This window comes from Alosa sapidissima, chromosome 23 (genome assembly GCF_018492685.1).
Source record: "Alosa sapidissima isolate fAloSap1 chromosome 23, fAloSap1.pri, whole genome shotgun sequence".
In the NCBI taxonomy this organism is placed as follows: domain Eukaryota; kingdom Metazoa; phylum Chordata; class Actinopteri; order Clupeiformes; family Clupeidae; genus Alosa; species Alosa sapidissima.
The window spans coordinates 10,853,571-10,925,659 of NC_055979.1; the positions used below are offsets into that span (position 1 = coordinate 10,853,571).

Genomic DNA, 72,089 nt, shown 5'->3' on the forward strand with positions numbered 1-72,089 from the left:
TTTACACACAGTGAGGTGAAGCACACACTAATCCCGGCACAGTGAGCTGCCTGCATCAACAGCGGCGCTCGGGGAGAAGTGAGGGGTTAGGTGCCTTGCTCAAGGGCACTTCAGCCGTGCCTACTGGTCGGGGTTCGAACCGGCAACCCTCTGGTTACAGGTCCGAAGTGCTAACCAGTAGGCCACGGCTGCCCCTAATTTAAAAAAGGTATGAATAATTTTGGACATGCCATTTTTCATAAAAATGTTTAAAAAAGATGAAAACGCTTCTTTTTTGATTCCATGTTTCTTCCACATTGTCTTGCAACCTTTTGCCATGTGACAGTGTAATTTTTAGTCAGAACATATTGGTCAACATTAAATCAATATTTGCCAGGGGTATGAATAATTTTGTTCTTAACTATTACTACTATATATATAATTGTTATTATTATTTTGTAAATAATGTTGAAAAAGCCTACAATAAGCATACAGTAATAGAAATAATAACAATGTACCTTATTATGACCGCCGCGCAGCGAAGCGGCGGTCATATAGGTTTAGTCAGATTTTTTTTTTTTTTTTTCTTTTTTTTTTTTTTTTTCTTTTTCGCATGCCCAAATTTCCGTCAATGATTCCCGGGACACTGAAAGACCGGGGTACACGAAACTTGGTGGGCATGTAACCCCACATGGATAGCATGGAACCATCGTTTTTCGTTTTGATCTGTAGCCCCCCCGCTGGACTGGACCCCCCGAAAGGAGGGTAGGGCAGACACAGTTTTCTGTGAATATCTCGAAAACCGTAGGGTTTAGGAGGACCTTTTTTTTTTTGTATGTTGATCTCAAGGGGCCATGTCAACCCATTCCATAACCACTCATTTCATGTATAGCGCCACCTAGTTAAACACAAAAAAGTAAAAATGAGGTGTTGTAATTGAAGGTATCTGTGACCTAACATAGTCAAAACTGCATGAAATTGGAAGTGTAGGATCATTATGAGACCCTCTGTATGCATGCCAAGTTTTGTGGAATTTCGTTCATGGGGGGCCACACAATAAATTAATTTATGTTACTATACACCAACTGGCCTGTAGGTGGCCGGAGACAGTTTTCTGTGAATATCTCGAGAACCGTAGGGCCTAGGAGGTCCACCTTTTTTATGTATGTTGGTCTTAAGGGGGCATGTTAACCCATCCCATTACCACTTATTTCATGTATAGCGCCACCAAGTTAAAAATTAAAAAGCTAAAAATTTGGTGTTTTCATCACAATATCTCTGGCTGACAAGGTCAAAACTGCACAAAATTAAAAGTGTAGGATCATTATGACACCCTCCGAATGCATGACAAGTTTTGTGTACTTTCGTTCATGGGGGGCCTTACAATAAAATAATTTATGTGTACATTTAGTGACGTACACCAACAAGGATTCCCGGGACACTGAAAGACCGGGGTACACAAAACTTGGTGGGCATGTACCCCCACATGGATAGCATGGAACCGTCATTTTTCGTTTTGATCTGTAGCCCCCCCGCTGGACTGGACCCCCCGAAAGGAGGGTAGGGCAGACACAGTTCTCTGTGAATATCTTGAGAACTGTAGGGCCTAGGATGACCAATTTTTTCCGTATGTTTGCCTCCAGGGGTCATGTTAACCCATTCCATGTGCACACATGTGCATAAACAGATACACACGCATACACATACATTTACAGTAATCATACGTATGACACATACTCACACAGTAGACATATGTACGCATGCATGCACATGCATAAACACACATACGCAGGCAAACACACAAGCACGCACATACACACACACACACACACACCCACACACATAAACATAAACTTGTACATGCACACACACATGCACACAATTCAAGAATTTTTCCCGTCATCTACTTCCTGAATTTTTGGTCATTGATACCCGGGACACCGAACCACCGGGGTACATGAAATTTGGTGGGTATGTAGCCCCACTAGACTTTTACGCAAAAATTTCATTTCGTCCCCATCCCCCCGGTAAAAAATGAAAATGCAATATTATTCTGCTTTAATCGCCCCTATCTTCAGTTAAGATGTTCAGAACTGCACCAAATTTTATGTGTATGATTGACCTGGCATTCTCTGGGGGTATGCCAAGTTTCGTAGAATTTCATCCATGGGGGGGTCTAAAAAAATTAGGTTATGTGTACATTTAGTGACTGTACACTCATTGGCCTGTAAATGGCGGTGCACACATGTACACATGCACACACACAGGCACCCACATACTATCGGTATTAGAACGGCCGATACATAATTACAAATTCAGTAGGATTAAAAGAAAGCCAAAATAAATATTCATCATCATCATCATGGCTGCATTTTCAGTATTGGCGATAAGTAGTCGTTTGTCCACTAGATGGCGCATCGTTGCAGTGAGACGTAATTTTGTTGGAAGTTAAAAGTGGGTTGGAAGAACAATGGACGCTTCCTACAAGGACTGTAATTTACCGAAGCGAACATCTAATAAGGATAGGACGATGTTCACATGAAGTGTAATTCCCATTTCTTCTTAAAGCCGAAATAAATCTGAGGATGTTTATCGGACATGCTTGGTTTTTACTGCAGGTACGTTAATCTTGTAATATCAATAAGGACCTAGGTAATGTTACCGTTAGCGTTGGTTGAGTGATGGAGGCCCATTTGATTGATTGCATTTGTAGAAAACTATAAATGCGGTTATACCAAGCAAATTGATAGCAGCACTGTTTGTATCTTTCGACTGTCATTTATTGCATGTGCTACAAAATCATTCTGTGCAATGGAAGATTTACCAACGTTACACCGGTCTGATACAGTTTTGCCTATACATGCGTGAGACTGAGACGCCTGTTTATTTTGTTTTAAGTGCGTGCAGGGTGTGAGAGGGGAATCGATGTGCTTTGATTACAGCTTGGCAGTTGTCGTCTGTGAAATTAAAAAGCACGTGTGTGTGAAGTATCCAAACAATGACACCTTCATTTCATTATGGCTGCTTTAGCAAAACACCTTAAGCTACTGTGTAGTGGGTCCCATTTAGAAGTGGCTACTTCATTCGCGCTTTCCTTGACTAATGGAGCTGCGTGAATGTTATTACAACATTCGCCACGATATGGCAGTTTAAGTCCGCTTGATACTGTAAGGCGTAAGCCATTGGTTTCCAAAGGAGATTTTATTTGTGTTGCCAGCATAGCCTATTGACAATTTATGTTGTCAATAGGCCTACCTTATAATCCTACCTGTAGCTTAGGGAAGCTAACAGCTTTCTATTAGGATCTAGTTTGTTAGTTACCGTTTTGTCATAACTCCCTGATGCATTTTTGCATTTAGAATAGCCAGAGCGTGTATATCTCAATCGGAAAATTAAACAATATCGGCTGCCTATGGACTAGGCTGGGTGAACCCAGCCTGATCTGCCCGCTATTTATTTTTTGATTTCTTAAAAGATTGAGCTTGGTCTGATGAAAGCCAGACTAGCCATGGACCTCAGTTACACAATGCAAGGGAACATGAATCAGCCTATATTTGCACGAACAATAACGGACAATAGCTCTTCAACTTTGGCCCGTTAAAATGTGTATGAACTGTCTAGCGACGCATTTCATCAAGGCCCATTTGGACATGTCAGTTATTTGCACCACTGGTTAGATGTAAAACAGCATTTCGTTTCAGACGACTGTTACTTAATTTGTGCATTAACAATAACGTTTCAGACTACTGTTACTTAATTTGTGCATTGACAATAAAGTATTACATGAACTAAAGATGACTAAAATCTTATGTAGAAGAAGAAACATCCATCCATCCAAAAATGACCTTTGTTTTTGATAGCTGTTGAAAACGGCATGGAACTGACAGAGATGTTTTTGTTTATAAATACATAATAAATAAAATAAATAAATAAATAAATAAATAAATAACATTATGCTGATACCTTTTGCTTTTCCCAAATACAATGTAGCCTACAGGTGTAAGTGACCTTTCATCAATCCAGTTGCAATGGATGAACTGTGATGAACTGCCCTACTTGTGATTGCTTAGAGATGTTAAAGGTTTTATAACAATGCTACATCTTCTTTGGCTATTCTACAATCTATTCACCTTTTCAGCACCAGTAGGCTACTTTCTGTGCAGCCGCACACACACACTCAGGCATGCCAAACAAGCATACACAAAAGTTTCAAGAGTGGGGGATGGAGTAAAATATGGAGACAAATTGAAGTGTGATTTATTTTCGCGGAACGGATGTCCAGGACTGAGCGGCGGTCATATTTTGTACCGCTATGCGGTACATCTAGTCTATTATAGGCCTAGACAGATCTCTCATTTATCAGATTGCACTGTCCATATACAGAGAAAAGGTGGATAGATGGTTTTTCCCTTCGCTTTGCATTTATGTACTTAATTACTTTACTTTACACTATGAGACATTTATTTTACTTAATCAATGTAACTCTATAATGTTACCAATATATTTGTTTAGCTGATATTGTTAATGCATATAAATCATAAATTCAAAACTCATATTCCATGTGTATGGTTAGTTTGGCTTTAGGAACTGTGAAACATTCCAAAAATTTTAGGTGTGACCTATCTCTTCAATGATATGAAACCTTTTCTAAACAATAGGCACATCAAATAACTTTACAACTAGCAGAATACAACTCAAGACCAACATGTCAGAAATTTCAGATACTGAAATTCCCTCTGATGTCCAGATTTTCATCAGACTTCCAGGTCTGTACTCATGATTTCATGCTGACAATGTTTACATGATCTGGTCAGTGTTGTCTGTGCTGCATTCAAATTCATGAGTCAAATGTACTTTATTGACATGACAGAATGGCTCTTGTATGGAGCTTGGGTGGTGTCATTGCAAGATCAGTGTTTCCCATACATTGACCTATTTGTGGCGGCCCACCACAATATCAACATTGACCACCACACAATGATTTTCCAGGTTGTACTTAATTGTGCTTAAATCTGGTTAGTATCATAACCACGCTGCGCTAATTTGTTAAAAACTGTTGCATTCAAGTTAATTCTGCAAACCTGCTACCACCACAAATAGAATTCAATTCTGTGGGAAACACTGAAGATATTTTTGTATATCGACAGAATGTGTGCTCATTTTAGTAAAATATGCTCTCATTATGACCGCCGCGCAGCGAAGCGGCGGTCATATAGGTTTAGTCAGATTTTTTTTTTTTTTTTTTTTTTTTTTTTCTTTTTCGCATGCCCAAATTTCCGTCAATGAGTCCCGGGACACTGAAAGACCGGGGTACACGAAACTTGGTGGGCATGTAACCCCACATGGATAGCATGGAACCATCGTTTTTCGTTTTGATCTGTAGCCCCCCCGCTGGACTGGACCCCCCGAAATGAGGGTAGGGCAGACACAGTTTTCTGTGAATATCTCGAAAACCGTAGGGTTTAGGAGGACCATTTTTTTTTTGTATGTTGATCTCAAGGGGCCATGTCAACCCATTCCATAACCACTCATTTCATGTATAGCGCCACCTAGTTAAACACAAAAAAGTAAAAATGAGGTGTTGTAATTGAAGGTAACTGTGACCTAACATAGTCAAAACTGCACGAAATTGGAAGTGTAGGATCATTATGACACCCTCTGTATGCACGCCAAGTTTCGTGGAATTCCGTTCATGGGGGGCCACACAATAAATTAATTTATGTTACTATACACCAACTGGCCTGTAGGTGGCCGGAGACAGTTTTCTGTGAATATCTCGAGAACCGTAGGGCCTAGGAGGTCCACCTTTTTTATGTATGTTGGTCTTAAGGGGGCATGTCAACCCATCCCATTACCACTTATTTCATGTATAGCGCCACCTAGTTAAAAATTAAAAAGCAAAAAATTTGGTGTTTACATCTCAATATCTCTGGCTGACAAGGTCAAAACTGCACGAAATTAAAAGTGTAGGATCATTATGACACCCTCTGAATGCATGCCAAGTTTTGTGTACTTTCGTTCATGGGGGGCCTTACAATAAAATAATTTATGTGTACATTTAGTGACGTACACCAACAAGGATTCCCGGGACACTGAAAGACCGGGGTACACAAAACTTGGTGGGCATGTACCCCCACATGGATAGCATGGAACCGTCATTTTTCGTTTTCATCTGCAGCCCCCCCGCTGGACTGGACCCCCCGAAAGGAGGGTAGGGCAGACACAGTTCTCTGTGAATCTTTTATGGTATGTTGGTCTCAAGGGTCCACATCAACCTGGCTCATAATCACTCATTTGTGATTTGCCCCCCCCCCCGGTAAAAAATGAAAATCAGTAAGATTAAAAGAAAGCCAAAATAAATATTCATCATCATCATCATGGCTGCATTTTCAGTATTGGCGAGAAGTAGTCGTTTGTCCACTAGATGGCGCATCGTTGCAGTGAGACGTAATTTTGTTGGAAGTTAAAAGTGGGTTGGAAAAAACAATGGACTCTTCATACAAGGACTGTAATTTACCGCAGCGAACATCTAATAAGGATAGGACGATGTTCACATGAAGTGTAATTCCCATTTCTTCTTGAAGCCGAAATAAATCTGAGGATGTTTATCGGACATGCTTGGTTTTTACTGCAGGTACGTTAATCTTGTAATATCAATAAGGACCTAGGTAATGTTACCGTTAGCGTTGGTTGAGTGATGGAGGCATTTGATTTATTGCATTTGTAGAAAACTATACATGCGGTTATACCAAGCAAATGTATAGCAGCACTGTTTGTATCTTTCGACTGTCATTTATTGCACGTGCTACAAAATCATTCTGTGCAATGGAAGATTTACCAACGTTACACCGGTCTGATACAGTTTTGCCTGTACATGTGTGAGACTGAGACGCCTGTTTATTTTGAAATTCCCTCTGATGTCCAGATTTTCATCAGACTTCCAGGTCTGTACTCATGATTTCATGCTGACAATGTTTACATGATCTGGTCAGTGTTGTCTGTGCTGCATTCAAATTCATGAGTCAAATGTACTTTATTGACATGACAGAATGGCTCTTGTATGGAGCTTGGGTGGTGTCATTGCAAGATCAGTGTTTCCCATACATTGACCTATTTGTGGCGGCCCACCACAATATCAACATTGACCACCACACAATGATTTTCCAGGTTGTACTTAATTGTGCTTAAATCTGGTTAGTATCATAACCACGCTGCGCTAATTTGTTAAAAACTGTTGCATTCAAGTTAATTCTGCAAACCTGCTACCACCACAAATAGAATTCAATTCTGTGGGAAACACTGAAGATATTTTTGTATATCGACAGAATGTGTGCTAATTTTAGTAAAATATGCTCTCATTATGACCGCCGCGCAGCGAAGCGGCGGTCATATAGGTTTAGTCAGATTTTTTTTTTTTTTTTTTTTTTTTTTTTTTTTTTTTCCGCATGCCCAAATTTCCGTCAATGAGTCCATTTGATTTATTGCATTTGTAGAAAACTATACATGCGGTTATACCAAGCAAATGTATAGCAGCACTGTTTGTATCTTTCGACTGTCATTTATTGCACGTGCTACAAAATCATTCTGTGCAATGGAAGATTTACCAACGTTACACCGGTCTGATACAGTTTTGCCTATACATGTGTGAGACTGAGACGCCTGTTTATTTTGTTTTAAGTGCGTGCAGGGTGTGAGAGGGGAATCGATGTGCTTTGATTACAGCTTGGTAGTTGTAGTCTGTGAAATTAAAAAGCACGTGTGTGTGAAGTATCCAAACAATGACACCTTCATTTCATTATGGCTGCTTTAGCAAAACACCTTAAGCTACTGTGTAGTGGGTCCCATTTAGAAGTGGCTACTTCATTCGCGCTTTCCTTGACTCATGGAGCTGCGTGAATGTTATTACAACTTTTCGCCACGATATGACAGTTTAAGTCCGCTTGATACTGTAAGGCGTAAGCCATTGGTTTCCAAAGGAGATTTTATTTGTGTCGCCAGCATAGCCTATTGACAATTTATGTTGTAAATAGGCCTACCTTATAATCCTACCTGTAGCTTAGGGAAGCTTTCTATTAGGATCTAGTTTGTTAGTTACCGTTTTGTCATAACTCCCTGATGCATTTTTGCATTTAGAATAGCCAGAGCGTGTATATCTCAATCGGAAAATTAAACAATATCGGGTGCCTATGGACTAGGCTGGGTGAACCCAGCTTGATCTGCCCGCTATTTATTTTTTGATTTCTTAAAAGATTGAGCTTGGTCTGATGAAAGCCAGACTAGCCATGGACCTCAGTTAAACAATGCAAGGGAACATGAATCAGCCTATATTTGCACTAACAATAACGGACAAAAGCTCTTCAACTTTGGCCCGTTAAAATGTGTATGAACAGTCTAGCGACGCATTTCATCAAGGCCCATTTGGACATGTCAGTTATTTGCACCACTGGTTAGATGTAAAACAGCATTTCGTTTCAGACTAGGCTACTGTTACTTAATTTGTGCATTAACAATAACGTTTCAGACTACTGTTACTTAATTTGTGCATTGACAATAAAGTATTACATGAACTAAAGATGACAATCTTATGTAGAAGAAGAAACATTAACAAAAAATCCATCCATCCAAAAATGACCTTTGTTTTTGATAGCTGTTGAAAACGGCATGGAACTGACAGAGATGTTTTTGTTTAAAAATACATAAAAAATAAATAAATAAATAAATAAATAACATTATGCTGATACCTTTTGCTTTTCCCAAATACAATGTAGCCTACAGGTGTAAGTGACCTTTCATCAATCCAGTTGCAATGGATGAACTGTGATGAACTGCCCTACTTGAGATTGTTTAGAGATTTTAAAGGTTTTATAACAATTCTACATCTTCTTTGGCTATTCTACAATCTATTCACCTTTTCAGCACCAGTAGGGTACTTTCTGTGCAGCCGCACACACACACTCAGGCATGCCAAACAAGCATACACAAGTTTCAAGAGTGGGGGATGGAGTAAAATATGGAGACAAATTGAAGTGTGATTTATTTTCGCGGAACGGATGTACAGGACTGAGCGGCGGTCATATTTTGTACCGCTATGCGGTACATCTAGTTTTACTAAATTGTGGTCTCATTTTACTAGACTGTGTGCACAAGTTAGTATATTGTGTGCTTATTTTACTATATAGTGCGCTCATTTGACTGAATAGTGCACTAATTTTATTACATTGTGCACTCATTTGACTGAATTGTGCACTCTTTTTATTAGATTGTGCGCACATTTTAGTAAATCATACGCACATTTTACTATTGTGTGCACAATTTACTAAAATCGCTCAACGTTTTACTTAATTTGTCCGCTCGTTTTACAAAAATTAAAATGAGCACAATTTACTAAAATAAGGGCACTATTTAATAAAACGTGCGCACAATTCAGTAAATTGAGAGTACAATTTAGTAAAATGAGCGCAACGTTCAGTAAAATGAGCACATAATTGACTCGTAGAAAGAAATGGTTCCAGGGGTCACAGTATAAAGCGAGCACATATTGGGGTCAGAATTGTGTGTGTGAATACACCGAATTTACATTTACTACTTTTTCATGTGTATACACACTAGGCATGTCACCGGACAGCTATATATGGCAGGCCAATTAATCTCTGGTCACTTGCTAACATCGCCATTAGCTAAGACTAATTTATTAAGGTACGGTTTGCGGTGCTGCAATTGAGATGACAATGACACAGCAGGTCTATTAGCTGCGCCAGTTTTCTGACCCCATGCTGCGTGCGCACTAAATCAAGGCTCTTGATGTTTAAAAAAATTGAAGGTTTAGTAAAATGAACAAAAATGTTCTGGATATACAGTTTAGTACAACATTATTCATACCCCTGGCAAATATTGATTTAATGTTGTGATTTAGTGTTAATTTTTTCTTGACCAATATGTTTGTTCTGACTGAAAATGACACTGCCACATGCCAAAAGGTTGTAAGACCATGTGGCAGAAACATGGAATCAAAAAAGAAGCATTTTTATCTTTTTAACATTTTTATGAAAAGTGTAATGTCCAAAATTATTCATACCCTTTTTAATAATCAATATAAACATCTTTCAGTTAGAACAAACATTGGTCAGGAGAAAATCAACATTAAATCAATATTTGTCAGGGGTATGAATAATTTTGTTCTTCACTGTACACCAAAACAATTCTTGCAATGACCCCTCCAGGGTTCCATACTCTTGTGCACTGCAAAAGCTGCTTATCTAATAAAATCTAACCAAGTATTATTATGACCGCCGCGCAGCGAAGCGGCGGTCATATAGGTTTAGTCAGATTTTTTTTTTTTTTTCTTTTTTTTTTGTTCTTTTTCTTTTTTTTTTTTTTTTTTTTTTCTTTTTCGCATGCCCAAATTTCCGTCAATGATTCCCGGGACACTGAAAGACCGGGGTACACGAAACTTGGTGGACATGTAACCCCACATGGATAGCATGGAACCATCGTTTTTCGTTTTGATCTGTAGCCCCCCCGCTGAATTGGACCCCCCGAAAGGAGGGTAGGGCAGACACAGTTTTCTGTGAATATCTCGAAAACCGTAGGGTTTAGGAGGACCATTTTTTTTTTGTATGTTGATCTCAAGGGGCCATGTCAACCCATTCCATAACCACTCATTTCATGTATAGCGCCACCTAGTTAAACACAAAAAAGTAAAAATGAGGTGGTGTAATTGAAGGTATCTGTGACCTAACATAGTCAAAACTGCACGAAATTGGAAGTGTAGGATCATTATGACACCCTCTGTATGCACGCCAAGTTTTGTGGAATTCCGTTCATGGGGGGGCCACACAATAAATTAATTTATGTTACTATACACCAACTGGCCTGTAGGTGGCCGGAGACAGTTTTCTGTGAATATCTCGAGAACCGTAGGGCCTAGGAGGTCCACCTTTTTTTGTATGTTGGTCTTAAGGGGGCATGTCAACCCATCCCATTACCACTTATTTCATGTATAGCGCCACCTAGTTAAAAATTAAAAAGCAAAAAATTAGGTGTTTTCATCTCAATATCTCTGGCTGACAAGGTCAAAACTGCACGAAATTAAAAGTGTAGGATCATTATGACACCCTCTGAATGCATGCCAAGTTTTGTGTACTTTCGTTCATGGGGGGCCTTACAATAAAATAATTTATGTGTACATTTAGTGACGTATACCAACAAGGATTCCCGGGACACTGAAAGACCGGGGTACACAAAACTTGGTGGGCATGTAACCCCACATGGATAGCATGGAACCATCGTTTTTCGTTTTGATCTGCAGCCCCCCCGCTGGACTGGACCCCCCGAAAGGAGGGTAGGGCAGACACAGTTCTCTGTGAATCTTTTATGGTATGTTGGTCTCAAGGGCCCAAATCAACCTGGCTCATAATCACTCATTTGTGATTTGCCCCCCCCCGCCCCGGTCAAAAATGAAAATGCAATATTATTCTGCTTTAATCGCCCCTATCTTCAGTTAAGATGTTCAGAACTGCACCAAATTTTATGTGTATGATTGACCTGGCATTCTCTGGGGGTCTGGGGGTATGCCAAGTTTCGTAGAATTTCATCCATGGGGGGGGGGGCTAAAAAAATTAGGTTATGTGTACATTTAGTGACTGTACACTCATTGGCCTGTAAATGGCGGTGCACACATATAAACATGCACACACACAGGCACCCACATACTATCGGTATTAGAACGGCCGATACATAATTACAAATTCAATAGGATCAAAAGAAAGCCAAAATATTCATGATCATCATCATGGCTGCATTTTCAGTATTGGCGATAAGTAGTCGTTTGTCCACTAGATGGCGGATCGTTGCAGTGTGACGTAATTTTTTTGGAAGTTAAAAGTGGGTTGAAAAAATAATGGACACTTCCTACAAGGACTGTAATTTACCGCAGCGAACATCTAATAAGGACAGGACGATGTTCACATGAAATGTAAGTGAGGATGAAGTGAGGATGTTTATCGGACATGCTTGGTTTTTACTGCAGGTACGTTAATCTTGTAATATCAATAAGGACCTAGGTAATGTTACCGTTAGCGTTGGTTGAGTGATGGAGGCCCATTTGATTGATTGCATTTGTAGAAAACTATAAATGCGGTTATACCAAGCAAATTGATAGCAGCACTGTTTGTATCTTTCGACTGTCATTTATTGCACGTGCTACAAAATCATTCTGTGCAATGGAAGATTTACCAACGTTACACCGGTCTGATACAGTTTTGCCTATACATGCGTGAGACTGAGACGCCTGTTTATTTTGTTTTAAGTGCGTGCAGGGTGTGAGAGGGGAATCGATGTGCTTTGATTCCAGCTTGGTAGTTGTAGTCTGTGAAATTAAAAAGCACGTGTGTGTGAAGTATCCAAACAATGACACCTTCATTTCATTATGGCTGCTTTAGCAACACACCTTAAGCTACTGTGTAGTGGGTCCCATTTAGAAGTGGCTACTTCATTCGCGCTTTCCTTGACTCATGGAGCTGCGTGAATGTTATTACAACTTTTCGCCACGATATGACAGTTTAAGTCCGCTTGATACTGTAAGGCGTAAGCCATTGGTTTCCAAAGGAGATTTTATTTTTGTCGCCAGCATAGCCTATTGACAATTTATGTTGTAAATAGGCCTACCTTATAATCCTACCTGTAGCTTAGGGAAGCTAACAGCTTTCTATTAGGATCTAGTTTGTTAGTTACAGTTTTGTCATAACTCCCTAATGCATTTTTGCATTTAGAATAGCCAGAGCGTGTATATCTCAATCTGAAAATTAAACAATATCGGGTGCCTATGGACTAGGCTGGGTGAACCCAGCCTGATCTGCCCGCTATTTATTTTTTGATTTCTTAAAAGATTGAGCTTGGTCTGATGAAAGCCAGACTAGCCATGGACCTCAGTTACACAATGCAAGGGAACATGAATCAGTCTATATTTGCACGAACAATAACGGACAAAAGCTCTTCAACTTTGGCCCGTTAAAATGTGTATGAACAGTCTAGCGACGCATTTCATCAAGGCCCATTTGGACATGTCAGTTATTTGCACCACTGGTTAGATGTAAAACAGCATTTCGTTTCAGACTACTGTTACTTAATTTGTGCATTAACAATAATGTTTTAGACTACTGTTACTTAATTTGTGCATTGACAATAAAGTATTACATGAACTAAAGATGACTAAAATCTTATGTAGAAGAAGAAATATTCACAAAAAATCCATCCATCCAAAAATGACCTTTGTTTTTGATAGCTGTTGAAAACGGCATGGAACTGACAGAGATGTTTTTGTTTATAAATACATAATAAATAAATAAATAAATAAATAACATTATGCTGATACCTTTTGCTTTTCCCAAATACAATGTAGCCTACAGGTGTAAGTGACCTTTCATCAATCCAGTTGCAATGGATGAACTGTGATGACCTGCCCTACTTGTGATTGTTTAGAGATTTTAAAGGTTTTATAACAATGCTACATCTTCTTTGGCTATTCTACAATCTATTCACCTTTTCAGCACAAGTAGGCTACTTTCTGTGCAGCCGCACACACACACTCAGGCATGCCAAACAAGCATACACAAAAGTTTCAAGAGTGGGGGATGGAGTAAAAGATGGAGACAAATTGAAGTGTGATTTATTTTCGCGGAATGGATGTACAGGACTGAGCGGCGGTCATATTTTGTACCGCTATGCGGTACATCTAGTTAATCATATATCAAGATCACAAAATCTAGTTAATATTGTTTTCAGTGTAAAGAGACTTACCTAGGTCTTTCACGTAAAATAATTTAACTTAATTTAAGAAGAATTTTACTCCTTTTAAGACGTCTCATCCTGAAAACAAGCAAATTTGTCTGCCAGTGCGTTAAGTAAATTTGTCTTGATAAGACTCCTTAAAATAAGTCAGTCTTCCTAAATTAAGTCAAAAGGATCTTTCGAGAGTGTGCTAGGTACAGTAAGTCTCTTTATACTAAAAACAATCCCAAATAGAATGTTTGATCTTAATATAAGATTAATAACACTTGGTTAGATTTTATTTTTTGCAGTGTGTTGCCAAATCTTTCTCCCTGCATTGTCTTTGCCAGATCAGTTGCATACTGTAAGAATTCCAACATCAGCGTTGGTTTTGTGCTCTATGAGAATGACCACCTCCTTCGAGTCAAAAGCCTTTAAGACTTCACTTAACACCAGGAGAATGGTGATCTCTGGAACTCTAGGAAATGTCAAAGCTGAACATGTGACCTTGAGATTTATACCCATGGTATGGAAATGCTACTTCTTTTTGTTTTCTCCAAAAAGGATGAAGCCAAGAGTAAGCTTATGAAATTAAAGTATTACAAATCCAAACTTTTAATTTGTACACTATGGTAATGATTTGAATTGTGGCCTGGTACAGTACAGACTATCACTTCAGTCTCTGATACAAAAACAATACCATAACGTAGTAGTTAAAGAGATCGGCTAGCTTAGCAAGGCACTTGACCCTGAGTTGCTCCGGGAACAGTGGCCTTTGCAATTTTTTATTATTTTTTATTACTGATATAAGTAGCTTTGGGTAAAAAGCGTCTGCTAAATGAACTAGAAATGCAATTCCCAAGGAATTACCAGTGCCTGAAAATGCAAAAATGATGATGTAAAAACAAATAATGCAGATATAGTTACAAGTGTTGCTTGGGTACACATGATGGTGGAAGTGGTTGCTAGGCTGTTGCTAGGGTATTTAACATGGAGTTATATACTTACTAAGTATAAACTTTTAAAAAAATCTGAAATGAAAATGATAACTCTCTTGTCCAACTCCAGACCTACACAATGGTTATTTCAACATGTCGGTATGTTAAGCAGTCAGAGCTGCATTCATTTTTGAAAGGTAAAAAGAAAAGGTTAGGGACTGTTCATTATTTATTGAAGGGGCCACCGGGATTTTGAGTGCTTGCATAGTGTTCGGCCGTATATGTCTACGTGTGCACCTGCCTACCATCAGCTACTAGAGAAATAATTTCCTCTGTTTGTATGTTCACTCCAAGTTGGCCTACTATAACTTACCAACTCTGCACTGTAGACTATAAACTGGCTATTTATATTTTTCTGTGAAATAACCAAATGTATTTGTTCAACTTTATGAAGCAGAATTACGCAGGCTACTTGGAACGTTAACACATTTTTGTTTGCGCAGGAGAGAGAATGACCGTGATTAACAAATTGCACTTGTTGCTGTTTACCAATAAATACTATATATTTTTGCAAACAACAAAACAGAAAGGATGGAGACAGCAAAGCTAGAGATTGGGCAGGAACAAGGTCAATTGGTAGATATGCTTGTCAAAATGTTATGAGCTGGATGTGGATGAATGAAGCACAAGTATGCTTTACTAATGTTAAGCATGCACACTGTTTAACGTTACACGGTATACTAAAAGTAAGCCAAAGGTAAATGTAGCCTTTTTAGGGCTGTGTAAAGTTGACCAAATTACTGTAATATAGGCTGTTAGGCGTGAATAAAGTAGGCTTCTTTGTTACTGCAACCCTTCCGACGTTAATGGGGATGAATGTTGACATTTTCCCGTATTTTGGGTGAGAAACCCGGGGCATCTCCCTTATTTTCAATGTTCAATGTTGACAGCTATGGAACGAAAGAGGATGTAATATGGTGCCAGAAATCACATTCCCTCTAGAACCTTTGCTAGTGCCTAGATGTCCCTCAGTCTCCATTGAGTCTCTACGAAAGGCCTTATCTTGCTACTCTGCAAGAAAGAAGGAAATGAGGGGTAAATGTGGTGTGCAGAAAGGGGTGCCCGAAGTGTGAAGACTGAGACTGAGAGCTACTAATTGTTGCTCTTGGGTGCTCCTTGTTGGTGCCCCCCCCCCCCCCCCCCCAATCCCATTCCTCCCCCACCTTTCTTATGCAGCCCTTGCCACTTAATCTACTAAACCCCTCTTCTACTGCACTTTTTACCCCCCCCCCCCCATAAATGCACAAATAGGCTGACACCAGACATAATTTCACTGCATTTCTTACTTCCAGTAACTATATACATGTGACAATAAACTTCCTTGTATCCTTGTACATGGAAAAATATGCACCAAACAGGCCACTTTGAAATGTTGCTGTTTACAAAAGTTGGGTGACCCCCCCCCCCCCCCCCCCCCAGACTAAAAAAAGTTGGGTGACCCTCCCCTCAACAAAGAATAAAAAGACATGACCCTCCCCTATTTTCCTCTGGTGGTCCATTCCATAAATACCGAACGGTCCCTTAGTATAAGAAGAAGCCAGGAGATTTCAAGATAGTGGATTCCATCCACTATAACTAAGATGAATCATAAAGAGAATTCACCAATGGAACGGAATGGCACTAGTTCCGGACTCCTAAATAGGCATGTCAAAACGTAAACTTTTCTCTGAATAAGCAAGAAGAACATACAAATATAATGTTGTATACTATTTTACAGTCATTGTTTGTGTGTGATGCCAATTAAACACTCTTTCGGACACAGAATGAATAATTTAATTTTGCCCGTTAACCGAGCTAGCTAGCTAGCTAACGTTAGCACAGTAAACGAAAAGTGAATGGAGACGGCTAGTTATGTTTGCTAGCTAGCTAGCAGGTAAGGACTTTGGTTAAACTTATATGTTGCAAACTAACCTGAAATAACATAAGTTCTTTGTGGTGCTCTACGCAACTTTGTGGTAGTCTACTAGTTCTAGCAAAAAATATGTTAGGTTAGTTTATCAACCGTCTCTGAGTCTAGAGCCTCAGAGAACAGGTGGCTGTGCACCAGAGCTTTGAGGAGACAGTGACAGATCACAAACAAAGCTATTTTTGTCTTTATTTGTTTCTTTGAAAAATACAATTTCAATGTCGGTATGTTAGGGAGACATGTGGCTTGTAGGAAATGGGTTCATAACTTTACATCGCTGAATATAGAGCTATGGGATTGGTAATACTCCGAGAAAATGTTCATTTCTTCCATAGGAATACATAGACACTGGACCTCCCGCTAGACTCCTAAATGGACGTAACAGCTGTGAACCCCACGTCACAGCGTGCCAGAATTTACCCTCTAATGAATCGTCTCGCTTTATCAACCGTCTCTGGCCAGATTGTATGCTTAAAGCCTGAGACTGGCAGTTGCTGCAGGTGGCCTGGCCACCTGGCACATGATTCTAATTGCTTAATGGCTGTATTGTGATGCCACAATCACCAATGTTAAGTCTATTAATTAAAAACTACTCAAACAATCCCCATAGTTTAAAAAGTATAAAAGGTTAGTTGAAAAGTCATAGCATCCTGGTCCATTTGAAGACCTACGTTACAAAGTTTGAATTTGCGTACGGAAAAAGTGGTAAGTGGAATAATAATAAGAAGTAGAAGAAGCCTAGGAAGAACAGTAGAGTGCATTTTCATGCACTGTAATAAATGTAAATGCTTCAAACATTGGAACACTACCTAGAACGGTGTTTCCCAAACTTTTTTTCTGGGGACCCACTTTTTAAAAATGACAGACCTTCGCGACCCATTTCACTTCAGATCTAGAAGAGCTGGTGTCTGTTAATGTTAGTGCAAATAGGCTGATTCATGTCCCTTGCATTTTGCAACTGCGAGGTCCTCTCTGCGACGCGTTCGCCCCCTCTCAGTTTCAGAGCTATTCTAAATGCACAATTGCACAGAGGGCTGTGACTGTGGTAGTTAATAATGGAAATAAAAGAAAAATGTTAGATTTCTCCTGCGACCCAATCTTTGGGAACCAATGACCTAAAAGGCTGTCTCTCTTGTAATACCACTTAATTCCTGGCGCTAAATCAGTGGAGTGCCATAGAGAAAGCAAACTTAAATCCTACACAATTTTATACAACCATCCTTCAAAACTTAAACTAGTTACATAAATGAAGTACCTGTCTTTTATAAACAAAATTGTTATGGTTATATTATATGAATAAATTGCTTGTCTGTAAACATGAGTGTTTACATTTGTGTTTGTTTGTTGATTAAGCTAGTTTTGTTTACCACAGAATGTGTCCAAGAAATCCCTGCATGACTGCCTGTGTGTTCTGGGACTACAGCCTAAATGACTGGAGCACTGTAGGATGCTCCAAAGCCAACCTCTTGACGGGCTCTCTCCAGTGTACCTGTAACCACACCACTAACTTTGCTGTTCTGATGGTTGGTCTTTCTCCTCAATTCTTTTCTTTTCGTTCATTTACTACTTTCAAAACCTGTGGCAAAGAGACGAAACAAAACAGTGATGTATTTATAAATGTATGTGATATATATATTTTAACTAAAAGATTAGAAATTACATACACACACACACACACACACACACACACACACACATATATATATATATATATATATATATATATATATATATATATATATATATATATATGCAATATATATATTACACACATTATATATTATATGCAAAAGAGCTCACAGGTATCTGCATTTCTTCAGTCTTTTAGGGAGGACCATAAATATGCTGAGTCACTGACTGTGTTCAGTATTGTGGGGTGTACTTTGTCAATACTGGGGCTGATATTAACTGTGATATTCCAGATTATTACCAGGTAGGTACTTATAGAGGCCTGCTACTATACTAAGAATTGTATTTCAACAATGCTGCATTGTGTTTCTGTGTGATTACCTCCTGTCTATCAGGATAGAGGATATATGCTGTAAATCCAAAATTAATTTAAAACAGCAGACATAGAGTACCGCTCAACAGTTCGGGGTCACTTAGACATTTCCATTCCAATCCATTAAAGACAGAATACCAGCTGAGATCAGTTGCATTGTTTTTTTAATCAGGGCAGCAGTTTTCAGATTATATTATGTGCTTACATAATTGCAGAAGAGTTCTCCAATGTTTTCTCAGTTAGCCTTTTAAAATTATATCAGATTAATAAACAGAATGTGCCTGATTTAGTGTTGTGTGTAGTGAAGTTTAGTGTAGTGAAAAAAACTGATTTAGTGTTGAGAACTCAATAACAACAGTTTAGAACATAATATTATGTTATATGAAATGATTCCTGTAAGACATCTCAATAGGCTGATCTCTGTATACACAGACTTACTTACTTACTTACTTACTACACAGCTTGTCATAGACAAAAGAAAAGATGATTAAAGAAAACAAAAGATGATGGGCCCCTTCCTTACGGTTTCATTAGTTAAATAGAGTTAAGACAGAAGTATGATGTCGGTTCTTCACAGGAAGTCCAGGAAGAGCGCTCCCACAATCCTCCTGGTTAACATCTGTGTGTGCATGACCATGTTCTACTTCCTCTTCCTGTTTGGAATTGAGAAGCCCAACAAGGGGAACTCCACTGTGTCAGAGAAAAACGTCATGCTGCTCTCTGACCACCATCAGGATTCTGACAAAGGGGCCTGCACTGCACTCACGGCCCTGATGCAGTACTTCCTGTTAGCCACATTCACCTGGAACACCCTCTATGCAGTGCACATATTCATTCTCATCAGAAAAACCCTCTCAGGCCCACCAAGTGGAGTCCTCCTGGTATCCTTAGTAACGGGATGGGGTAAGTAACAGCACAAGATTTATGTTTTGTGAGTAAGACAGAGACCGAGACAGAGAGAGTGTGTGTGTGTACATGCATTAAGTAACTCCTTACTTGCTGGTCCTACGAGTTTCCTAGTATTCTCGTGTCATCGTGTTCATGTAATATGAGATAAAATACCACAGGTGTCATAGTCTTCCCTCTCTCCTAGGACTTCCTGCTGTTGTGGTTGCAATCTCATTGGGAGTGGCCTACAGGGTGGATAATCCTTTGGGCTATAGACGGGAAGAGTTGTGAGTAACAGCCAGAGCTGTCATGATTGTTCTTTGTGTTCCATGTTCAGAGAACAAATGTCCTGCCCTGCTCTAGGTAGTGGGCTACATTGCCAGAGATTAAGTACAGTATTACTGTGCTACAGTACAGCATCTATACTGCAAGAGTACTTACTGCATACGGTGCGCTCAGTTATTAAACAAAAAACAACAACAAAAGTACCATAATGAACTCATCAAATTGTTTTACATTTAGGGCAATCATTTAAATATGGGTAAGGCTATTTGCACCCCTGGTACAATTAGCAGTGTATGCTATTCAGACCCTGGTGCAATTAGAAGTGAATTCTATTCATTATTATTATTATTTTAACCTTTATTTAACCAGGTTAGTCTCATTGAGATCTCTTTTTCAAGAGAGACCTGGCCAAGATAGCAGAACAAATAGTTACACATCACAATCACAAAACGAACACAAAAGAGGCACAGACAACTCAAGTGCATTCCAGATTAAATAAAAGTGCCATTAATTAAACCATTTGCACTGGATGGACTCATGTTCTATGGCTTTAACAACACCTTTAAAATCATTTAAGGAAATTAGACACTGTTTGAGAGTTTTCTGTAGTTCATTCCAAGCAGAAGGTACAGCAAACATAAAAGCCTTCTTGAACAACTCTGTCCGGGCTTGAGGTAAATTCAATAAAATAGTGTTCTGAGACCTTAAGCTATAAGTACTCTGTGTAAAAGAAAGAAATTCAGATATGTAACATGGAAGCCTGTCTATAATGCCCTTATGAAGATATAGAGGTGAGTAAGTCGGCGATTTGACAGAGAGGGCAAATTAACTGTGGAGTAAAGTGTACAGTGATGAGTGAGACGTCTGCAATTTGAAATGAACCTTAAAGTTCCATGATACACAGCATCCAACATCTGAAGACACTTTGATGGGGCATTCATGTACAACAGATCACCATAATCAATAATAGGAAGAAATGTGGCATCGACTAGCCTTTTTCTGGCAGAAAAAGTAAAACAAGATTTGTTCCTAAAGAAAAAACCTAGCTTCAATTTCAACTTTTTCACTAAGTTCTGTATATGAAGCTTAAAAGAAAGGTGGTAATCAATTAAAAATCCTATTTGTAAGATGAAACTATCTCAATTATTTTACCCTGATTGGTAACAATATTCAGGTCTAACTCATTCTTCCTTGAGTTTGAAAAGACCATTACTTTGGTCTTCTCAGCATTAAGCACAAGCTTTAATTGATAAAGCTGTGCTTGCACTCTGTGAAAAGCAGTTTGCAAATACTCAAATGCCTTCCTTATGGTAGCAGCACAACAATAAATAACATTGTCGTCTGCATAAAAATGGAAAAATGCATGTTGTACATTCTCCCCCAGACAGCTTATATAAATAGTGAATAAAAGTGGGCCCAGAACGGAGCCCTGGGGGACCCCTTTACAGATTGATGCATGTTTTGACGTCAGGCCTTCAACTTGCGTAGCTTGAGTCCTATCAGTGAGGTAGTCGACAAACCAGCCCACAGAGTGCTGAGGCATACCTACTGTATACTGATCAGTCTATTAACTAGTATGTTATGGTCAACAGTGTCAAACGCTTTGGACAGATCAATGAATAGAGACACACAGTGTTTCTTATCATCAAACGCTTTGACTGTGTCATTAATTACTTTTGTAGCAGCAGTGATAGTGCTGTGTTTAGTCCTGAAACCAGATTGATGCTTAGATCAAATTGACTGAGCGTTTAAGTACTCTTTCACTTGTTCACTAACCAAGGATTCCAACACTTTGGCCAATGCTGAAAGTTTTGAAATGGGTTTGTAATTATTAGGCAAGGTTGTGTCACCTCCTTTTAAAAGTAGTAAAACATAAGCAGACTTCCATACCTTGGGGATTTTGTTTGTGACCAGTGAAAGATTAATAAAAAGATGTGTCAGAGGTTCAGCTGGGATATCTGCAGCTAATTTCAAGAAGAAAGGTTCTAAGTGATCAGGGCCTGCAGGTTTTCAAGGATTTAATTGTTTTAGGGCTTTATGAACATCAGCAACAGAGAAGGAGCTAAGACTGAAAGTGTTGTCGGAAGTAGTAAAGGTATTATTTACAGGCTCCAACACTGTAGGGGCAACAGAATCAAACAAAAACCCAGATGAAATGAAATGCTTTTTAAAAAATTAAAACAATTTAACATTTCTACTTTGTCAGATATAGTTACACCATTCTTAACCAAAGACAACGGAAAACCTCTTGGTTTAGTAGATGCAGATAATGACTTAATACTTCATACCCCGGTGCACACAGCAATGTGTTCTATTAGTACCCTGTCTGGTACAAATATCAATGTATGCTGTTTGTACCCCAGTGCACACAGCAATGTGTTCTATTAATACCCCGTCTGGTACAAATATCAGTGTATGCTATTTGCAGCCCTGTGCATTTATTCTGGCATATTCATCACACAATGTTATAATTAAAAAAAACAAGTAACATGTTTTTGTTGTTATGTAACAGGGTGTGAATAGCTCAGCTGTGTAATAGACACTCTGAATAGGGTATGATGTTTGCATCAATGTATAGTTAGAAGTGGATGCTATTCGTACCCTGGTGTATGTAGTAATATACTATTTACACCCTGGTGCGTGAACTAGCTAATTGTTGCAATCAAAACTTCCGTTTGAGAACCGATTTGTTGTTCAAATTACGCGCCTTCTCTTCAGAGACGTTGGTACACATGCACACTCAAAATGCCAAAATGCATCATGTAGGAATTGAACCCCGGTCTCCCACTTACTAAACCATGTCTGTGACCACTGTACTATCTACTTCCACAATAGAGGGTGTTTATAGACCTGAGTGTCATATTCACAAAATTTTTGTTAATAACAAACTGATGGTTGTATGTGTTCACTGGACCAAGATTATGAAAACAAAACACAACTTTTCTCTCTAAAACTTAATCTGAACAGATATTAGTGCCTAAATCTTTCAGAATTCTTCACTTTCTGCTGATGAAAAAACTAATCTCTGCCATGTTTTTTGTTCACGTGAACGTCTTTTTGTTGTTATGTCACAGAGTGTAAATAGCTCAGCTGTGTGGCCAAGGCTATTCGTACCAGGGGTGTAAATAGACACTCTGTTTAAATATACAGTAATTGACGCTAACAAATGTGTTGGTGAACAGACTTTATTAGCTGTAATGTACAGATTTTCTATTAATGTTTCAGCTGTTGGCTTCAGGCTCTGAACCAAGATGGGAAGTTTGACTTCGGAAAGCCAATGTTTTGGGGCTTTTTGCTTCCTGTAGCTGTAATGCTACTTTTGAATACTGCAGTGCTGATATACTTCGGATTTGCTACGTGCAAGAAGGATCCCCTGTTAAACAGGTAACTTGTTTACATTTCTCCTCTCCCCCCAAAACTGAGATAGACACTTTATGTATCTCCTGGGAAATGCAGGTATCCAGTATTGTCTAACCCACAGACACAAGACAACAAGACGCCAAAAAGACCAATGGAATACTTGGTGTACTAAATTATTTGTGTAATACTAAGTGATCCACCAGAGAACAGACATAGAGCTATCAGTGTGATGGACTATGTGCTGGTGAAGGTAGTGCAATGATGCAGTATGTTATGAAAATGCAAGGTGTGATTATGGAACAGTAACTATTTACAAGTTATCAATTTTTCTCTCTCAGTTTTGGATGATGTTTATAGACTTACTTGATTAAGTTATGACAGTTGATTAAGTTATGTTCTCCTTTATCTCCTTTGTGTGTTCCTTACAGCACTAAGAACACCTCAATGAGGAAGAGGTTCCTGAGCAGCTTCTCTCTGGGGGTTCTGCTGGGCCTTACTTGGGTTCTGGGCTACCTGGTTCTCTCTACAGAGGGCACCACAAACTGCATCTTCAGCATCTTATTCTGTGTGTGCAATACCACCCAGGTCAGTAAAGCAAGATGTTTACGCAAATGAACAGAGGTAACATCGAAGTAATTGTAAATAGGTTCTCTGCTCTTTGTATATGTCTATCTCTATACATTTGTTATTGTTTTGTTCTTGTTCTGTTTATACGTTGTATATAGTATATGCTTATATATATATATATATATATATATATATATGCGCATACCTGGCAAATATTGATTCAATGTTGATTTTCTCTTCATCAATGTTTGTTCTGACTGAAAATTACACTGTACGTTTTCATCGTTTTTTTAATTTTTATGAAAAATTATGTGTCCAAAATTATTCAAACAATGCAAGAAATGGTTAACAGAACAGCATCAAGATTTTAGAGTGGCCCAGCCAGAGTTCAAACTTCAATCCATAGAAAAGTGAGCACAAGGCCAGAGTGATGGCAAATAATTGTTCCTGCCTCAAAACCCGGATTGCTGCTAAAAAGTTGCGGTCTAGAATCATTGTGGAGACATGGAGAGGCTTAGTAGGTATTATAAGAACTACTTTGAGAGCTGTGATGGCAAATAAAGATGTTTCCATTGCTTATTTAAAAAGGGATCATTTTGGACATGCCATTTTTCATAATTTTTTTAAAAAAAAGATAAAAACACTTCTTTTTTGATTCCATGTTTCTACCACATTGTCTTACAACCTTTTGGCATTTGGCAGTGCCATTTTCACTGGTCAAGAGGAAATCAACATTAAATCAATATTTGCCAGAAGTATGAATCAGTTTGTTCTTAACTGTATATACAGTATGTTTATATGATGTTTTATAAACTGTACCTATGCAGGGATTACAGATATTCATTTTATTCACGGTGAGGACGGCTTACTTCAGGAAAACATTCTTCTCTGCCGCAAACTCCGTCTCCTCCTGAGATTGCACTCCACAGACGGAAATACATTCTGTGGAGATCCAGAAAACCCAAGACTAGTTCACAGGAGTCCTCAAGTAGTGCAGATGCAAACCAGTCTGCAGGAACTTTCTCACAGAGCAATACAAATCTAATCTAATCCTTGTGCATCTATGAAGAGAGTGAAAGATGTGGACAAGACCTTAAGAAAATACGAGTCAATCTAATGACAGATTCAAGGGTTTATATGTCGCATACTTAGATATACTGTAAAACGTGGTGAAATGGCATTTAGCGGCTCAACTTTCATGTGCATAGGTGTCTATTTATAAGGATAAAGAAGAAGAATTTAATAAATAGATTGAGAGAGAAGGGATCCAGTGTGTGTAAGTGCAGTATGTAATGTAAAGTCTATGTAATGTAGTTTAAAAAGTGTTATGTTAAATGATCAGGGGGATTTGCTTTAGGGCAATTGTGCAATACTATTTGTATGAAATCTTGTAATATTAGCATTGTCAGTCGACACGGCACTTCGGAGATTATCTTTGCTGGTTTAGTTTGCAAATAAATCTACATACATTGTTCAGGGAGAAGGATAGTGGTATTTATGATAGTTGTGTAAAATACTCTGCAACTATAGGGGTAGAGGGGAAGACAATAATAAACTGCATCCTACACCTTTAAGACAGCAGGGTAAATGCTCTTGACGTTTTTATGTTTGTTTCCATTGCCATCATCATGACTTGGTTGGGGTAGGATATAAGGATACAGAAACATCATCATGACTTGGTTGGGGTAGGATATAAGGATACAGAAGAGAAATCTTCTTCAGGAAAGGTAATACAGAGACAGAGCTGTCCACATACAGTAAATTCAGGGGTCTTCGCTAAATAATTTTAAACATTATATACTGCATACAGTGGAGGAAATAATTATTTGATCCCTCACTGATTTTGTAAGTTTGCCCACTGATATATAATTTTAATGGTAGGTTTATTTTAACAGTGAGAGACAGAATATCAAAAATAAAATCCAGAAAATCACATTAAAAATATATATAAATTGTTTTGCATTTTATTAAGTGAAATAAGTATTTCATCCTCTACTGTAGCAACCATAAAGAGTTCTGGCCCCCATAGTGCTCACGCTTTAAGAACGTTTTACTCCTAATCTCAACTTGTTACCTGTATAAAAGACATCTGTTCACAGAATAAATCAATCACTCCAACCTTTCCATCATGGGCAAGACCAAAGAGCTGTCTAAGGACATCAGGGACAAGATTGTAGACCTGCACAAGGCCAGAATGGGCTACAAGACCATTGGCAAGAAGCTGGGTGAGGAGACCTCTGTTGGTGTGATTATTCAAAAATGGAAACACAAAATTACCGTCAATCTCCCTTTATCTGGGGCTCCAGGCAAGATCTCACCTCGTGGGGTAGCAATGATCATGAGAAAGGTGAGGGATCAGCCCAGAACTACAACGGGAGGAGCTTGTTAATGATCTCAAGGCAGCTGGGACCACAGTCACCAAGAAAACCATTGGTAACAAACTACGCCGTAAAGTATCAAAATCATGCGGCGCCCGTAAGGTCCCCCTGCTCAAGAAGGCACATGTACAGGCTCATCTGGAGGAAGAGGAACTCTATTACCCCAAGAACACCATCCCCACCGTAAAGCATGGAGGTGGAAGCATTATGCTAAGGGGACAGGTCGACTTCACCACATCGAGGGAAAGATGTATGGGGCCATGTACTTTGAAATCCTGGGTGACAACCTCCTTTGTTCAGCCAGGACTCTAAATGGATTGTGGATGTGTCATCCAGTACAACAGTGACCCAAAGCATACAGCCAAGGCAACAAAGGAGTGGCTCAAGAAGAAGCACATTAAGGTCATTGAGTCGCCTAGCCGGCCTCCAGACCTTAATCCTATAGAAAATCTGTGGAGGGAGCTGAAGCTTCGAGTTGCCAGTGACAGACTTGAAACCTTAAAGATTTGGAGAGGATCTGCAAAGAGGAGTGGTCCAAAATTGGTCCTGAGATGTGCGCAATCCTGATAATCAACTAGAAGAAACGTCTGACCTCTGTACTTGCCAGTAAGGGTTTCAAATACTTATTTCACTCAATGAAATGCAAAATGATTTAAATTTTTTTTTTTTATTGTGATTTTCTGGATTTTCTTTTTGATATTCTCTCTCACTCTTAAAATAAACCTACCATTAAAATGATAGACCGTTAATTTCTTTGTCAGTGGGCAAACTTAACAAATCAGTGAGATCAAATAACTATTTCCTCCACTGTAACTATGATAACTATATTGTGGGGAATGGTGGGCATGCAAACGGAGCTGGCATCTTTCGAGGGGGGAGCAGGCCCACTGTAAGCCAGGTAGAAAGGCTGGCGCTCAGGCATCAATTGCAAATTTTACTATGACTTTCATAAAACACCCCCTTCCGTTTCGCGATTGGCTGATGACTAATTGCCAAGCAGTCAGGGAGCAAAGCTGAATCAACTCAACTGCAGCATATACAGTCACTGGTAGTGAGCCTGAGATTCTGGCTGAGATCTTTATGACATTCAAGAAAACAAATCAACCTTGCCTAGATAAAATATAATTGCCCTGGTATGAAACTTCATGTGAAATGTGTTAGCTGTTAAATATTAACTTTGTTTGTTGAGAGGTTTGCATTCGTTTATTGCAGCTCTTATCTGAAGTCTTCTGTTTCGGGTATGGCAGAGAGAACCTGAACTACTGTGTCATTGACATCCATAAGTCAGAAATATCATTTAATGCCATCCTTTTGGCTTATACTAAAAAAAGGAACTTTCCTTTCAAGAAGTCACAAGGGTAGAGTTGAGTGTTTTTGCCTCTCAGCCTCTGACCAAGCTGAAGTGAGTGATAGGTAGAGCAGAATTTCCTTATACTGTTTTCATTAATCATTAACTGGAGGTCAGTGTTGTTATGAGTATAGCAGGACATTCTTGTATGAAAAAGATAGTGATGGTCTAGCTGTGAAGGCACCTGTGAAAATGCAGAGTTTCCCCTTCATACCCGTGCTGTTGTCAGGTAAGACATCATACGCTGTCACATCATACCTTATACTCATTTAGAAAACAGTACCACAATACTTTGTAAATATTTTGGTTATAGTAATGTAAATATACTGCATATCTAGCAGAAATAGAAGCATGTGTGCTTCGGTGCAACTGATTTGAATCTTATCTTAACTGAATTCCACATGGCATCTTCTGTTCAGTGTTATTCACTGAGATACATTTTTTTCTTGTCCTTAAGCAGGACATTCTTTGTCAGTGTGTACAGAGCCTCACATACAAGACGTACAGTTTTTTTCCCCAACTGCTTACACACTAAAGCTTTTCACACAATTTTCTAAAAATGTCTTTCAAACACCATACCCCACAGCAAATCTGCAAAACCATACACTAATTCTCAATGTTTGACTCTGTTTTCAATTTCCTAAAACACATTTTGCAAAACACCACACACAATTTTCTACACACAAATCTAACAGGAAGTAACTTGATTTTCGTTTTTCAAACAACCTATCAAAATGCCACACTTCACACTCAGTCTTCAATGTACAAATACTCATTACTTTACTGAACACCATCCGATCATTGCCTTAAGCATGTTGATGCATAGACATATTCTACATATAGGTACACAGAACCTTTCAATCTGTTCCTAGAGAATTTACGGTTGAAATGTTCAAAACCAATACAGACACAGAAATTAATTGGACTTTAGAGTAATCTTCTACAAAGAGTCAACTTTAAGGAAAACTTAACTTTTGTCCTCAAGTTACCTTGTTTTTGTTTCTTTGCCTCCGGAAATGCCCCAGGAACGCACATGTTTGTTTATGCAGTTTCTTTGGGAAAAAAAGTAATTTGATAGTAGTCAGTCATTTCTTTCTTTGGAAATACAGTAATTTCTGTCTTTGGCAAAATCAGCTTTTTCAAAACTGCAAGTACATCTGGTGGTCACTGTATTTTGCTTCCTTTTTTCTTGTTGGCTGTAAAATACTGTATTCACAACAGCAAATCATTTGGGGGAAACACATTTTAATATTGCTTACAAGTTTACTGAGTATTTCAACTTGTCATTGTATATGACGTTCACTTTTGTACTGAAATGCATAGACGCCCATGCAAGACAGAAGAGCTTTAGGTTTTGAGCAACAGTGTGTACATGATGTATCCAAAATGTCATATTATGACAAAAGTGTTTATAATGTCAAGTCAAGTCACATGTATTTTTAGAGCACACTTAAACGCAATGTACTGTAATTGACCCAAGGTGCTCACAGAAATAAAATAAATACAGTAATAAAAACAAAAATATAAATGACAAAAACAAGTAAATGAAAATACAAAATAATAATAATAATAATAATAACAGATTATGACTGTAGATAAAAGAACATATGGTTACTGAAACTACTACTATAGGCCTAGTGAAAGATACAGTAAAGCTAGTATTAAAGATGCCAGTTAATATAATGCTGAAATGAAATAGAAATAAGATAAATAAACAAACAAGGGGAGACATTAATGGACATTACAGGCCAAAGAAAATAGATGGGTCTTTAAATTCGATTTAAAACTGATGGTGGGACAGGACTTAATTTCTATAGGGAGATTTTTCCAGAGAGTCTAGGGGCAGTAACAGAAAAAAACCCTATCACCTTTAGTTTTTAGGGTTGCATTTGGGACTGAGAGAAGATGTTGTGAGGAAGACCTCAGTGGCCTAGAAGGACAGTAGGGACTTAAAAGGTCACAGATATACTGTGGTGCCATTCCATTTGGGGCTTTGAAAACAAAAAGTAAAACTTTAAAATGAATTCTGTATTTGATAGGTAACCAGTGGAGTTGGGCCACACAGGACTTAAGTGCATATGTTTCTTTGTTCCAGTAAGAAGCCTAGCTGCTGCATTTTGGACTAATTGAAGTCTAGCAAGGGTAGATTGGTTCCCGGGACACTGAAAGACCGGGGTACACGAAACTTGGTGGGCATGTAACCCCACATGGATAGCATGGAACCATCGTTTTTCGTTTTGATCTGTAGCCCCCCCGCTGGATTGGACCCCCCGAAAGGGCAGACACAGTTTTCTGTGAATATCTCGAAAACCGTAGGGTTTAGGAGGACCATTTTTTTTTTTCTATGTTGATCTCAAGGGGCCACGTCAACCCATTCCATAACCACTTATTTCATGTATAGCGCCACCTAGTTAAACACAAAAAAGTAAAAATGAGGTGTTGTAAAAATGAGGTGTTGTAATTGAAGGTATCGGTGACCTAACATAGTCAAAACTGCACGAAATTGGAAGTGTAGGATCATTATGACACCCTCTGTATGCATGCCAAGTTTTGTGGAATTCCGTTCATGGGGGGCCACACAATAAATTAATTTATGTTACTATACACCAACTGGCCTGTAGGTGGCCGGAGACAGTTTTCTGTGAATATCTCGAGAACCGTAGGCCTAGGAGGTCCACCTTTTTTATGTATGTTGGTCTTAAGGGGGCATGTCAACCCATCCCATTACCACTTATTTCATGTATAGCGCCACCTAGTTAAAAATTAAAAAGCAAAAAATTAGGTGTTAGGTGTTCATCACAATATCTCTGGCTGACAAGGTCAAAACTGCACGAAATTAAAAGTGTAGGATCATTATGACACCCTCCGAATGCATGCCAAGTTTCATGTACTTTCGTTCATGGGGGGCCTTACAATAAAATAATTTATGTGTACATTTAGTGATGTACACCAACAAGGATTCCCGGGACACTGAAAGACCGGGGTACACAAAACTTGGTTGGCATGTACCCCCACATGGATAGCATGGAACCGTCATTTTTCGTTTTGATCTGTAGCCCCCCCCCCCCCCCCCCCCCCCCCCCCCGCTGGACTGGACCCCCCGAAAGGAGGGTAGGACAGACACAGTTCTCTGTGAATATCTTGAGAACTGTAGGGCCTAGGATGACCATTCTTTTCCGTATGTTTGCCTCCAGGGGTCATGTTAACCCATTTCATGTGCACACATGTGCACAAACAGATATACACACACACACACACACACACATACATTCACAGTAATCATACGTATGACACATACTCACACAGTAGACATATGTACGCTTGCATGCACAGGCACATACGCAGGTACACACACAAGCACGCACACACACACACACACACACACACACTCACACACACACGCACCCACACACATAAACATAACACAAACAATCAAGAATTTCTCAGAATTATGAACAGGCAAGATGGAGGTGGGATTGTATAAAATGAATTTTACATGTGAAATCTATGAACTAATCATGTTTTGGTACTTGTTGTCTAGCAGATACCAGTGAGAATTGAGTGTGGATAATGCAATTTAGTGAGACAGTTAGAATCATATAGGCCTTTCAGCGTGATTTCTTTTTGTGGAAAAAATGTGCTGGACTGGGCAGTGGTCATATTTTGTACCGCTCTGCGGTACATCTAGTTGAAATTGATGTGAGGCGAATTTTTGCTTTAGAGATGTGTTTATGACATTTTGAATATCATTTTGCTGGAGATTTGGAATTTGTGTGAGCAATTGTGGGTTTTGAGTGTAGAGTTTCTTAAAAATAGACACAGAATTTTGAAAATGTGTAAAAACAGTTGTAAAAAACTATAATAGCACACATTGCCTCATGTTATGCATTGGTGCAATGTACGTGTATTTTTGCATATTTTGGTGGATACATAACTGGCATGCATAAGGTAATGGTAAGGTAAAAGCAACGACCGAAATGCAGTGTTGAAACACGTGTATGAAACGTAGTATTAAATATGCAAACACATATCCGGTATAAACACTGACACCGCCCCCCCGAAAAAAAATCTCCCGTTTTTGGAAAGCTAAATGTTGACAGGTATGATTTTGTTTGCTTTTGTTGGTTACATTTGGTTTCATGCTGCTGATGGTCTGACGTGTTTCATTTGTCTGTAGGCAAATCTGCTGCACCCTTCTTATCATAAGCATGTTCCAGAAGGATTATTATTGCAAATAATATCTCAATTAACTAACATAAGTGGTCTTTCTGAAAATGTAGTTTACCTTGTACTAAAATAAATATAAATATCTGTATTTATCTTTTATACATATTATACATGATGACATCCAGACGTTACAGGATGATATTCAATTCTTAAAGGAACCGTATGTAAGAAAAATATTTCAATTAATCATAAAATGGCCCTGATATGTCACTAGACATTAAGAAATCATGTTCATTCAAATACTTATATCACTGACAACAGTAGTCCGGCCAGGATATTGTCATTTAAAAAGTGAAGTTGCAGCCCTCAACTGATGTTGATGTTGTGTTTTGTCATGTCATGTTGTGTTTTGGCCTGATGCGCCACCCTCCACCTATCTACTAATCACGAAGTCAGTAGTGTTTCGCCATCAGGGTTGGCAACCTCGAGTCAGGGGGGAGGGGGAGGGGATACACCGCTCTTCCGTATTTTGAAAGTGATTGCAGTACCAGTTTTGGCCACAATCTTACATATGGTTCCTTTAATTTAAAATTCTTTACCCTCATGTATCATTTAATCTGGCCATTATATTGAATGAAATAATATATAGCTGTTGCTTTTCAGCCTGTTTTTCCCTTAGTTTTGAGGCCGCACAGGCAACCCATTTTGGCCACAGTATAAGCCACCTTATTTGAATGCAATGCAAAGAGTATTCAGATTGAATGTTACAACTGTCATTTACATTGCTCAATTGACAGTTTTATTATTTACCAAAACATGAATATGCTTTAAATCCTTTTAATCCTCTAACAGGAGCTTTCTTATTTAACTGCCTGCTTGTGTGTCTGTATCTCTTTTCCAGCATTATTCACTACAGCCGAAAACACCAATCCACCTCCATCGAATATTCATACAGCTTACACTCCCTTCCCAGCTCCCTTTATTCCTGCCACAACATCAAGTGCAGCTGTCTTTAGTGCTGTAACTGCAACTACCACACCCAGAACTCCACCTGTTACTAGTATCGATTTTTTACCAACCCCTTCAGAAGCCACCGCAGAAGCTCTCACTACCACAACATCAAGTACAGCTTTAGCAGTCTTTAGTGTTGTAACAGCAACCAGACCTCCACCTGTTACTGTTATCTGTTTAGCAGCCCCTCCAGATGCCACTACAGCTCCCGTTACTGCCATAACACAAAGTTCTCTTGTGACTCATGCAACTTTACGTTGTATGTCTCAATCGAGTTTTTCTGCTTCTTCCTCTGATATCTTAACCCCTCCCACCACCAACCCCATTCTTGGCACATCCCCTCCATTAGAAGTCACATCTATTACTACTACAGATTCCACCGCCTCCACGACTCATCTAACAACCAACTCCACTCTTGGCACATCCGCTCCTTTACAAACCACATCTATTACACACAATCCTACTACAAACTCCACCACCTTCACATCTACATCTCCTACCTCCACCAACTCCACTCTTGGCACACCCCCTCCATTAGAAACCACATCTATTACACACACTCCTACTACAAACTCCACCACTTCCACATCTACAACTCCTCCCTCCACCAACTCCACTATTGTCACATCTTCACTAGAAACCACATCTGTTACATACACTCCTACTACAGATTTCACCACCTCTACAACTCATCTAACCAAAAACTCCACTCTTGGCACATCCCCTCCATTAGAAACCACATCTATTACACACACTCCTACTACAAACTCCACCTATACACCTCCCACCACTAACTCCACTCTTGGCACATCCCCTCCATTAGAAACCACATCTATTACACACAATCCTACTACAAACTCCACCACTTCTACAACTCCTCCCTCCACCAATTCCACTCTTGGCACATCCCCTCCATTAGAAACCACATCTATTACACACAATCCTACTACAAACTCCACCACTTCCACATCTACAACTCCTCCCTCCACCAACTCCACTCTTGGCACATCCCCTCCATTAGAAACCACATCTATTACACACACTCCTACTACAAACTCCACCTATACACCTCCCACCACTAACTCCACTCTTGGCACATCCCCTCCATTAGAAACCACATCTATTACACACAATCCTACTACAAACTCCACCACTTCTACAACTCCTCCCTCCACCAATTCCACTCTTGGCACATCCCCTCCATTAGAAACCACATCTATTACACACAATCCTACTACAAACTCCACCACTTCCACATCTACAACTCCTCCCTCCACCAACTCCACTCTTGGCACATCCCCTCCATTAGAAACCACATCTATTACACACACTCCTACTACAAACTCCACCTATACACCTCCCACCACTAACTCCACTCTTGGCACATCCCCTCCATTAGAAACCACATCTATTACACACAATCCTACTACAAACTCCACCACTTCTACAACTCCTCCCTCCACCAATTCCACTCTTGGCACATCCCCTCCATTAGAAACCACATCTATTACACACAATCCTACTACAAACTCCACCACTTCCACATCTACAACTCCTCCCTCCACCAACTCCACTCTTGGCACATCCCCTCCATTAGAAACCACATCTATTACACACACTCCTACTACAAACTCCACCTATACACCTCCCACCACTAACTCCACTCTTGGCACATCCCCTCCATTAGAAACCACATCTATTACACACAATCCTACTACAAACTCCACCACTTCTACAACTCCTCCCTCCACCAATTCCACTCTTGGCACATCCCCTCCATTAGAAACCACATCTATTACACACAATCCTACTACAAACTCCACCACTTCCACATCTACAACTCCTCCCTCCACCAACTCCACTCTTGGCACATCCCCTCCTTTAGAAACCACATCTATTACATACAATCCTACTACAAACTCCACCACCTCCACCTCCACATCTACAACTCTTCCCTCCACCAGCTCGACTATTGTTACATCTTCGTTAGAAACCACATCTATTACACACACTCCTACTACAAACTCCACCTATACACCTCATCCCACCACCAACTCCACTCTTGGCACATCCCCTCCATTAGAAACTACATCTATTACACACAATCCTACTACAAACTCCACAACTTCTACAACTCTTCCCACCACCAACTCCACTATTATCACATCTCCATTAGAAACCACATCTATTACACACACTCCTACTACAAACTCCACCTATACACCTCCCACCACCAACTCCACTCTTGGCACATCCCCTCCATTAGAAACCACATCTATTACACACACTCCTACTACAAACTCCACCACTTCTACAACTCCTCCCTCCACCAATTCCACTCTTGGCACATCCCCTCCATTAGAAACCACATCTATTACACACACTCCTACTACAAACTCCACCACCTCCACATCTACAACTTCTCCCACCACCAACTCTACTCTTGGCACATCCCCTCCTTTAGAAACCACATCTATTACACACAATCCTAGTACAAACTCCACCACCTCCACCTCTACAAATCCTCCCACCACTAACTCCAGCCTTTTCACATCTCCTCCATTAGAAACCACATCTATTACACACAATCCTACTACAAACTCCTCCGCTTCTACAACTCCTTCCACCACCAACTCCACTATTGTCACATCTCCATTAGAAACCACATCTGTTACACACACTTCTACTACAGATTTAACCACCTCTGCAACTCATCTAACCACCGACTCCACTCTTGGCACATCCTCTCCATTAGAAACCACATCTATTACACACACTCCTGCTACAGACTCCACCTATACACCTCCTCCCACCACCAACTCCACTCTTGGCACATCCCCTCCATTAGAAACCACATCTATTACACACACTCCTACTACAAACTCCACCACTTCCACATCTACAACTCCTCCCTCCACCAACTCCACTCTTGGCACATCCACTCCATTAGAAACCACATCTATTACACACACTCCTACTACAGACTTAACCACCTCTTCAACTCTTCCCACCACCATCTCCACTGTTGAGCCAATACCTCCATCAAGTACCCCTGTTTCTAGCACAGCTGTTACTCACACACCTACTAGAAACTCCACCCTCTCCACCTCTACAACTACTCCCACCACCACGCCACCAATCCAACCCCCATTGGTGTGCCTCAATGATGGTCTGCTGCAAAATGGAGTCTGCATCTGCCCAGATGAGTGGACTGGTGTCGCCTGCTCTATTGGTATGAATCACTTCTATTGTAGAATACAGGTTGGTGTTCAACCTGCAGGGCATTGCTGTTTGCCGCACCTCTCTACATTCAGCAGCCAGATCAGCACACTTCCCATGGGATGGTGAGCTACACCAAGAGAACAGTCTTGCTAAGAGATAGTAAGAAGCACATATCTTCAATTGTCAATTAATTCAAAAGTGACAGGTGGGCGGGACTTCCGGTTAATTAAGGCGGGACATCCGGTAAGGTTTTTGATTTCCGGTGAGGGCGGGACTTCCGGTCTTTGAACTTGTCATCAATTGAGTCTGACAGGTTGTTTGAATGTGGCGGGTTGCTTTTGGTAGGAGTCATGTGTCTGGGGGAGGGGTTGTGTGTGTGTGTGTGTGTGTGTATGTGTGTGTGTGTGTGGGTGTACAGGGTGGGTGTGTGTCCAGGGTGTGTGTGTGTGTGTGTGTGCATTGGTGTGTGTACAGGGGTGGGGGCGGTACACAGATGTGCTGGTAAAGGGTGAGCGTGTGTGTACAGGGGTGGGTGTGTGTCCAGGGGTGTGTGCATGGGTGTGGGTGCGTGTACAGGGGTGGGGGTGGGCCAAAGATCTGTGTGTGTGTGTGTGTGTGTGTGTCCAGGGGTGGGGGTGTACACGGATGGGTTGGTAATGGGTGAGCGCGTGTCCAGGGGTGGGGGTGTGTCGGGACGTGGTGGTAATGGGTGAGCGTGTGTCCAGGGCGAGGTGTACACGGATGTGTTGGTCATGGGTGGGGGTGTGTGTGTGCGTGTGTGTGTGTGTGTGTATACACAGTAGGCCTACTGAATAACATTGGTTTTTCTGCATTTTATTTCTTCAGAGCAAAGTAGGAGAAGGAGGAGTTAGAAACAGACCTTTTTAATTAAAAGGTGAGGGATCTTTTCTTTTTATACTTTAGCCACCCTTGAACTCCTTCTCAGAATAAAGTAAGCATCTACTCATACATTTTGACCGCTGAACGATGCATTTTACTTTTTTAAAAAAGTTTGTTTTTTTGTTAAGGATATGACCAGATATTTTGCCCTTGTAAAGCCACCAAAAAAACAATTATGGATTGTGTCCAAAGCGACTTACAGATGAAAATGACTTTAAAATGTGGTTAAGACTATGTAAAGGAAAAAAGTAATAAACAATAATGTCAACGCCATATCCATGACCAAAAGCCTAATGAGAAGAAACAAACAGTTAGAGATGAAACTACTAAAGACAATAAATGAGCTGACAAAAGAGATGAGTGAAGAAGAAAAGTTGGAAATATCAGCTTACAAACTTGATGGTGAACTTTTATTGGGATTTGGCTAAAGGAGACTTTATAAGATCCAGGACCAGATGGTTAGAAATGTAAGCAATTCCCTCAATTTTTATTTTTTTTTATTTTTCTTTAACACTACACCTCAGATCTTTTAAAACCATATCACATATCACATTGTCATAACACATCCATCCATCCAGCCATCATATGATCTGATAATGTTTGAACCAGTTACACCCTAATGTAGGCAACTCAATGTCCTACACCTATGTAAAAATGTTTACCCCTAGGATATAGTGTATGAGTCACAGTCTGGTCCAGGTTCTATGTTTCCTGTTCCTTGTCATGTCGTGTTGGTCATGTGTGCTAAGCCCCTCTGTCCACGCCATGTTGTGTCCTGTTACTGCACTTCCTGGATTTCTGTTGATTGAGTCCTGCATCCCTGTTCTAAGTTACTCAATCGCCCTGACTATCTCTGTCACACACTGTCTTGTTTCTGGGTCTTTTCTGACTTATTTTCTAAATGTTTCAGCCCTGTCGTTCCACGTCACGTCTTTTTTTTTTTTTTCACACACACCAATGCACACACACACACACACACACACACACACACACACACCCTGTACACCCCCACACACACACACATACACACACACACACACACACAACCCCTCCCCCAGACACATGACTCCTACCAAAAGCAACCCGCCACATTCAAACAACCTGTCAGACTCAATTGATGACAAGTTCAAAGACCGGAAGTCCCGCCCTCACCGGAAATCAAAAACCTTACCGGATGTCCCGCCTTAATTAACCGGAAGTCCCGCCCACCTGTCACTTTTTAATTAATTGACATTGAAGGTATGTACTTCTTACTATCTCGAGAGGGGGTACGATAGCCTGTGGAGGTGAGTGTTGCACTGGTATTGAGGGGGTGTGGTGGTGGGGGCTGACCACCTCCTTGATGTCCCTTTCAAGGCTGCCAGGTTCGTGGACACCTCAACAGGCACAGGCAAGGAGGCGTGAGGCGGGGGCAGGGCGTGAGGTGATGGTGGCTTAGGTCGTTTGGTGTCACCGGGATGCAGAGCTGGAGAGACTGGGAGGCTGGGAGGTGGGGGTAGGGCAGGCACGCAAACAAGAACAGTGTCTGAGTCAGCCGGGAGTGGTGGACAGACCACTGCCTTTGGAGCTGGGCAGTCAAAACTGTTGTAGTGGTTCAGCTGGTTCGCCCTGTCCAGGTCCCCCTCCACAGAGCTGCAAGAAGGGTCTTGACATTGCTGGTTATCCAAGGCTTGTTGTTAGGAAAGCAGCGTACAGCGTTCTGGTGGGAACAACAATGTCCATACAGAAGTTCAGGTAGTCAGTTGTGCAATGTGTGACCTCCTCTAAGTCCTCTTCATTCTGTTACACACTCCAGTCAGTGCACTCGAAGCAGTCTCTAAGAGCCTCATCCGCTTCAATTTGCAATAATGTGCGTGTTAAAGCAGCAGCTATCTGTCTGTCAGCCACAGCTGATTCAACCCTCCAAACCATACATTTTCTGAGAACTTTTGACAAGATATGGGAAATATTCTTGAAAGACTGTAGTCTTTTAACTAATGCCCCCCACTCAAGCTTTACTCAAAAGACTACAGTCTTTTAAAAATCGTCCACAAATCTTATGAATGGTAAGGGCAGTCCCCATTTTAAGTTTACAAAGATAAAAACATTTCATGTTTGGGAGGTATTTATGCTTCTGAACTGAAAATGCCCCTGGATTTTGTCTCAGAAACCTGGTCACCTTACTGATTATGGATGTACAGTTATGTTCAGTTGTGTTTTGTGGCTGTTATCAGTATGTTCATTTCCAGCTGTCATTGTATACAATTTGACTTTCAGCATGTGCAGATTATTGTTATATTGCTAACCTATATTTCTATTTTTTTCCTTATTTTAGCAAACTTCTGTAATAAGACTATTTTGGAAGGCTTTGAGTTCCAACAAACTGTAATTGGTTGGCCTGCCTACTCCTCAGAGACGTGTCCATCAAATACAACCAATGGTATAAGACTGCTTGACCTCTTCATTGTTAACTTCTTGCATAACTTGTGCCAATGGGTAATTATCACATTGATCCCCCCATATAGCTGGTATTTCCATAGCTTCAACTAGATGCTTGGACAAGGGTGGACTGCCAGCATTTGACCGCATTCAGAAAATTGAATGCCAAATAACCCTTGAAAATATCCAAGTCAATGTAAGTAGCTGAGAAAATGGTAGTGGCTTTGAGAAGGCAATTTTATTTTCATGTATTGCTTCAAATCTGTATCGTTACATTACATTTCCCCAGGTGACTGGTTCTTTGGATGCAGTGGAAACAGAGAAGCTAGCAAGCAGTACACAGATCCTGACCTCCAGGCCAGAACGGCTGACGGCCTCAAACATTACGTCTGCAGCACAAATTGTAAACACCATCCTGTCCAACAGTGTCAACATAACAGAGGTAGGCCTGCTTCATGCAACAGGGTGGTCTGTATGGTCATGTATCCATGTTTTTGACTTTTTCAGACTTTTGGCTTATTTTTTAATTACCCCAGAGTTAAATAGGAGGATTCAGTGGGCTATAGGCTAACTGGTGTAGCCCACTTCCAGTGAATTATGCTAAGCTAACAGTATCATACTGGGTTATTGCACAGAAGAGAAGGGTATGTACCGTATTTTCCGGACTATAAGTCACACTTTTTTTCATAGTTTGGCCGGTCCTGCGACTCAGGTGCAACATATATTTATATATATATATATATATATATATATATATATATATATATATATATGTTTTTTTCCTCTTCATGAAACATTTTTTGACTAGTGCGACTTATACTCCGGTGCGACTTATAGTCCGGAAAATACGGTACCCTCTTATATAACTCTGGGGTAGACAGCAAAGAAGCTAATTTCCCAAAAAGTTGGCATGTTCCTTGAACATCTTTTACACTGCATCATCTTTGTATACACTTGCACAGAATGGTGCTCTACACAGTAGCTTGCAATCTCATGGTATACTGAAATGTCAGTGTGACCGGAGCACAATGCCCCAAATCAGTTTTTACACCCAGTCACACTAACAGGTACACCCAGTCACACTAACAGGTACTCCAGTTTTTACAGATAAGACAGAGACGTGGTCTGCAATTTAAATAAATATATTTTATTTAAATTCGAGGACTGAAGCTGAAAAGCAAGCAACCATTAAAGGGACACCAGGCCAGAGTCCTGCAATGGGTTGGGTAAAACGGGTAAATTATGGGTTGCTAAAACGGGTAAATTATGACGTCCCTAAAATGTACGGGCGGGTATGCGGACGGGAAAAGAACTCCTTGCAGGCAGATAGATGAGAACCAAAACGGTATAGAAACTAGATGTACCGCAGAGCGGTACAAAATATGACCGCCGCCCAGTCCAGCACATTTTTTCCACAAAAATAAATCACGCTGAAAGGCCTATATGATTCTAAATGTCTCACTAAATTACATTATCCACACTCAATTGTCACTGGTATCTGCTAGACAACAAGTACCAAAACATGATTAGTTCATAGATTTCACATGTAAAATTCATTTTATACAACCCCACCCCTATCTTGCCTGTTCATAATTCTGAGAAATTCTTGAATTGTGTGCATGTGTGCGTGTACATGTTTATGTTTAGGTGTGTGTGTGTGTGTGTGCTTGTGTGTTTGCCTGCGTATGTGTGTTTGTGCATGTGCATGCATGCGTACATATGGCTACTGTGTGAGTATGTGTCATAGGTATGATTACTGTGAATGTATGTGTGTGCATGTGTATCTGTTTATGCACATGTGTGCACATGGAATGGGTTAACATGACCCCTGGAGGCAAACATATGGAAAAATTGGTCATCCTAGGCCCTACGGTTCTCAAGATATTCACAGAAAACTGTGTCTGCCCTACCCTCCTTTCGGGGGGTCCAGTACAGCGGGGGGGCTACAGATCAAAACAAAAAACGATGGTTCCATGCTATCCATGTGGGGTTACATGCCCAACAAGTTTCGTGTACCCCGGTCTTTCAGTGTCCCGGGAATCCTTGTTGGTGTACGGTCACTAAATGTACACATAAATTATTTTATTGTAAGGCCCCCCATGAATAAAAGTTCACAAAACTTGGCATGCATTCGGAGGGTGTCATAATGATCCTACACTTTCAATTTCGTGCAGTTTTGACCATGTCAGCCAGAGATATTGTGATGAAAACACCTAATTTTTTGCTTTTTAATTTTTAACTAGGTGGCGCTATACATGAAATAAGTGGTAATGGGATGGGTTGACATGCCCCCTTAAGACCAACATACAAAAAAAAGGTGGACCTCCTAGGCCCTACGGTTCTCAAGATATTCACAGAAAACTGTCTCCGGCCACCTACAGACCAGTTGGTGTATAGTAACATAAATTAATTTATTGTGTGGCCCCCCATGAACGGAATTTCTACGAAACTTGGCGTGCATTCAGAGGGTGTCATAATGATCCTACACTTCCAATTTCGTGCAGTTTTGACTATGTTAGGTCACAGATACCTGCGATTACAACACCTCATTTTTACTTTTTTGTGTTTAACTAGGTGGCGCTATACATGAAATGAGTGGTTATGGAATGGGTTGACATGGCCCCTTGAAATCAACATACAAAAAAATGGTCCTCCTAAACCTTACGGTTCTCGAGATATTCACAGAAAACTGTGTCTGCCGCTTCGCTGCGCGGCGGTCATAATAAAACATCATTGAAAAATATGTGAAATATTTGTATATCTAAATTACCATTACCACATCGCATGTGTTTTAGTCAACGATACAACACTTGACCCATCACATCAGTACTGCGACTTTTGAATTATTTGTTTGATGCATCTATGTGTGAAAACATTAAACAATAGGCTATAACCGTCTCGTAGTTGGAGCGCAAGAGAGTAGGCTACAATGGATGAAGTCAAGGTAAAGTTGGCTAGTGGCAGGCTCAGGTTGTTTTTTCTTGTTCTCTTTGTTTCATTAACAGGTCCATTTTATGTAGAAATAATGTTCTGATGCAGCAAGGTTTGGGCTATGTTTCGTTGTTGTAAGGTTTATCTCGCCCTTTAGGTCGCCCTTTACGTGTGCAAGAGAAAAAATAAAGCACATTCATTTGAATGATTTTAGCTTGGGTCGGGTAACGGGCAAAATATTAACGGGTCCGGGTGGGTGCGGATTTAATTTTAATATCACCACAGGTGACGGGTCGGATCTGGTGCGGGTCTAAAAAAATGGACCCGTGCAGGACTCTGCACCAGGCAAGCCTGATGCTTTTTCTCTACGAAATTCCCTCTCACTCGGTTTGAAGCTCTTTTCATTTTCTTTGCATCTTCTGTCAAGGGTTTTCGCTGCTTCTTCGCCGGCTCTGCCATTATACGATGTTTGCAACAATCGCTAGTGTTTCGTTAGCCTGCCTCTGTGCTGTGGATGCAGGATGTAAACTGATCCTGCTTCGGTCGGCGGGTACGATACACTGAACTTGCAAGCGGGATATTCTTCCTACAGGCAGTAGGGGCGGGCGAGAGAGTCTTCATTCACCCTGCAATGAGTCATTTAACCATATACCGACTTACGAAGATGAGTAATTAACACGAAAACATTGCCTGGTGTCCCTTTAAGATACTACAGTTTATAAAATATATAATTTATTTTCTACAACAGATGGTACAAGCAACAATACATATTTATTGATGGGAGGTCTTAAACAATGTTAATGTGGATGACGACGCTGATGGGAGGGGTATACTCACCTTATGGGCTCCCAAAAGTGCAGTTATCACCCGGTGCTCTCTCACAGCAAATCTGACACTGCAAACTACAGTAGGTGCTATATGTGTTTCAGGTGCAATTAGAATTAACACACTAACGCGTGAAGGGGGTACCCCCCCGCTGACTAACCCCACCATACAGCGTTGAGTCCACAAATGAGTTGCTCTACTGATTTCAGTCTGTAAAATGTACCCCTATTAAGCTAGCTATACCAGTTGCCCCAGCACAAGAAATAGAAAAGGAAAATAAGCACGCACAACTATCCTCAAAGGCTCACCCACCGCGTCACAGACACACTCACGCCCCCTCCCAGGCCTACAATCCCAGCAGCACAGACGAAAGGGAGTGAGACGGAGACCCACGATAAGCCACAAACACACACTTGACAACAGGACACAAACAAATCAAAAGATGTTAATCAAATTAAACTAGAGGCAAAACAGCAGTGACAGTCACACCCAGGCACTCCACGGTGTTCGGTATGGATATTGGCTACTCTGTTAAGTCAACTCGCCACACGATAGAACTAGTGCCCAAGGCAGTAGAAACAAACACCCAGGGACTCGCAAGAGAACCAGGGGAGCAGGAAGGCATGGCCGAAGGTAGATGGGGGTACAGGGAACAAGACAAAAGGCAGGGAAGCGATCAAGATCACAAAGAAAGTGCAGGACGCATTTAAAGTGTAGCGTGCTATGAGGGCCATTAACACTCACGTGACATCACCTAATTACTTCGGCAACCAAGTGAAATCACCTTGTCACATCAGCAAAACTGCTAGAGCATGCCTTGACAACTTCTGACATTAGTTTTTTCTCAGGAGCTCAGTTGCAGAAGTCTAACAAAGAGTGTTTCTATTCAAAGCACGTTTCAATGTGAGCACAATGGCAGAATCCTAACAGAAAATGTGCTTTACATCTCTGCATGTCTGTACAGGGGACAGCTGTGGCTGCTGTGACAACAATTAGTCAGTTACTAACTGCTGATCCTAAAAAATTTCCTAAACAAAGCAATGCCACTGTAAGGTAAGATACTGCTGAACATATTTCTAATATGCTAAAACCGTCAGGTTTTACAGATGATCAGCAACGGTAATCAAATGCATAAATTAAAAATCCTTAAATCCTTAAAAGACCTTAAGTAGGCTACACCTGTGTGTATGTGTCTGTACAAGATCAAATTAATATTACAGGTAATGTAACATAAGTTTTATTTATCCATTTGTTCACAGAGTGTTGGATGTATTGAAAATTGATATGCTGAAAATCATGTGTTAAATTGTATTTGTCTCTCTCTCTCTCTCTCTCTCTCTGTGTTTAAACTTTAAACTTCCCCAGGCTAACACAAAACCTGGAAAAATTTTCAGCAAATCCAAATAATAATTTCTCATTGGTGGTTCAGCCCAGACTAGTAGTTCAGACTACTCGGGTGCAAAGTGCCCAGACAGCAGGCATTCAGTTCAGTGCACTCTCAGGTGAGTGGTACTGTATCTATTATACAAGCCAGTCAGATCTCTAATTTATCATGATCTCTGGTGAGTGTTATGGTTATGGCTATAATATTTTGCATATGCTTTTGTCCAAAGCAACTTACATAATATGAACATTACAATAGTACAATGTTTATTATTATTATTATTATTATTATTATTATTTATTTTAATAAAGTTGAAAAAGCTTACATTATGCATACTAGTAACTAGATGTACCGCAGAGCGGTACAAAATATGACCGCCGCCCAGTCCAGCACATTTCTTCCACAAAAATAAATCACGCTGAAAGGCCTATATGATTCTAACTGTCTCACTAAATTGCATTATCCACACTCAATTCTCACTGGTATCTGCTAGACAACAAGTACCAAAACATGATTAATTCATAGATTTCACATGTAAAATTGATTTTATACAACCCCACCCCCATCTTGCCTGTTCATAATGTACATGTTTATGTTTGTGTGTGTGTGTGTGTGTGTGTGTGTGTGCGTGCTTGTGTGTTTGCCTGCGTATGTGTGTTTGTGCATGTATGCGTACATATGTCTACTGTGTGATTATGTGTCATACGTATGATAACTGTGAATGTATGTGTGTGCGTGTGTATCTATTTATGCACATGTGTGCACATGGAATGGGTTAACATGACCCCTGGTGGCAAACATACGGAAAAAATTGGTCATCCTAGGCCCTACGGTTCTCAAGCTATTCACAGAAAACTGTGTCTGCCCTACCCTCCTTTCGGTGGGTCCAGTACAGCGGGGGGGGCTACAGATCAATTGTGTGGCCCCCCATGAACGGAATTCCACAAAACTTGGCGTGCATACAGAGGGTGTCATAATGATCCTACACTTCCAATTTCGTACAGTTTTGACTATGTTAGGTCACAGATACCTTCAATTACAACACCTCATTTTTACTTTTTTGTGTTTAACTAGGTGGCGCTATACATGAAATGAGTGGTTATGGAATGGGTTGACATGGCCCCTTGAGATCAACATACAAAAAAAAATGGTCCTCCTAAACCCTACGGTTTTTGAGATATTCACAGAAAACTGTGTCTGCCCTACCCTCCTTTCGGGGGGTCCAGTCCAGCGGGGGGGCTACAGATCAAAACGAAAAACGATGGTTCCATGCTATCCATATGGGGTTACATGCCCACCAAATTTCGTCTACCCCGGTCTTTCAGTGTCCCGGGAATCCTTGACGGAAATTTGGAAATGCGAAAAAGAAAAAAAAAAAAGAAAAAAAAGACAAAAATCTGACTAAACCTACAGTACTGTATATGACCTCCGCGGTCATAATAATAACAATATACTGCATTTACAACCCTGGTCAGGTCTCTCATTTATCAGATTGCACTGTCCATATGCATAAACAATAATGATACATGTTTTGCCTTTATGTATGCAAGTTTACTTTACTTCACACTTATATGAGTTTTAATTTACTTAATCATTGTAACTCAATAACATTACTAATATATTTGTTCAGCTGATATTGTTAATGCATGCAAATTGTAAATTCTAAAACAAAATTCCATGTGTATGGTTAATGGTTAGTTTAGCTTTTGTCATGAACTTATCCCAAAAATGGTGTGACCTATTCCCTCAATGATATGAAACCTTTTTTTAAACAATAGGCACATCAAATAACTTCACAACTAACAGAATACAACTCAAGACCAACATGTCAGAAATGTCAGATACTGAAATTCCCTCTGATGTCCAGATTTTCATCAGACTTCCAGGTCTGTACTCATGGTTTTCATGTTGACAATCTTTACATTATCTGGTCAGTGTTGTCTGTGCTGCAATTCAAATTCATATATTGGCATGACAGAATGGCTTTTGTGTTACCAAAGCTTTGCCTTTTTTTACATAAAGAGATCTCTCTCCCTTTGCCATTGTCTTTGCCAGATCAGTTACATAAGAATTCAAACATCAACGTTGGTTTTGTGCTCTATGAGAATGACCTCCTCTTCAGGTCAAGAGCCTTTCAGCCTTCACTTAACTCCAGAAGGATGGTGATCTCTGGAACTTTAGGGTATTTTAAAGCCGAACATGTGACCTTGCGGTTCCTACCCATGGTAGGGAAATGCTACTTCTTTCTGTTTTCTCCATAAAGAAGGATGAAGCCAAGAGTAGGCAAATTAAATTAATAAGCTTTATTTGTATAACACCTTTCATACACAGAATGCAGCTCAAATTGCTTTACATTTGGAGCATGTAGATAGATAGATAGATAGATAGATAGATAGATAGATAGATAGATAGATAGATACTTTATTGATCCCCAGGGGAAATTCAAGATGTGTGCATGTAACACAATAATAGAGTCAGTCAGTCATTATCAATCACTTTCACTTTTAAAGTATTACAAATCCAAACTTTTAGCGTGTACACTATGCCAATGAATGGCCCTTGTTATGTAATTGACATAAGTAAGTCACTTTGGTTAAACAGCGTCTGCTAAATTAATAAATGTAAGTATCATACTTAAAACATTGGAACATTGCCTAGAAGGCTGTCTCTTGTAATACCACTTTATTCCTCATATGGCACCATATTTGATGGTTTTATCCAAAGCGTCTTACATATGTCAATTATTACAAGGGCCAGTCTGCCCAGAGCATCTCAGGGTAAAGTGTCTTGCTCAAGGGCACAACGGTGGCAGCTAGAAATCTAACCTACTACTTTTCTGGCTACTGCATGCTAGCCTTACTCCTTGACCACTATGATACACCACCATATTAAAAATCAGTGGAGTGCCATAAAGAAAATAAACTTAAATCCTACAGAATTATACACAACCATCCCTCAAAACTTAAACTAGTTAAATAAATCAGTAACACTTTATTTTAATGTGTCGCTGTTACAGTGTACCTACCTAATTAGGTACAGTGGTACAACCTGTGTAACAACATGTACTATCAGGAATGATTTGTATATCAAATATATCATGACCAGATTTACCCCATCCAGCAGGTCTCAGGTCAGCTCTTTGCCTCTGATGAAAATTTAGACAAATTGGCAAAGTTTTGTAAAAGCACTCAGTATTACAATGTAACAACTATATGTAGGTACCCACAAATACATAATGCAAGTACAATGATAGTACCTGATAGTACATGTTGTTACACAGGTTGTACCACTGTACCTAATTAGGTAGGTACACTGTAACAGCGACACATTAAAATAAAGTGTTACCAATAAATCAAATACCTGTCTTTTATAAACCAAATTGTTGTGGTTATTCTATGAATAAATTGCTTGTCTGAATGAGTGTTTACATTTCTGTTTGTTTGTTGATTAAGTTAGTTTTGTTTACCACAGAATGTGTCCAATAAGTCCCTGCATGACTTTGCCTGTGTGTTCTGGGACTACAGCCTAAATGACTGGAGCACTGTAGGATGCTCCAAAGCCAACCTCTCGACGGGCTCTCTCCAGTGTACCTGTAACCACACCACTAACTTTGCTGTTCTGATGGTTGGTCTTTCTCCTCAATTCTTTTGGATCATTTACTTCAGTCAAAACCTGTGTCAAAGATAAAAAAGTAACTTCTTTGTGTCCTGTAGAACAGTGGTGTGTTTACAATGTATATATTTCTACAGAGCCCAGGAGGTGTCATTGCAATATTTGTGTATCGAGAGAATGTCATTTTAGTAAATTGTGCACTCATTTTACTAAATAGTGGTCTTACTGTGTGCACAATTTAGTATATGTGTGCTCATTTTAGTAAATTGTGTGCACGTTTTACTAAATAGTATACTAAATTGTGCTCTAAATTTAGCAAATTGTGCACACATTTTACTAAATTGTGTGCTCAATTTACGACAATTAAAATGAGACCAAATTTTAGTAACATGAGCATACTGTTAAGGAAAACGTTTGCACAATTTACTAAATTGTGCACACAATTGACTACATTTAGAACATAATTTAGTAAAATGAGCGCACTATTTAGTCAAACGTGGGCACGATTTAGTAAAATGAGCAAAAACAAATTAGTAAGGGACTGTTCGCTATTTATAAACGGGGCCACTGGAGGAAAATAGGGGAGGGCCATGTCTTTTTATTCTTTGTTGAGGGGAGGGTCACCTAACTTTTTTTTGTCTAGGAGGGGGGTGGTCACCCATCTTTTGTATTAATGAAAACAGCAAAAAATCAAAGTGGCTTGTTGTTGATTTCTGTCGCCATATAACGTTCTCTTTCGTTCCATAGCTCTGTCAACATTGAACAATGAAAATAAGGGAGATTTCACGGGTTTCTCACGCAAAATACGGAAAATGTCCCCATTCCCAAATATTCGTCCCCATTAACGTTGAAAGGGTTGGAGCAACAAAGTAGCCTACTTTATTCACGCCTAACAGCCTATATCCATTTGGTCAACTTTATCCAGCCCTAAAAAAGCTAAATTTAACTTTGGTTTACTTGTAGTTTACCGTGTAGCCTAACTTGAAACAGTGTGCATGCTTAACATAAAGCATAGCCTACTTGTGCTTCATTCATCCACACATCCAGCTCCTATAACGTTTTGACAAGCATTTCTACCAATTGACCTTGTTCGCTGTCATTCTCTCTCCTGCCAACAAAAATGTGTTACGTTCCAAGTAGCAGTGCGTAATTCTGCTTCATAAAGTTGAACAAATACATTGGTCATATAAATAACAAGTTTATGGTCTACAGTGTAGAGTTGGTAAGTTATGGTAGACCAACTTGGAGTGAATATACAGGGGGAATTCTTTGTCTACTCGTAGCTGAGTAGCCTGGCAGGTGCGTACGTAGACATAGCCTACGGCCGAACACTGCAAGCGCCAATGAATCGTGCTCTCACGACAACCACGTCGTTAACTTAAATAGGCCTAGGTTAACATCACTCTCGCATTCAAGCAAGCAAAATGATGATTTGAATACATCTGTTTCACTGGAAGGGCAAGGGGTAACAACAGGACAACACAGAGACAGTCCAGAATGCAGGACTAATGTTATGAGAGTAGGCTATTACAGTATATGGGATATTCTACGGGAAAATATTAAAACGGCAAGATAGCGGGGAAAAGTTAAAATGATAAACCCGGAAAAAGTTGGCATGTTAGGTATTTTTCGGTCCCTGTGATTATTTGTGAAATTTTGCAAACGGCCTTTTCAAGTCATTTGAGAAGAAAGGAGTGTAGCAAGCTCCCAAACTGACACTCGTCTGAGAAATTGAGTTTTGGATAATGTTCAGCTTCGGCAGCTTTACAATGACTGAGGAAGCCTAGAGACGAGTCCATAGCAACAAGTTCATGTGTTGAATTTGTTATTACCCAGTGTGCTTTGTTGAATGGTCTCAATGTTTTATTGTTTTATTTCATGTGAATACTTACTAGAGGAGTAACTTATTTCAAGTAGGCCAATGTAGTTGCAGGACGTGTGCATTTAGTTTCCATGCTTATTGTGTTTCCACAACAATGTTAGTGAGTAAAACTGAAATGGCCACCATCTTGGTGAAGTGTGATGTGTAAGATCAGAAAGCAGAGGTTGAATTTAAAACGGTAGCCTTAGTCGATGTGTTCCCATAGTGCTTAACAGCGTGGGCGGAAGGTATCAACAATTAACCGGGGAGGGTCATGTCTTTTTTGATAATACTGCTGGAGGGTCGTTGAACGTTTTCTTGCAGGCAGGGGAGGGTCATGCAACTTTTGATTGAAGCACTCAAAATCCCTCCGGTGGCCCCGTTTATAAATAACGAACAGTCCCTAAAATGAGTGCACGTTTTCTGAATATATAACAAAAATGTCTTGCAATGACACCTCCAGAGTTTTGTATATTTCAACTAAAAGATTAGAAATGATTTACACATAAGTTCAAATAAACATTTGTTTGTTTGTGTGTTCTTTTGAGTTGCTCACAAGGCAACTGCATTTCTTCAGTCTTTTAGGGAGGACCATAAATATGCTGAGACACTGAGTGTGATCAGTATGGTGGGGTGCTCTTTGTCAATACTGGGGCTGATATTAACTGTGATTTTCCAGATTATTACCAGGTAGGTACTTACAGAGGCCTGCTACTATACTAAGAATTGTGTTTCAACAATATTGCATTGTGTTTCTGAGTGAATTACCTCCGTTCTATCAGCAGACATACTTCCTTAAACTTAAAACTTTACACCAAGCCTTTTGAGTTCATCTCAAAATGTGGCCAGCCACACCTCTGAATTTTATTTCCTCTTGTTCAATTCAGTAAGTTGCTTTTGAGAAGGCAGAGCCATCTACTGGAAAATAGTTGCAATGGTTACACAGAAATAAACTCATTCAGTGTTCAGAACTGCTTGATGGTCTTTTTGGTCCTCACCGTCAACTTCAGGGCAGCACAACCACCATCAACTTCAAGGCAGCGCTGCCTTGCCTCAACCTAACCCTTGCCTAACCCTAGCGCCTTCCAGGTAGCGCTGCCTTGAAGTCGACGGTGGGGGCCAAAAAGACCATATATTTATTTAACAGTTTCGAACATGATATTATGTTATATGACTTGATTTGATACTCTGTAAATAAATTAAGATGTTGGTTCTTCACAGGAAGTCCAGGAAGAGCGCTCCCACAATCCTCCTGGTTAACATCTGTGTGTGCATGACCATGTTCTACTTCCTCTTCCTGTTTGGAATTGAGAACCCCAACAGCAGCTTGAAGAGGGACTCCAGTGTGTCAGAGAAAAACGTCATCCCGCCCTCTGACCTCCATCAGGATCCTGACAGAGGGCCCTGCACTGCCCTCACAGCCCTGATGCAGTACTTCCTGTTAGCCACATTCACCTGGAACACCCTCTACGCAGTGCACATATTCTTTCTCATAAAAAAAACCCTATCACGCCCACCAAGCAGAGTCCTCCTGGTTTCCTTAGTAACAGGATGGGGTAAGTAACAGCACAGGATTTATGTTTTGTGAGTGTGTGTGTGTGTGTGTGTGTGTGTGTGTGTGTGTGTGTGTGTGTACATGCATTAAGTAACTCCTTACTTGCTGGTCCTACGAGTTTCCCAGTATTCTCGTGTCATCGTGTTCATGTAATATGAGATAAAATACCACAGGTGTCATAGTCTTCCCTCTCTCCTAGGACTTCCTGCTGTTGTGGTTGCAATCTCATTGGGAGTGGCCTACAGGGTGGATAATCCTTTGGGCTATAGACGGGAAGAGTTGTGAGTAACAGCCAGAGCTGTCATGATTGTTCTTTGTGAGAGGAGCAGTACAGGCCCATGTTCAGAGAACAAACATCCTGTCCTGCTCTAGGTAGTGGGTATAGTAGGCTACATTGTTAGAGCTCAAGTACAGTACTACTGTGCTACAGTACAGCATCTACAGTATACTGCAAGAGTACTCACTGTGCGCTTATTAAACAAAAAACAACAAAAGTACCATAATCAAACTAGAATGTAATGCCAAAGGAATTACAATAGTGGATGGAAAGCTGCTAAAGTTGGTGGGAAATTCCTGAAAAAAAAACATTAAATCACTTAATCTTTGAGTTCATACAAACCCTCGTACCAAAAGACCTTGTGTGTCAAGGCGTTCTTGAGATATAACACTCAAGGTGTTTTTCACCTTGACATTTGACCTTTGACCTCCAACATCAATTCACTTCATCTTTGAATCCATACAAATACTCGCACTCGCAAATTTCAGGCATGTATGTCAAGGGATTCTTGAGATATCGCACTCAAGAGTGTTCATTGACTTGACCATTGACCTTTGACCTCCAACATCAACTCACTTCATCTTTGAGTCATACAAACACTTGTACCAAATTTGAAGCACATGCGTCAAACCGTTCTGGAGATATAATGCAAAGCATGAGATATGGCTGTGACTTTTATTTTGACACACGGGAAACACTTAAACAGGATGTGTAGTTTTAGGGAGCACCAGATTGTATGCATTAGAAGCTGAGACAGTTGATTTCACAGGTGACACCTGTGTCATGGGAGCTTAACAAGCGCAGCTGCCTTTAGGCCATTATGACATCACAGCCTTTGAAGTCTAAGGGGGAAAATTGAGCTTTTTAACATTTTTAATCCCCTATTTATCAAAAAGTATAAACTTTATAAAAAATCTGAAATAATAACTCTCTTGCCCCACTCCAGACCTTCAGAACGGTTATTTCAACATGTCTGTACATTAAGCGGTTAGAGTCGCATTAATTCTTGAAAAGGTAAAAAGAAAAGGTTATAATAATAAGAAGAAGAAGCCAGGAGATTTCAAGATAGTGGATTCCATCCACTATAATCATCAAAGTAATTGTTTTACATTTAGGGCAATCATTTAAAGCTATATAATTGAAGCTAAATAAATGTAACATACAGATTTGTATTAATGTTTCAGCTGTTGGCTTGAGGCTCTGAATCAAGATGGGAAGTTTGACTTTGGAAAGCCAATGTTTTGGGGCTTTTTGCTTCCAGTAGCTGTAATGCTACTTTTGAATACAGCAGTGCTGATATACTTCGGATTTGCAACATGCAAGAAGGATCCCCTGTTAAACAGGTAACACCAGAGAGACAGAAACAGAGCTATCAATGTGATAACAGAGCTATCAATGTGATATTCGGTGACCTGTCCTCAGCTGGAGCTGTCCTCACAAATGTCCTCGGTTTTCATTGTGACTGACAGACCCGAGATTGGAATAAAAAAAAAAGAAAGAAAGAAACCAAAAGTATAGTTGCCACCCTACAGCCAACTAGCTCTGACAAGTATGAGATATATATCATTGAATAGGTGAACCAAAGGTGTTCTTGTCAGTGTTATTGTTTATCATCTGTGTTATATATTATTTAACCTATATGCAGGGTGTGATTTGTAGGGGGGGATGGTGAGGATTTCCCCCCCTCTGGTTTTCCTATCCCTACCTCTGCTAAATTATTTTTATCGTCGGGGGGGACAACATTTATCCCCCTCTGCCCCTCATATTGATTAATGCTACTTCATATAAGTAAAGCGCTGCAATGTGAGAACAGTCTAGTAGGCTAGCCTACATAATAATCTGACATCAGAAATGCACCGTCACCGTCAGCACTGATGCTGCTGACACAGTGGCTGCATGATAACTTAATTTGGCCTTGATCGTGCAGGACATTTCAGAATGTCGAGTGTGTAATCCATCATAAATGGCTAGGTTCAATGGAAAAGTTAGCTGGACAAATGAAAGAAAACGAGAAGGATTCAGTGAAGCATAATAATGTTTTAGAACCTTCAAAATTAGAAAACTGATGCAACTGAGATGGAGGACAACTGCACGTAGAGTAGAACGTAGGCCTATTGTCCGAAGGAACTTACATTAAATGAGGAGATATTTGCTGAAAGTCACAAAAAGTGTTACAGAAATCGCTTGGCATCGCTAATTCAATGACTCTCTACCGAAACACCTGTAGTTTGCGGAGGACGAACGAGAAAGCACTCGTTTGATAAATGAGCCAGTAGTAGACAAATAACTTTTAGAAATAATCTGTACTGCAAAAATGAATGTTGGTGGGTATTTAAACTATCTAGCGGGTGTTTTAACAGCTGCAAGAAATAGAAGCTTCATGGTCTTTATGTTCTGGTTCGTAAATTATTTTCATAAAACTTCAAGTTGCCCTATAACTTTACTCTCCAAACTCTTCACTGCACTGAAGGCAATTAACTGACAGTATGATAGGCTATTTATTTTCTGTAGGCTACAATAAACACATTTATTTTTTCAACTTTTGCAATATTACGCACTTGGCTACTGAACGCAAATCAGCAGGAGAGAGAATGCACGTAGCCTACGCAGCGTGTAGCGCAATGTGTAGGCTATTTGGTTACCAACTAACACTGTTAGCCAATTCACTAACTTAAGACTTCAGTGCCATCATATACAAGGTTTTTTTACACAACAAATACAGAAAGGATGGAGGCAGCAAAAGTAGAGAAGTCATTTCAGATGGGGCAAGAACAAGGTGAATTTGTATGCTTGTCAAAACGTAGTCCTACCCTGCATTAGAGGAGCTGATCATCATACCAAGCACACTCGCTGTTTAAAGTCATACACCACGGTAAACTAAAACTAAAATGTTACAAAGGTGGCAAAAATAATATAGGGTATTATTAGCCATGACATTACTAGGCTATGAATCGTTCATAGCCTAGTAAGCCTAGGGTTTACAAACTTATTCAAAATCATCCCCCCCCCCTCTGGTTTTTACACAAATCACACCCTGCCTATATGTGTATGTATGATCTACAATTTGTAATAATGTGTGTATTGCTTTAATACATTTGAGCCTTCTTCATTAAGGGAAAGCTGATTCAACCACCAAAACCCTATATTTTCTGAAAACATATACCCTCAAGTTGTCATGACACATGAACTGTAGCATGTTCCATCCTCTTCCATACTTCCATAATGATTACCCTACACAAAATGTTGTAGATACGTAAATCGGGTGTATAGCTAATACATTTGGGCCAGTACCATTATGGGAGAACTGATTCAACCACATTAAATCACTTCCCTTGCAATTTAGGAGAACTAGGGCAAGATAAACTGCTTCATGAATGGTAAGGGCAGTGGCCCCGTTTTAAATTTACAAAGATTAAAACATTACATGTTTTGGAGGTATTTACGCTTCTGAACTGAAAATGTCCCCGGATTTTGTTTCATAAATCTGGTCAATTTATACAGTATGTTATGACAAAGAAGGTGTGTTTATGGAACAGTAACTACATTTTTCAAGTTATCTTTATGTTCTCCTATGTGTGTTCCTTACAGCACTGCAAACACTTCAATGAAGAAGACGTTCCTGAGCAGCTTCTCTCTGGGGGTTCTGCTGGGCCTTACTTGGGTTCTGGGCTATCTGGTTCTCTCTACAGAGGGCACCACAAGTTACGTCTTCAGCATCTTATTCTGTGTGTGCAATACCACCCAGGTCAGTAAAGCAAAATGTTTACGCAAATTAACTTATGACCAATTTCCTCATAACACAAAGTGACATTTACATTTGAAAAAGTTTTCAGACTATAATAATGTTTTTCAAACATCTGAGTTATTGTAATCAACTGTCCTCTGCTCTCTGTCTATGTGTATCTCTATACATCAGTGTTTGTTTTGTTATGTTTATATGTTCAATATGTTATATGCTTATTATATATATACTGTATATATGATATTGTTTGTATTCTGTTTTATACACTGTGCCTATGCAGGGATTACAGATATTCATTTTATTCACGGTGAGGACAGCCTCCTTCAGGAAAACATTCCGCTCTGTCACAAGCTCCATGTCTCTTCCTGAGATGGCACTTCACAGAGAGAAGTACACTCTGTGGAAAAAGAGTGGTTCACAGGAGTTGTCAAGGAGTACAGATGCAGACCAGTCTGTAGGGACTTTCTTACAGGCCGATACATACGTCTAATCCTTGTGCATCTATGAAGAGAGTGGAAGATTTGGACACCACCTTAAGAAAATAAGACTCAGTCTGATGACAGATAGTGATTTTAAGAGTTTAAAGGCATCCTATGCTTGTTTTTTTTACCTTAATAACAGCTTTGTCATTTTGATGGCAAACTAACTTGTAATAGGGAGAATGGCACGCCTAGCCAGCCTGGCAACTTCTCTCTCCCCCGACCTGGAGAATCACAAATGGCTTTACGGCAATTGTGCAGTACTATTTGTATGACATCTTGTAATATTACCATGACGCTTCACAGATTATCTTTGCCAGTTTGTAAATAAATCCACATGTTTCAAGGTGAAGGGTATAAGGGGTATTTACAACAGTAACAACTGCATCGGACACCTTTAAGAAGGCATTGTAAATGCTCTTGAAGTTTGTATTTTTTGTTTCCATTGCCATCATCATGACTTTGGTTGTAGGGATACAGAAGAGAAATATTGTGCATGAGCTGTAAATGCCTTGTGACACTATAGGATTGACATGTTGGTAAAGTTAGCTGGGTGTTAAGTAAAGTTTGTTGTTAGGATTACTTATTCTACAACTATTCCAGTTATATTAAAGCAACAGAATGCAGATCTTTCAAACTCATTTTGGTGTTTCAAAGACTTACAATAAGGAAATGTTGTTGATCGGGACACTTTTAGTCAGTTTTCGACAAACTGGGTACCGTCTTAGTGCTAATCAGCATTAAATATTGATGCCAAGGGGCATAGATATCAATTATTCTATGGTGTTGCATTAAGACAGTATACATTTAAAGATCATTTTGTATCACCTTAGATTAAGACCAACTAGTGGCTTATTTAGGAATTATCATGAATAAATGACCTGTTATTCAATGAAAATAAGAAATCGTTGAATAAAGACCTAATAAATGTGTACTGATAATTGAACACCAATACATATACAATGAAGTGTTACCTCTACACGATAATTGTTAACTAAATTACTAGAACAGCATTACAGCATATTGTAATGTCTTAATCGGACATAATGTGTAGGATTATTAGTTGAAACCAAGAGCATCACCGTGGCCCAGGTTGCAATGGGGGCATGGCTTACTGGTTAGCGCTTCGCACTTGCAACCGGAGGGTTGCCGGTTCGAACCCCGACCAGTAGGAACGGCTGAAGCGCCCTTGAGCAAGGCACCTAACCCCTCACTGCTCCCCGAGCGCCGCTGTTGTAGCTGCGGGATTAGTGTGTGCTTCACCTCACTGTGTGTTCACTGTGTGCTGAGTGTGTTTCACTAATTCACAAATTGGGATAAATGCAGAGACCAAATTTCTCTCACGGGATCAAAAGAGTATATATACTTATACAAGTCAAATGTGTCTGCTGTAGCCCCTGTGAATGGAATTGCACTAAAAATGCACTAAATTAAAAAAAATGTTCACTGTATATACAGTGAACATTTGTTTTTAATTTAGTGCATTTTTTAGCGCAATTTCATTCACAGGCTCACGTAGGCTCACATACAGTAGGCTCATACGTTTTTGAACCCAAGCTAAAGTTAACTAAAATATAAAATCATCTTTTGGAAAATGATCTTAAGTAAAGTTCCCTTGGCCTTTTGAATTAATATAGCCCCACATCATCATATACCCTTCACGATTGGCATGGGGTACTTTCCATCTCTCAATGCAAATCAACAGTTAGGCTAACTTAAATAAACCATTATTTTAATTTTCATTTTAATTCCAAAGGCCAAGGGAACTTTATCAGGATGCATAGTATCCTGGATCCATGAAATAACTGGCCTTTAAAAATAAAAATCTCCCTGTCTCTATGGGAATTTAATAGGGGTGTGAATACTTATGATCCCTGTATTTTTAGGAAGAACATTTATTTATTTGTGATACATTATTCATTCACAAAGAAAGTTGGTATCCTCAAAGGTTGGATATTTCCTCATTTTTTTTACTTAAGGCATTAAGATCAATTTCCTAAAGATTATTTTATATTCCTCTTTTTAGTCAACTTTAGCATGGGTTCAAAAACGTATGAGCCTCACTGTACATATAAAAAGCATAATTAGCTTTAAACGGCAAGTTTCTGGTCACACAACCAGCATCTTGTGTATCAATGTATACTTTGAGTCTTGACCTTAAACTGACTTTAACCAAGTAGTTTGGTCGTATTAGGTTTTTCAGAGAAGAAAGAAAACAAAGACAGAGGGAAAAGACGCACTGAGAAAACGATAGAGTGAGTCAATGAGAACATTAAAAAAAACCTAATACGACCAAACTACTTGGTTAAAGTCAGTTAAGGTCAAGGAGGAGGCAGCAGGCTGGATGGGCAGCACATTTTTTTGGAACTTTTGATCATGTGGCAGCGACATTTAAGAGTGTCTATGCCTATGGAGCATAATAAGGCGTTATCAGTGCTCCTCTCATTATGACCCCCGCTAGCATAGCTTTTTGCATGTGCCAAGTTTCATGAATTTCTGCCCATGGGGGTTCTGTTCAAGCTCTCACACACTTATAAACTGTGAGACACATTCACACAGTTATAACCTGGAACATACACATACAACACATACACACACACACACTGGTAACGCTGGAGGTAAAGGAGGCATTCTGCAAGTGGAAAGTTGTCAATTTGACATCGATTCTTCCTGGCCCTGTTGAAGTGTTCTTTAGCACAGTGGTTCTTCCTGGCCCTGTTGAAGTGTTCTTTAGCACAGTGGTTCTCAAAGACGGTGATCCATAGCCATCATATATCAAATCATATGTTTACAAATGATGATCCTTTTCACCAATAAAACATGCAAATTCTCTCTGTTTGCACCCACCCACATTGACTTTTAACTTCAATCAATGTAATCAGATGGGTCACAAATAACCATTTTGTCGGTTCAATCATTACAGATAATAATGTAATATATGTAATATTTTGTAGCAACCAGAGGGGGGAGACATCATTCTGATTAGAGCTACAGTAGTTAGCACAAAGGCTCATAGGACTATTTATGGTTGAGATAAAAGTCATGTTTTAGTGTTGTGCAAGTTAACTTGCCTGCTGTGGGTTCCAGTGTGTGTGACTGATAATAGTGTCAAGTTCATGTTAACTTTTAGTACTTTAACCACCGCGACTCAGTGTCTTAGTGTGTCTGGCTATTTCTGTCCAGTATTCCTGTATTGAGTGATCATGTATGAGTGTAAATGAATACTGTACACCATGTGGTTGACCGTTGTAAGGAGCGCAAGGGTTGTAAATTAAGGTTAGCTGACTCATTTGCATCTTCCCCTTTTCTTTACTTCAAATCCCACTTCTGATATTACTGTGGGTAGTGCCTATGGAAAGATGCAAGTGAGTCACCTTGCATCTTTCATACTGAATATATCCATATTTATTCAGTTTTTCTTAGACTATATTCTGTTAATACACTGCATATATCGATATTATTCTTACTACTACTATAATAGTACTGCCACATTGCACATATCTGCACATGTTGTTCATACATTGTTGCGCATATCTGTACATGTTGTTCATACATAGCCATATGTATTCCGCTCTTATAAGGTAAGTGCTAATACACTGCACATATAGGGGCAGCCGTGGCCTACTGGTTAGCGCTTTGGACTTGTAACCGGAGGATTGCCGATTCGAACCCCGACCAGTAGGAACGGCTGAAGTGCCCTTGAGCAAGGCACCTAACCCCTCACTGCTCCGCCGCTGTTGTTGCAGGCAGCTCACTGCGCCGGGATTAGTGTGTGCTTCACCTCACTGTGTGTTCACTGTGTGCAGAGTGTGTTTCACTAATTCACAGATTGGGATAAATGCAGAGACCAAATTTCCCTCACAGGATCAAAAGAGTATATATACTTAATACTATACTATATTTAATTTTTATAACCGGTACTCTACACCACCTTCTGTAAACCAACTGTATACTACTGTCTACATTGCACTATATTTCTTGTCATGTGTATTCACCACCTGTCTATACTATCACACTGCACTTTTCTACTTTTTTTGCACTTCTGGTTAGACACAAACTGCATTTCGTTGTCTTTGTACTTGTACTCTAACCTGACTCTTGCCAGATGAATTTCGTTTTGTCTAGCTCCACTCACATCCATCTGGGATCGTTTCCGTTGTGAGTGATTTCGGCACCAGATTTTATGGTAGAGCCAATCAGGACGCAGGGCGGGAGTTTCATAGATGTGACGTAGCGGAGAAGTGACTGTGAGACTGTTTTGAGTGATTTCGGCACCAGATTTTATGGTAGAGCCAATCAGGACGCAGGGCGGGAGTTTCATAGATGTGACGTAGCGGAGAAGTGACTGTGAGACTGTTTTGATTCAGACAACAATGGCGGCTCTCATCAGCATCACAGGTTGGCTTCGATGTGAGTGGTTGAAGTAGCACGTCAATAAAGATGACAGACAAGTGGCTTATCCACTAATGTATATGCAAGGATTTTTGATAAGGCCCAGCCTTCTGAAACACCTGTCCAATGGAGCGATCCCAGATGGATGAGTGGAGCTAGGCGGAACAAAATTTATCTGGCAAGAGTCAGGTTACTTGTACTCTGCACAATGACAATAAAGTTGAATCTAATCTAATCTAATCTGATCTAATGTAATCTTACCAACATTTTGAATTGTCACGTTGAAATGAATCATTTGTTTGTTGCTTCGGACAAAAGCGTCCGCCAAATCCCATAACCATAACCATAACACACCCACATTCTTGAGGTTTGTTTTGATGTTGTCTTTGTACCTTTTCTTTTGGCCACCTGGGGCTCGCTTTCCTTGGGCAAGCTGTGAGTAGAGGATTTGTTTGGGGAGGCGAGAGTCAGGCATTCTAATCACATCTGAGCTGGTGTTGGGCGATGATGGCAGTGATGGTGGAGTAGCCCGGGTGTTGGCCAACACACTCACCCCCCTGTCAGAAAGCACTCTTCCTGAGTCTCATTGCGGATACCAGAGGTGGGACCAAGTCACTGTTTGGCAAGTCACAAGTAAGTCCCAAGTCTTAGCACTCAAGTCCAAGTCAAGTCCCAAGTAAATACAGAGAAGGGCAAGTCGAGTCCAAGTCCAAGTCTCATCAAAGCCAAGTCGAGTCCAAGTCCAAGTCCCAATCTTTTTCAAGTCCTGAACAAGTCATCAGGTACTCTTCACTTAATAATGGCATTATTAGACTATCGATCATAATTTTAACACTTCCATCTAATCCACAGATTTTTTTTTTATAAATACAGATTAAAATAGGTTCAATGTTTCTGTCTTGAAATCTTTTACGATATATGCATGCGCATACAATATACACATGTGCATACCTGAGTAATCTGTACAAAACGGATAGCTACATGACAAATAAAAATATTGTTTTTCCAAATTTCGGAGCCCACTGTAAGGATGAGTAATAATTTGACTGATGGCATTTCACTGCGCTAGGCCACAGATTTGCCTGCAAACAATTTATTAGGCTGTCTGCCAGTGGCGACTCATAAGGGAAGCCAAGGTCAACACTTTTATATTATTTAAAAGATAATAATGACACAGTAATTTTGTTTTAAAGTATTCATTTCTTAAGAAATACTACACATGTGATGCTGTTTATCTCATTTGTAAATGGTGCACTGTCACTTTAAGCCCATTGTGTGCCACTGTCCACACATTCTCATAATGATCTTTTTTACCAGCTCCATTCCTATGGCTAGTCCACAAACTCAAACATTGTTTGTGCCACATGAATAGCACAATATTAACAATGATAAGCATTATATTAAGTTGGTACAAACAGCTTTCATTCCTTTGGAAATAGATGCATGTATGACATGATGCTTGCTTGACATTTTCTGTTTGCAATTAAATGTGAATTATGAGCCTGGTAGCCAGTAGCCACCTAGCTGAGTGGAATGCGTTTCAATCGGCATATCAATGTGCTTCATGTAAACAAATTATTGAATAGGCCTACTTCAAGACTCACCATTTCCATTAAACAAAGGCAAAGACAACTCTTCATATTCTTGTCCACTTTCCAAATCACAGTGAGTGCAGCCTATGTCATAGTGACCTGGATCTCATAGTTTATAACAGTAGTGAGAACCGGATAAATCCGCAATTTCCCCTAATCTCGTATTTGTTGCCTTCATGATTTCCTTTTATACGTTTCTTATATTTAAAAGAAAATATCAATCATCATCAACAATGACAAGCCAGCTGGAACCTGCCACTCGTTTTCTCTCCCTCTCGTGCGTGCTTAGATGGGGTTCTCAATTAAATGGAGTAGGCTAGCATAAGTTCAAGTTGGATCTTAATGGAGAGGACTCGAAAAGTATCATCTTTATGCAACATGCTGTTGGTGCATTTTGACATTGTAAACGTTCTCTAACAAGAGTGCAAATCAGTTTGCAGTAAAGCTACTAGTTATTAGCTAAATGTTGGTCGTTTCTCTGTCTCTTGGTGCCCTACACACAGTGCGTAACGCATGTGGGGGTAGCGGCAGCACTGAACTGTGCTCTGGACTGGCCGCTTGTCTCCGCTATTTTTTTTTTTTTTAGTCGCGGAGGGAAAACATCTCTGGGGTGACTGGTCCACGATCAGGAAATTTAGTTTTTGACTCGAGACATGTCAAGTCGTCACAAGTCAAAGAGGCAAAGTCCGAGTCAAGTCTCGAGTGAATAGTATTCAAGTCCAAGTCGAGTCGCAAGTCATGCCGAATTTTATCAAGTCAAGTCTGAAGTCATTAAAATCATGACTCGAGTCTGACTCGAGTCCAAGTCATGTGACTCGAGTCCACATGTCTGGCGGATACCGCCCAAACAGAGGCACTACGGATATGATCTTCGTTGCTTGTCAGTTGCAAGAAAAGTGCTGGGAACAGAATCAACCTCTATACATGGCCTTCATAGACCTCACCAAAGCCTTTGACTCAGTCAACCGTCAGGCCCTCTGGCTGGTCCTGGCAAAAATTGGCTGCCCAGAAAAATACATCGGAGTGCTACGGCTGCTACACAACATCATGTCTGCCACAGTGTTGACTGGTTTTGGTTGGTTTCGAAACGGAACCCTTTCAGGTCGACACAGGAGTTAAGCAGGAATGCGTCATTGCTCCATCGCTGTTCTCCAGTCAAAATTATGTACAGGACTGACCGACTTCTGAACAGCAACAGATTCAGGGTCGAACCACCACCGTATCCATCACAGAGCTGCAGTATGCAGACGATAATGCTATTGTAGCCCTCTCAGAAGAGGACCTACAGTGCACCTTGACTGCTTTCGCAAAAGCGTACAAACAGCTTGGTCTGGCCATCAACATCAAAAAGACTCAAATCCTCCATCAGCCACCACCAAACAGCAACACTCCCCCAAAGATCTCCATTGACAACACCTGGTTGGAAAATGTGGACCACTTCCCATACCTGGGCAGCCTCCTATCATCTAAAGCCACCATTGATGAAGAGGTACACCACCGTCTTAGCTGTACCAGTGGGGCATACTGCCTCAATACCTCAAAGGAGATGATCACCTTGTACATCTCTCAGAACAGGTTTTAAAACAATCCTCTCAAGACTCTTCATTACAATAGATGTTAAGGAAACTGGATGATAATCATTTAAAGGAGATGTTTTTTCCACTTTGGGTACCAGCACTTGTATGTGAGGTTTTCCAGGCCTTTGGAATGTTATGTTATGTGTTATGTGTGACGTTTGAAAAAGATACCCAAATATACGGCTGAGTTGTTCACTACACTCTTCAGAACCCTTCCTCTGATCTTGTCAGGACCAGCTACATTTTTTGGAAGATTCTATTCTGAGTGCATTACCACCACCATCTGCTGGACTGAGGTGTAATGGCAAGTGTACCCTTTAGCCTCGTTCTGGTCGCCAGGTGAATAAGGCAAATGCACCTACTCAGCTGATACAACCAGGGGTGGGCCACAATTAAGTTGTTGTTTGATTAAGTTATGCTCTGAGGAAAAATCTGATGTATCAAATGTTGCATAAAATGTATTAATGACCCTAAAATATATGAATGAATTAATAATTATTATTTTTTAATAATAATAATTTGATACAAGGTAAAGCCATCCCCATTTGTGTTAATGTGGCTTCTCCTCTCCTCCTTTCCTATCCTTGGGTGCTTTGAAAGGCGCTATGTAACAAATAAAATGTATTATCACTATTCTTTCTAACCCCCCTACCATGCCTGTTTTAAGTCATTACCCCTATTTTTTTCTTCACTCTGTATGTTATATTTATGCTTGCATGCATTGGTTATATGCCTTTTGTATTTTTTTTATCTCCTTTTGTACAGCCTTCATATGAGTTATATCCAGAGGTGGAAAAAGTACAAAAATATTGTACTCAAGTAAAAGTACCAATACTTTGATGAAATATTACTCAAGTACAAGTTAAAATACCGATCTGAAAATGTACTCAAGTAAAAGTAAAAAGTAATTCATTTAAAATGTACTTCAAGTAAAAGTTACTTAGTTACTTTTTTTTTTTTTTGGGAGGGGGTACCAGAACAACCAGTTTTACCAGAGACTTTCTAATGAGGAGATACAGCACTCAACAAATCCTCCATAGTAATGCATTAGGTTAGTTTGTAACGCCATGAGGCAGTTGTCTACACATATCACAACCCTTCCGCGGCAAAACGTCGACATGTGAATACATTGAGCCAATCATGTGGTGTGTTGTGAATACATTGAGCAATGATGTGGTGTGCTGTGAAGACATCGTGCCAATCATCTGTTGTGATCTCGCCCCTGGAGCAAGATTGGTGTCGTGAAGCCTTACGCACACGCATTTCTGCCGAAATAGATGCCCGATAAGTGCCCAAAAAGCGTTGCAATATGGTCGCCAAGTGGAGGTACTTGCCTAAAAGGACTTTGGTCCTAGCTCGAGTTGCTGCAGCAGCTACTGTAAGGCAGCCATGGTCATGCTCCCAGTGTGTAGCGCTGTAGCTGCAGCAACTCGAGCTAGGTAAAACCGATTGTTTTAGTTTTGTTCATACCGACAGTACTCGTGACGTTGAAAAATGGAGAAAAATCACCAGAGTTCTCCTTTAAGTTTGAGCAGTAGTTGATTTTCAAAGTTAGTTGCACTCATCCTTGGTTGCTTTGCAGTGAACAGTAATCCAGCACAACTGAAAAGCCCCTCACAGGCAGCTGAGACAGGCAGGCCAATGTTAAGTTGCAGAGAGTTTTTTTATATTTGGAAATGAGCAGAAGGTTCAGCACATTGAAGGGCGTCGGACTGGGGGGTGGGAATTATAGGGCCCCAAAGGAGGAGAGGGCCCTTGAAAAGTGGAATACGGGGGGCACAACATTTTCACCAGGCATTAGTAATAACTTTTGTCTAATATTTCACTGCCTTTGTAACACTAGATGTACCGCAAAGCGGTACAAAATATGACCACCGCTCAGTCCTGTACATCCATTCCGCGAAAATAAATCATATTAATGAATTTGTCTCCATCTTCTACTCCATCCCCCACTCTTGAAACTTTTGTGTATGCTTGTTTGGAATGTGTGTTTGCGGGCCGCACACAAAGTAGACTACTGGCGCTGCAAAGGTGAATAGATTTGTAGCACTTGCCAAAAAATGTGTAGCATTGTTATAAAACCTTTAAAATATCTAAACAATCACAAGTAGGGCAGTTCATCACAGTCCATCCATTGCAACTGGACTGATGAAAGGTACACCTGTAGGCTACATTGTATTTGGGAAAAGCAGAAGGTAGCAGCATAATGTATTTATTTATTTATTATTAAACAAAACAGTGCAGTTTTCAACAGCTATCAAGAAGAGGTCACGTCATGGATTTTTTTGAATGTTTCTTCTTCTACATATGCATAAGTTTAGTCATCTAATTCATATGATATTCAGCTTTATTGTCAATGCACAAATTAAATACCAGTAGTCTAAAACAAAATGCCGTTTTACCCAGTGGTACAAATAACTGACATGTCCAAAAGGGTCTTCATGAAATGCGGGCCAAGTTGAAGAGCTACTGTCCGTTAGCCTAGAAATCTAGACGCACCCTAGCGGCAGCAAATTGCATTTGCTGCCAGGGCTAGTCTAGCAACTCTCCATTGGCTTGTGAGCTCGAAAAATGAAAATTCTATTTGGCTTGAATTCCCTGCTACTTGAAAACAAATAAGATGGATGTTGCTGTTGGCGAACAGTGTGACACGAGTTAAGCTTTTGTTAAGTTGGCAAAAGTTTGAACTAGCCAACTAGCTCCGATGGTGGGAAAGACAACCGATTATCCCGCCCGTCAGACTGAGCACTGCGAACGGTGAGTGCCCAGACCCTACATCTTGATGTGGGTCTGGTTCGCCAGGCTAACTGTCCGTTATTGTTTGTGCAAATAATGCTAATTCATGTTCCCTTGCATTTTGCAACTAAGAAGTCCATGGCTAGTCTGGCTTTCGCCAGACCAAGGTCAATCTTTTAAGAAATCGAAAAGGAATCGCCGGCAGATCAGGCTGAGTTCACCCAGCCTAGTCCATGGTAGGCGCCCGATAGAAATATTGTTTAATTTTGCGATTGAGATATCCACGCACTGGCGCCCCCCCTGCGACGTGTTCGCCCCCGGTTTCAGAGCTATTCTAAATGCAAAAATGCATAGAGGGAGTTATGACAAAACCGTGACTGTTAACAAACTATAAGCTATATAAGGTAGGCCCTATGCTAGGCCTATTACAAAACATAAATTGTCACTAGGCTATGCTGGCGACCCAAATAAAATCTCCTTTGGGAACCAATGGCTTACAGCAGGGGTCCCCAACATTTTATGTACCATGGACCGGTTTGATTCCTTTTTTTTTTTTCACGGACCGGCAGGGGGGGTTTGGGGGTTCCATGTTCCATATGTGTTGTGCATGCATTACTTGAAAAGAACTAGCTCCAGTTATGTATGAACAGTGAAGGTAAGATCTCTTGTGAAAAACGTGAACTTGAAGAAGTGAAAATTGAACAATATGAACTATGAATATTGAACAACTTGAAGCTACATCTATAAGTGTGAACATGCTTAACAAAATATGGGAACAAAACATGGGAACTAAACGTGCATTACGAATATAATCAGTGGGAGCCCTGCTTGTTTCCCTGCAACAAGAAGCTTCCATCTGGGGGTGATGGAAGACAGTGACACCCTCAGTGTGTTTGAAATGTCCAGTCGATTGCACAATTTGTCTAGTTGCAGTCATTGCCGAAAACCCGGCCTCGCATAGATACGTGGTGGGAAACGTTTTCAGCGCTTTTACGGCTATCTCGGGATATTCTGCTTTGGTTTTGATCCAAAAACCCGCCAGAGAGGTTTCCTTATACACACTCTTAAGACCACCGTCATTTGCAATTTCGATCAACTGCTCTTCCTCCTGCGCTGACAAGTTAGGACTATTCGGGATATTGACAAATGGGTTGCGGACCCACTCATTGGTTTGCCGTAAATCTTTGAAGGATGGGAAGTAACGCTCAAACTCATTTGAGAGCATATCAAATACACCCCGGTCCACTCGTCGTCCCTACAAATCAAGCTTGGCTTTAAATGCAGCGACTTTATCTGCCAGTTTAAAGACAGTCGTCATTCTCCCCTGGAGTGGCAGGTTGAGGTCATTAAGCAACCGAATATGTCACACAGGTAAGCGAGTTTTGACACCCAGTCCTCATCACTAAAATGTGCAGCTAACGGTGACTTTTTTTCTGCAACGACGTTGCTCAACCACCATAGTACAACGCAACTTGCGACTAAACAACGACACTGTTACACCTGTTTCCAGAAAGCATCGTACCTGTGTCGCAATTCGCTACCTCCGATGTTCGAACACCATAGTTCCAACAACGTTGTTGATGATGCAGCGATACATATCATTGGTGGAAACAGTGGCAACGTGTAATACCTCACCCCCTAGAAATGTTCTGTCACGGCCTATGTCGACATGTTTCTAATCTAAACCGAGTGATTAATGCTGGTATTGTCATTGGCATCAGCCAAAACCTAAACCTATTGCAAGCATATAAAACAGTTAACTTAAGCAGACCAATATGAGTCATTATTTGTGTTAAATATCTATGTGTTGGAAAAAATATATAGCTTGGACAAATATCTGGGTATCCCATAGGTTATTAACTGTCTCGTGGCTTAACGGCAGCGCGTTGGTCCACTGCGCGCTCGGCCGGAGTTCGCATCCTAGCTCTTCTTTTCATCTCTGAGTAAGAGTAGGCCTACGAGACACAACAATAGGTTTTGACCATACATATTTATGTATATAGTTACTCTACATAGAGAGACCATAGGTACAATACATCAGTCAAAAACAATTGAATCTACGTGTCACACTAGTTCACCTGCAGCGAGAAGCAAGAGGACAATCTCACATAAGAAAATCGAACCTACAACGTTGGGATAATAAGTCATCTGCTTTAGCCACTACACCATTTAACACTGCTGTTGTTAGGGACTGTGAAGATTATAATACTAAAAGCAAGGCAATACTTTAATTAACATAAATAGCAAGAATGAGCCAAGTAGGGGAGCAGTGTCTTAATCAAAATTAAGCTACAGGATAGATCAATCATTGAGTCACGAGATAAACATCCACTTCGCAAATTTTGGTTAGGCGGTTGTGATTTTTGGTTAGCCGCTCCGGACACCAACAGGAACTACCAAGGAACGACACAAGTGCGACTGCCTAGGGGCAGTAGTTCAAACGACCAAACTTTGCGTCCTTGTTTGCGATTGACAGTTCGAACTACCTTTTCTAGAAACACCAAATCCAAGAACGATGGAGCGAACTACCAAGGTTGCGACGCAAGTTAGCAAACGATTTCTAGAAACGACCCCCTGACCAGTGACCTGCTAAAGATGCTTGTCTTTTGTTGCTCATTCTAGCAGTTTAGCTAACTTCGTGTGACACTACCGTTCGCCAAGAACTGATCAAGTGAAGTGAGCTGACCTGAGGCTGTGCAGTGCTGAAGGCAATATGTAAAAGTGTTGAAGGCGGGACAGACAGACGTAAGAAAATAGACCTTGCAAAATGCAAACATGCGTGCAATCAAACAACTGCATATAGGCCTATGCCATGTAAAAACGTGACATTATTGCGAATTAAATTTAGTTTAGTTTGCATGCATTTTTTTTAAAACTCATGTCGTAGGCTACGGCCCGGTGGTTGGGGACCGCTGGCTTACAGTATCAAGCGGACTTATGCTGCCACCTCTCGGCTAATAGTTTTGCATACAGTAGTAATAACCCAGATAGCAGACGGGCATTGAAACTATGTAGAATCAACATTGCATTGTCAACCATAAATCATTGAATCAATGTCGGATTTCGATGTTGATTTAACATCAGTTTGCACCCTCATGAGTTAGGCTAATATTGAAACAATGTTGATTTATTAACTATAGACCAGCGGGATTTCAATTAAAATAAATATTGACAGTAAAGTTTAAACTCAACAAACATTTTATGTAAATCATATGAATATAATAAACTCTAACTTACTGACAACTAACATTAAGGAAGGCCTAATTATAAATCAGACTGCCGAGTAACGTTAACGTTAACATAGCATTATGATGAACTGCCATAACGTAACGTAAAACATTAATTTGACAACATCAACGATAGCTAGCCTAAGTTGACTCAAGCCTGAATGAGTTTGTAAGTTAGACAGTAGGCTACGATGTACATAGACTGTAAACATGCCCGAATTTAATGTAGTACAATTTCACATTGAAACATTATCGTTAGATAAATAAATGTTTGCTTACCATTAAGGTGGAGCGGCGAACTTGACAGAGAGCTGAACACGGTTGGTCTGACTGAACCATTGCTCAAAATGATCTCCCGCCGGACAGTTCAAACGTCGTCGCGTGGTCAACTAAAAATCCACTACTTTTCAATCACCACGTCAAAATTTCCCAGTAAACCATACATCCATGACTTTTCAATATCTTTTAGTGAATTATGTATCGATGCTCTATCGAGTATGGTAATATAAACTACCCATGTTGTTTCGATGTCTCTCTATGCTCATGCACTGTCGGCAGCGGCGCCGGAACGAGTTTGAAAGTGGGGGTGCAAAAAAAAAAAAAAAAAGCTGGTTTCGGGCTGGGTTCCCCGAGACAATTTTGAAAATTCCAGAGGCCAACTATTCACGCACGTTTTCACGTGGGATATTACGATATAAGATAGTCTAATAATAATTTTAAAAATAGTCTAACAAAAATTGTCATTATGTTAGGTGCTGTGTAGTGATTTCGGGTGGTTTCATTCAAGCTGATTGGACTGCAAGTAGCGTCTTTTTACGCACAAAGTGAATTAGTCTAGGCTACAAATTCTAAATGAATAATCTGCTAAAATAAACTGCGTCTGATATTGACAGACACAGACACACCAGCATAACCTGAATTTCCATTGAAGGAATAAAGGAGGTAGTCTACAGCCTACAATAATAATGATCACAATCTCCATTTTCTGTCCTGTGCACGCAGCCTTGTCAATGACTGTGATGTGACGTAACCTACAGTACTTGCTACATTTTAAAGGTTAGCGTAAAAGGTCTCCCGGTAACCTGTCACTGTTTATCCCCGTAAGAAAACGACACTAGAATTAGTTACCCAACTGTGCCTGTTCCCTTTGTGTTTGACTGTAATCATGTTATACATTAATTAGTGATTAAAAATGACCTTTCTGCGCTCCATATCTGTAACACGAACTGATCTGACCTGACTTGACCCGAGTTTACGTGTAAACCTGTCTGTGCCTGTCAGCACTCATGATTCTACAACTTTTTACTGCATTGCCATGAACAAAGTAAAGGCAAAAAAGGTGATCTTTGTCGAACAAATTGGGATGCAATGTGAGCCTTGAATTGAATGCCATGCAGGAATTTGCTAGGATCTCAAAACCGGATTATGAACATTCTTTGCCATAGAGAAACAATAGCGTTGGATTATAAACATGCTTTGACACAAAAACAGAGAAAAACGTGAGGTAAGTCGAGCTATATGAAGTTATTATTTATGACCGCCGCGCAGCGAAGCGGCGGTCATATAGGTTTAGTCAGATTTTTTTTTTTTTTTTTTCTTTTTCGCATGCCCAAATTTCCGTCAATGAGTCCCGGGACACTGAAAGACCGGGGTACACGAAACTTGGTGGGCATGTAACCCCACATGGATAGCATGGAACCATCGTTTTTCGTTTTGATCTGTAGCCCCCCCCCCCCCCCCCCCCCCCCCCCCCCGCTGGACTGGACCCCCGAAAGGAGGGTAGGGCAGACACAGTTTTCTGTGAATATCTCGAAAACCGTAGGGTTTAGGAGGACCATTTTTTTTTTGTATGTTGATCTCAAGGGGCCAGGTCAACCCATTCCATAACCACTCATTTCATGTATAGCGCCACCTAGTTAAACACAAAAAAGTAAAAATGAGGTGTTGTAATTGAAGGTATCTGTGACCTAACATAGTCAAAACTGCACGCAATTGGAAGTGTAGGATCATTATGACACCCTCTGTATGCACGCCAAGTTTGGTGGAATTCCGTTCATGGGGGGCCACACAATAAATTAATTTATGTTACTATACACCAACTGGCCTGTAGGTGGCCGGAGACAGTTTTCTGTGAATATCTCGAGAACCGTAGGGCCTAGGAGGTCCACCTTTTTTATGTATGTTGGTCTTAAGGGGGCATGTCAACCCATCCCATTACCACTTATTTCATGTATAGCGCCACCTAGTTAAAAATTAAAAAGCAAAAAATTAGGTGTTTTCATCACAATATCTCTGGCTGACAAGGTCAAAACTGCACGAAATTAAAAGTGTAGGATCATTATGACACCCTCCGAATGCATGCCAAGTTTTGTGTACTTTCGTTCATGGGGGGCCTTACAATAAAATAATTTATGTGTACATTTAGTGACATACACCAACAAGGATTCCCGGGACACTGAAAGACCGGGGTACACAAAACTTGGTGGGCATGTACCCCCACATGGATAGCATGGAACCGTCATTCTTCGTTTTGATCTGTAGCCCTCCCCCGCTGGACTGGACCCCCCGAAAGGAGGGTAGGGCAGACACAGTTCTCTGTGAATATCTTAAGAACTGTAGGGCCTAGGATGACCAATTTTTTCCGTATGTTTGCCTCCAGGGGTCATGTTAACCCATTCCATGTGCACACATGTGCATAAACAG

At 40.2% G+C, this 72,089-nt stretch overlaps 2 protein-coding genes and 1 long non-coding RNA gene across 3 annotated transcripts; 2 read left to right on the forward strand and 1 right to left on the reverse strand.

The window, feature by feature from the left end:
• Nucleotides 1–6,892: 6,892 nt before the first annotated feature.
• LOC121698296 (adhesion G-protein coupled receptor G7-like) lies at nt 6,893–25,487 on the forward strand. The gene is made up of 9 exons (XM_042080285.1): nt 6,893–6,923; nt 14,815–14,843; nt 18,023–18,173; nt 18,471–18,583; nt 19,230–19,555; nt 19,746–19,827; nt 23,051–23,209; nt 23,614–23,770; nt 24,580–25,487. Exons 1-9 carry the CDS (start codon nt 6,897–6,899, stop codon nt 24,664–24,666), a joined length of 1,131 nt encoding a protein of 376 aa, XP_041936219.1. The 5' UTR covers nt 6,893–6,896; the 3' UTR covers nt 24,667–25,487.
• Nucleotides 25,488–27,614: 2,127 nt separating this feature from the next.
• Nucleotides 27,615–56,794, forward strand: LOC121698292 (adhesion G-protein coupled receptor G7-like). The gene is made up of 17 exons (XM_042080275.1): nt 27,615–27,707; nt 33,195–33,221; nt 35,766–35,888; nt 39,093–39,197; nt 39,283–39,392; nt 39,486–39,638; nt 43,917–44,005; nt 44,318–44,454; nt 46,115–46,222; nt 46,392–46,561; nt 47,808–47,960; nt 50,387–50,499; nt 51,031–51,365; nt 51,564–51,645; nt 52,826–52,984; nt 55,230–55,386; nt 55,664–56,794. The coding sequence occupies exons 1-17, from the start codon at nt 27,671–27,673 to the stop codon at nt 55,871–55,873; spliced, it is 2,268 nt and encodes a 755-aa protein (XP_041936209.1). The 5' UTR covers nt 27,615–27,670; the 3' UTR covers nt 55,874–56,794.
• Nucleotides 34,468–35,845, reverse strand: LOC121698312. The gene is made up of 4 exons (XR_006026739.1): nt 35,773–35,845; nt 35,460–35,538; nt 34,881–34,973; nt 34,468–34,499 (listed from the first exon to the last, which is right to left on the reverse strand). It is a non-coding gene; the product is annotated as an uncharacterized LOC121698312 (long non-coding RNA).
• Nucleotides 56,795–72,089: the final 15,295 nt, after the last annotated feature.

Coding starts and splice junctions, on each gene's coding strand:
- LOC121698296 (XM_042080285.1), top strand. CDS start 6,897: ATGTCCAGATTTTCATCAGACTTCCAG. Junction 18,584..19,229: donor ATATTCCAGATTATTACCAG/GTAGGTACTTAT, acceptor GGTTCTTCACAG/GAAGTCCAGGAAGAGCGCTC. Junction 23,771..24,579: donor GTGTGTGCAATACCACCCAG/GTCAGTAAAGCA, acceptor GTACCTATGCAG/GGATTACAGATATTCATTTT.
- LOC121698292 (XM_042080275.1), top strand. CDS start 27,671: ATGCAGAGTTTCCCCTTCATACCCGTGCTGTTGTCAG. Junction 46,562..47,807: donor CCTTGCGGTTCCTACCCATG/GTAGGGAAATGC, acceptor TGTTTACCACAG/AATGTGTCCAATAAGTCCCT. Junction 51,366..51,563: donor TTCCTTAGTAACAGGATGGG/GTAAGTAACAGC, acceptor CCTCTCTCCTAG/GACTTCCTGCTGTTGTGGTT.